This window comes from Megalops cyprinoides, chromosome 6, assembly GCF_013368585.1.
Source record: "Megalops cyprinoides isolate fMegCyp1 chromosome 6, fMegCyp1.pri, whole genome shotgun sequence".
Taxonomy (NCBI): Eukaryota; Metazoa; Chordata; class Actinopteri; order Elopiformes; family Megalopidae; genus Megalops; species Megalops cyprinoides.
The window spans coordinates 37,293,650-37,365,738 of record NC_050588.1 but is presented as its reverse complement, the minus strand read 5'-3'; the positions used below and the strand labels follow the sequence as shown (position 1 = coordinate 37,365,738).

The 72,089-nt window shown below is 43.3% G+C and overlaps 4 protein-coding genes across 4 annotated transcripts in view; 2 read left to right on the top strand and 2 right to left on the bottom strand.

Annotated features, from left to right (window-relative positions):
* LOC118779632 (CCN family member 2-like) overlaps positions 1–3,886 on the top strand; it is a 7,318-nt gene extending 3,432 nt beyond the window's left edge. The window contains exons 3-5 of the mRNA XM_036531808.1: positions 1–74; positions 2,197–2,402; positions 3,641–3,886. The exon at positions 1–74 is cut by the window's left edge and continues 175 nt beyond it. Of these exons, the coding sequence (XP_036387701.1) occupies positions 1–74; positions 2,197–2,402; positions 3,641–3,886 (526 nt within the window). The remainder of the gene's footprint in view (positions 75–2,196; positions 2,403–3,640) is intronic.
* A 7,791-nt stretch (positions 3,887–11,677) lies between these two features.
* LOC118779658 (P2Y purinoceptor 1-like) lies at positions 11,678–12,824 on the top strand. The gene has a single exon (XM_036531836.1). It carries the CDS (start codon positions 11,751–11,753, stop codon positions 12,822–12,824), a length of 1,074 nt encoding a protein of 357 aa, XP_036387729.1. The 5' UTR covers positions 11,678–11,750.
* Positions 12,825–17,453: 4,629 nt separating this feature from the next.
* On the bottom strand, positions 17,454–18,494 carry LOC118779631 (fibronectin type III domain-containing protein 11-like). Its single transcript, XM_036531806.1, has one exon. It carries the CDS (start codon positions 18,492–18,494, stop codon positions 17,454–17,456), a length of 1,041 nt encoding a protein of 346 aa, XP_036387699.1.
* A 32,916-nt stretch (positions 18,495–51,410) lies between these two features.
* On the bottom strand, positions 51,411–65,930 carry LOC118779350 (serine/threonine-protein kinase 35-like). The gene is made up of 3 exons (XM_036531412.1): positions 65,247–65,930; positions 60,766–61,520; positions 51,411–51,637 (listed from the first exon to the last, which is right to left on the bottom strand). Exons 1-2 carry the CDS (start codon positions 65,842–65,844, stop codon positions 60,808–60,810), a joined length of 1,311 nt encoding a protein of 436 aa, XP_036387305.1. The 5' UTR covers positions 65,845–65,930; the 3' UTR covers positions 51,411–51,637; positions 60,766–60,807.
* Between the last annotated feature and the right edge of the window lie 6,159 nt (positions 65,931–72,089).

Here is a 72,089-nt window from a genome sequence, read left to right as displayed (position 1 = left end):
GCTCCCGGGGAAGTGCTGCAAAGAGTGGGTGTGTGAGAGCATGGAGAACGCTGTCCTCCAGGACGCCCTGACAGGTACCGCCTCTCGCCTGGCAGGCTGCTGACAATCACAGCTTCAGATTCCTGTAATGGCAGCGAGGCATAGTGGTTAGGGGGCGGGGCTCGTAAACGAAAGGCTGCTGGATCGATTCCCCGCTGCTGCCGTTGCCTCATTAAATAGTTGTTGTTGGTTCGATTTTCCCCACTGGGGCACCGCTGCTGTACCCTTGGGTAAGGTGCTTAACAATTTCCTCAGCAAATATCCAATGTATAAATGGATAAAATGTAAAAACTGTAACCTATGTAAGTCGCTCTGGATGAGAGTGCCTGCTGGATGACAAAAATGTAATGTGATTGCACGATTTCAGCAAACCCTATGTGCGTGTTAGGCCAGTAGACGCAGGCTATGCTGTTACTTCTAGAATGAAGGTCATTCTTATAAATATCACAGCCATCACCAGTACTCTATATTGTGACCTAAAAACTGAAAGTTCATGTCACAAACACTTAATACAGAATGTTCTGAGAAAAAAAACTTCCATTTAGTTCGCAGGTCATGGCCACACATTGAATTATGCGATGCTAGATTATGAAAATATATTGCCTCCTGTAGTTTTTACCTTGCTTTCAATGGAAGGTCTTCTGAATATACAATGCAAAAGCCCATATCTCTTAGATTAAGAGAAACCTTTGATAAAGAAGGTTCTGTTGGTATTTATTTGTTTCTGCTATTGTTGAACAGTGTTCTTGTAAATGTCAATGACAGATAAAATATGTCAGTGTCAGAAAAATGCAATGCTTACAAAATGCATGACTGACAGTTAAGAACAAAGCACAATAGTGGTAAGATTGAATGTCCCACCAAGCTTCCATTATTTATCAGAATACACTTGTACTTGCCAAACAACGATTAGCTACGAATAAAACCCAGAATGGGAGGTCTTAACAGCAAGAAAGCTGTGGTATTTTCATTAATGTGATGCAGTAAGTTATGTCAATACTGACAGAATATTTTGTTCAGAAATGTTCCTGCATTCAAAGCAAAGATGTTTATTCAGCTGCTGAGAGTTGTAGTTATGCCAAAGAATGTGAGAGTGTTATGATATACCGTTTAGGGGATATTAGCGTTTTAAGAAGAAATATGCTAATCAGACAGATTAATCCTGTTTCAAGTATTTGTTGGATATTATCACTGTTCCAAAGTTTAACCAGCTTATCCACGGCAACTGTGTGGTGAAGGAAATATATATTAGAATCGTACTTTTAAGTATTCCGTCCTTTAAAACTATTAGAAACTTAACCTAAACCCCCAGCCCGTCAACGAGAGAGAATATCACGGCTGGAGTTTTTGTCAATGTCATCATGTTAAAGTTTGTTGCAATGCACACGTGAACAAAGCGTGGCTTCAGAGCTGGTCTTGGCGTGGGATCTTTCTCACCTGAAGCTACGTTACGGCAGTTTCAGAAGCGTTGTTTCCGCTGTTTACGTGCGTATGTGCGGCGCTGCGGTCACAGGCGCTCCGCGCTGATAAGCGCTGCAGCCAGACCCGTCTCAACACCACCCGCACAGGCATTGAAAAATTCCCCATAACAAAGAGCTGACGCATTCAGGATGAGCCGCATAAATAACGCAAGTGCTGCACAGACACGATGCTGGGGGTGCCGTCCCGTTAGTCGTGCTCTTAATTAATGTGTTCGCTGCTCAGCTTGGATCCATCGCTGTGCCGTTTCACGTTGGAATAGAAAATCCATTGAGAGGTTGCATTGACTCGTAAACGTCCAAGTAACACAACAGCAATGGTAACGCAGAAAACTAAGATGTTACTTTGCGCAATTTCCCCCTATTTCATAGGACAGGTGACATTTCGCCTGTTATTTACACTGTTTTAACTAAATGCACATTTTGGAGGGAACTGAATCTGGAACTGGAACTGAATCAGCATTCTTTCCCATGAGTCCTCCTCGCTATGTCACTCCCACAGAAGGTGAACGTGAGGCTCCAATAGAAAACTCAGGCTTTCTCTTTAGCAGGCAAACTCAAGTTTTATAAATTTTTGGTGTTGTAAATATCTGCTTGCTGGTGTGTGTGTGTGTGTGTGTGTGTGTGTGTGTGTGTGTGTGTGTGTGTGTGTGTGTGTGTGTGTGTGTGTGTTTCTCAGTCCGCAGGCCTGACCTGGCAGGCCACAGCCAGAACCCGGGTTCTAACTGTATGGAGCAGAGCACCGAGTGGAGTGCCTGTTCCCGCACCTGTGGCCCTGGGGTGTCCAGCCGCGTGTCAAACAGGAACCGGGGCTGTCGCCTGGAAACGCAGACCCGCCTGTGCCAGGTTCGCCCGTGCCACGCCCGTCCCCACAGCGCCCCCCTGGTGAGTGGCCACCGCCTGTCTGTCTGTCTGTGCGTGTAAACAATGCCTGGGCAAGTTTCAGTACATCAGTCATTCAGCAGATGCTCTTAGCCAGAGTGACTGACATAGGTCACAGTTTTACCCATTTATACAGCTGGATATTTACTGAGGCAACTGTGGGTTGAGTACCTTGCTAAAGAGTACAGCAGCAGTGCCCCAGTGGGAAATCGAACCGACAACCTTTTGGTTACAATCTCCTCACCACTGTGCTACACTGTCACCTCATTTCAGCAAAGGGTGGTGAATAAGATGATTGATACAGCATTTCCATATGTAGTGAGGCTCGCAGTTTCAGTGAAGTTTGGTGCTTTGGGTGGGACGTAAATGATAATGGGCTCTTGGGGGTAAAATTTAGGTGTTTATGAACATCATTCAGGCAAACAAAAGTGCTACTATTATGTCAGAGCTGCATCTTCCTTTGAATGTGCCGTTTTGTGCTTTGCTTTGTATGTATGTGGCTAAGGCTTAGCGTGTGGTCACAGTGGCAAAAAGATGCCCTCATGTGGTGGTTTGCAGATGTGACATTCACAGTTCTGTCATTTTTCACAGCCCTTTCCTTGCCGCTAAAGGACTGCAACCACATTCTAAAATTTTTATTCCGTTTCTCAGTCTTGGCAGCTCCAGCTGAAAGTATAATCCATCTGAAGAAGAGCTTCCTTCGTTGTGTACTTCAAGGGATGCTCCCAAGGGGTTTGCTCCTCTCAGGGTACTTTCTGTACACTAATGGTGGAACGGGGGGTCAGGGCAGCAGAATCACTGGCCATCTTCCAAAGCAGACTGAAGACCCACATCTTCAGACTGCATCTCTGTTCCACCTCAGTCCCCACTTCCGAACACCTCCTACTTGTATTACTTGCCGCTTATTTACTTGTATCACGGCATGTTATGACTACTGTGATCTAGTAACTGAGAGATGTACGGTAGTGCATGTTCTTGACTAGTTTCAGGTTAGTACCTGAAGGTTAGTTAACTGTGGGTTAGTTAACTTGTGGTAGAGCTTGAATGGTGGTGTGCTCACACTCGCTGGTCTGGGAGTCTTATTGTCCTGGTCTGACATTGTTGCTCATTCGACGTGAATGGATACAGTTCTGTTCTCTTGTGCTTGAAATCACTCTGGGTAAGAGCATCTGCTAAACGCATGTGATGTAACGTAACGTAACGCAGGGAGCTGATCTGAGATCTGCTGCCGTGTGTTCCAGGGAGCGGGCCGGTGCGAGCCGAGCTTCAGGGCGGCCGCGCCGGTGAGGATGGAGCACCAAGGCTGTCGCAGCGTACGCGCCTACAGGCCCCGGTACTGCGGCTTCTGCTCTGACGGCCACTGCTGCAGCCCCCACCGCACCCGCACCGTCAGGGTGGCCTTCCGCTGCCCGCGGGGCCGCCTCCTGCACCACCCGGTCATGGCCATCGAGTCCTGCGTCTGCCACCGCAACTGTCCCCGCTCCTAACCGCCGCTGCCCTCCAGGGGGCTGCCCCGAGCGTCTCTCTTCGGGTGCCCGGCCCCTCCCGAAACGGGCCACTTCCTCGCACAGGACCGGCCAGATCAAGCCTCGCTCTGAAAATCGGTGCATAGATTTCTCAGAAAAGCAGATGGCCTTTTTCAACTCATGGCTCCTGGGTAAGAATTTCAGCGGGGCAGGGCTGTGGTCGGTTCAGGCAGGATCTAGATCAGGCTAGATCAAGCAGGTTCAAAGCCTGGGTAGGAAAGTGCAGTTTTACACCTCAGACAGGTACCTGAGTTCCTGAATTCCAGAGTAAATATTCAGTGATACAAAGGTATACTCTGCAGACTTCTCAAGAGATTTCCACTAAGAAAATAAAATAACGTCGTACAGCACTGGGCTGAGGAGGACAAACCAACCTGCTACAGCCCTTCATGACTTGCCATCCACCAGTTACTGTTAGTCACCAGGTTTGTGTCTATTTTGAATGATGGTGTGCTAGATCACAGCTGAAGAGGAAGCCTGAAGAGGAACTGACTGCATTCGGAAATGGTGCTTTCAGGTTATAGAAGCGTCACGCCACATATGGGAACTTTGTATCAATCATCTTATTCACTACCAAAGTAAAACAGTGTATGTAGGTCCAGTCGGGCTATTTAGCCCAAGCGGAGCTTGTGTATCTCAGGTAATGGGAAGCTCAACTAGTAACTTCGCTAGTCAATATAATGCCTTTCATGGGATGGGGTAATCAGCCAGTCTGTAATAACTGTATGTAAAGACATTCATTGTGTCACATGCCAATGTCCTTCTCTTTTGCACGGCACGCTGTTTGAAGCAGTTCTCACTTCAGTGATGCTGTTGGGATGACAGCAATGCCATCTGTCATGTGTACTGCGCACTTATACAGCAGCAGTAGTTGGCCCCTTTTTTGAGGTTTCCTTACAGGGGAAAAAAAAAAACCCTAAGGTCTGACTCAAACACTCATATCTGTTCTATCTAGCCTCATTTCAATGTACAGATTTTGAAACCGGTCTCACACAACCACAACACGTATGCCTAGACTACAACCTTTCTCACACCCTCATCTTATTTCATCTTTTTCCAACTGTAACCAGCGTAGCTGATGCCTTCGCCTCATGTAATGTGTTGTTATACAGATACCCATGGCATTAGCTAGCTCCGTTCATTCCGTGGTTTTTTTCAATCAAAAATAATCCGATGCATCCAGCAAGCCAAGATGAACTTCAGAAGCCTGCTAAACTAGCTACCCAGTCACCTCAAAGCATGGTAGATTCAACACAATAATTTGTAAGCATGAGCAATTCAAGCTGGTGCAGCTGGGAAGACTGATGTTTACATAATTTACATAACTGTTAATAGCAATAACTGATGAGCTCCAGTGACACCGTGGTGAAAAGGAGAGGCAGTAAATAAGTGGCTTGAGGAGGACAGGGTGTGACTGAAACTGACATATTTATTTTGTAGATGGTATAATGGCCATTAAGCTGTAGCTCTAGCCATCAATGTGTATCACACATGTAACAGCTGATCTCTGTGTATATATAATGTAGGCCTATACATGATCAAGGCCATGATAGTCCAAGATCAAAGCATGCAAGTGGTTATGATAAGCAACAATACAGGTTTTTTTTTGGTATAATATGATTCATCCAGTGGTTGCATTTCGCCAAACTTGGCAGTGGTAAAACTTGACCACTCACATGCCCAAAGGTTCATCATAGAAATACAGAAACAGCCACTCTGTCAGCTGTTCAGCTCCTGATGTCAGTAATATATATGCAATTGGTATACAGAAACCCGGTATCAGTATACAGAAACCTGCCGTCAACTGTAAACCATCAATTACATTCCTTGAGTGGTGAGATTTTTTTCGACAAGTCATGTCAGGATTCTTATACATTGAAGTTTTGTATTAAATTAAAATTAGAATTTGGAGTTAACCTACTACAGATAAAACAGGAAAAAAACACTGAATCCTTAGTTTATCCTATTTTAGACACTAACCAACCTCAGCCTATCAGTTGATAGATGTTTTGACCTATAAATATGATATACAAAAAAATCAGTTATATTATTTTGAAAGATGCTTCAGACACATGATAAAATGTAAATATTGAAATATTAAATGTTTTGAAGTTCTGAAATTCTGGTTTTCACTTGTTTTATTCAATGTTGTCTAGATAATGAGGCTTCTGCCAGCGCAGAAGTTTCTGCTCGAGGGTATGGTAAGATTATGTTCAATCCTTCCGCTTTGGTTTAGATGTTGTCTCCAGTTTTGATCAAAACAGGTTGTATAAGGTTATTTTTAGCACCAAATGTGGTGAAAAAAACCATATCTGATACAACTCTCAAAACATGAAAGATGTCTCAAAACATGAGGTGAGAAATGCCCTCTTTACTCAGTTTATGAAAACCTGCTCACCTTCCCTGTTAGTATATTTTGGACAACATATCTAGTGTCATCCTTTCTGTCTGCTTGTGCTTTGAGATACATTTGTATTATTTTTTTTTGACTTGGCCTGACTTTTTGACTGCCCTTCTTTGGTTGTTATTGGCCTGTTCTATCACACTATTGTCTATAGCAACGTCCATCGGTTAAAATTTTATCCATTTATACAGCTGGATATTTACTGAGGCAGTTGTGAGTTAAGTACCTTGCCAAAGGGTTGGGTAGCTAATCCCCAGCGGGGAATCGAACCGCCTCTCACTCCGACACACAGCGCGCGCTGTTCGCTGCTAAATCTGCTTCCAGCGTCAGGCAGCGGAACCAGTGGCCCTCCAGGTGGTGTTTCCATCCTGAGCTTGACCACGGAGCGTTCATGGGCCTGAGCGTCACGTCATGTTCCGTCTGTAGCTCCCCTCACCTCTGTTCCACCTGGCCTGACACGCCTCACGTCACCTGCTCACCCCCAAACCGTCTGGTTGGTTCTTCAGCAGCGACGCTATCAGAGGTTACGGAACCGTTAGCTGGTGGAATGGAGTGCCTCCCTATCAGAACAGCCAGGCACTTATTAGGGCGGCCATACTGACAGTGCACACCTCGTGGTCCCTCCTTTCCTCAAATGGCCCAGCCAGTATTTCCTGCGTAAAATAATTCTGCTGTGTGGAACGTGAAGTGTTTGTAACATTTCATTTATCATGTATCTGGAACATTTTATTGACATTTTACTTTTGGAACCAACTGAGCTCTACTGGTAGGGATCAGAGGGGCCCAACAATCAGTTAATACCATGTGAGAGTAACTGAAGTTCCAAACAAAGATTTGAGAGGAGGATTTTCAGATAATCCCTAAGCAATTTAGTAAACCTAGCTAAACCGGTCCTGTCCACAACTATAAAAATCACACTTGCTACTTCCTTTCTGCATCAACTATTCACAGCATCTCTCCTCTACCACATCTCCACCCTTTCTTTACTGTAGTTATGTCAGCATGGGGGGCAACAACCTGAGCCCACAGCCAGGTGCGATCCCTATGTCAGACTCCAAGACGAAAAAAAAGTACCAGTACCACTATAACCACATCACACAGAACCCTCACGCTTTGATTGTATAGAAATTCATATAGACTGACGCAATAATAATAATGATGATGGTGACAATTTTAACAATAAATAATAATGATAATATTGTTGTTGTTATTGTTGTTATTAATACAAAACAAGGTGCCGAGAGGACCTGCATCTGTAAACCTGGTCAGAAAGTTGATTGTATAACAATGCACACATACAGGTTTCATTGGTGTCATGCCTCCTTAAGACCTAACACTAAGCACCTTCTTTTTGCCTCACATCTTTTGTTTAATTATCACATTCATCAAAACGTTGAAGTAATACAGCCTAATCTTTGTGTCTGTTTTTTTTAGGCATTGCTATGGCAAACATCTTTTGTGGTAGACTGAATCACCCTCGCATATACACACACATCGCTTTCTGATCATTTTTCTTGTTCGACATGTTTTACTTTGCCACAACCATGTGTGTTCTCTGATGGATTACTCAGGGTTTCAGCCAGTAAATTGTAAACACTGTATGACATTGGCTCAAGGCAGTTTTCCAGATGGCTGGAGGGAGAATGTTTGCAATCTGATCAAAGAATTAAAAACACTTTAAAAATGAAATAAAGCACATACTTCACATTTATAATCTCTTCACATTATTAATCTATTAATAGCATTACAAAAATGGCAAACTGGCAAGTTACTCATGTATATAAAGTGTTTTTTTTCTTCAGTATAAATATTTTATTTAATGGTAAACACATTTTCTAATCAAAATTAAGCCAAGTAACACTCAACAATTCGAGGCATATTACTATAATGGTCTGTACTTTTCACCCTTATGTAGGAAACACTTTTTATATTCTATTAAAAAGTAGAGTAATTGTCTTTACAACATATTAACTAGCTAGCTGGCTGAAATTTAAACGAGCGTGTAAGCTACCTCAGTCCACTTTCAATATTGCCAGCAAAAGGGGTGTTAATGCCTATATTTTCATTCTGCTAGCTGGCTTCAGTTGGGGCACAATTCAATGCTATTTTACATTCATAAACTACAGAGATTGCATCAGTGTATGTATAGTACACAGCTAATAGAATGCACTATTAATGTATGTTGTTAGCGATTTTTATATTGCTACAATAGCAATATGTGTAGTCTTGTTATTCCCTTACTTAAACAGCTAGCTAACTTCCATGCACAACACCGCTGGTGACCAGAACAAAAGGAAATTTTGTTGAGCCACACTATTTCACTTCTGCCCTTTGAAAGAAGAGATCAGCATGATGACTCAGTCCACCATGTGATGCCAACATTCCCTAGATTTGAACGGTTGACTAGCTACCTCTGTGCCAGGTCTTTGACAGCACTGTGCCCTGCTCAGACACCCCATAACAGTTGGAAAGTGTCTGGGACCACTTTGCTCACTGGAGGTGTGGGCTGATTTGGTGGACTGATTTTGACTGGATTTGATTTGATTTGACTGCAATATTTCAACCTCATCCGGGAAGCAAAGGGAGGGGACAGGGGAGAGAAGACCCAGCTTGCTGTATCAATCGTGATTATTCCGACAATAACCTGTGCGCTCTCATTCTTGCCCACATGGTCACTTCAGCTAGCGTCAGTATGCATTGTTAGCATCTCACAGCCAAAACTCCCGATCCCCAAAAGCGGTGGTAATACACTGTGGCCCATTAGCTTGCTAGTAGTAAATGTCCTGTGGTTTGGCAACTTTCCAGCTGATGTGTTGGTTCTCTTGCTGTGGTTTATGCTATGCCATGTCCTGAAAGTATTTTAACATTTTTTTTTGTTTAATTTTCACAATGTGATGTGGCATAGGAAGGGAGGGAATCTGTGACAAGTCAGCTAATTTAATGTCAAAATGCAATAACCAATAACCATCTAGCATCTGCAAAAGGTATTCATTTTATTGCAATACCTTATGTTTTCATGCCATTGTGTTTTAAAGTGGTGAATAACGTGTCATTTCACTTGATCGTTTTCCATAATGGAAATGGGAACTAGTTGTCAAGCCAGCTAGTGAGTCTTCATTGAATATTTCTTATAGACCGATGTGCACTAAGGATCAGCACAGAACCACTGTATAAATTACCGAGAGAGCAGGGAGAAAGATGTCACATGGCTGCAATGACAGCAAACCTACTGGCTGCCAAAATCCAGGAAGGGAGCTGCGGTGCTCCAGGGTGAGATTAATTTAATCAGCGTATGCAACTTTGCACCACCGATTTTAAGAGATACTGGTTCATATTTTAAATCTACCCCCTGAAAAACACAAATGCACAAAAAGGGCTTCTGAATCATTCTCGTCCATGTTGTACCTCCATTTGAAGTTGTGTCTGAATTCTGCTTGCTCAAAAGAGGCCAGAGAAGTGAATATTATCAAAGACTGTGGTCATTGTGGTTACTTCTGTAGGAACCTTGAAAAGATATGAACCATCATTGCCATATGGCTGTGGGCTGTGTCCCAGTGCACTTCCAGTACCCCATAAGAATTAAGTAATGCCCCTTATTTACTTCCATCTACTTTGGTATCACCCACTCATCAAACACAACCTCATGCATAACAAAATGCAAGCGGACAGTCAGTGTGTTTTGCACCGATGAATAAAATTATGTAAAAATATAACGCTAGTTAATAGAAGCCAGTTCTAAGTGCAGTTCAGAAGTTCATAGAGGCTCTATCTGTGATGCCGTCAGGTATAAAATGAGGTTACACGCAGGGGTAAGCAATCCATTAGTAGCATTTACTGCAGTGGTTAAAGACAGACAGCTGTCAAAACAGGTGACGGCTATAAAAAGAATATTTAAAAATTACAAAGAGTTGAATTTTCCACTTTCCACGGAAGCATCTGTTCCCAAGATGTTTAAAGTTCCTGGAATTGCCTAAAAGAGGATGCAGGAAAGTTTGACCACAACGTGGTGAGAGAAGAATGCAGAAGTCGAACTCAAAATCGCGTGTAACAATCAGCGATCTTCACGAGGGTCGGATGCTCAGGATCACTGGCATACAACGTATCACCAACCCTTGTCAGCTACAGTTAAAAAATGGATGTTCGAGTAATGGTTTCATTGATGAATTCTCTCCTAAAACCAAAACACTAAAATAAATGGTATGGTTTTGTTAAACCACATCTTAATGACTCTTGGGTGCATGTCTGCGGGCTGAAAAAAAACACAATACGACAGGAAGCGTCATATCAGTTTCATCAAAGTCAAGCAGGTTACACACGGCGGTGTAAGCAAATGTGATCATGTGATCAATTTCTTGAAAAGCGTGTGATTCGTAGTAAAACACATGCCTGTATACAGTGTTGATAATACTCGTCCTTATGTCTTCCATATTAGGACTTCCATTTGGTAAAACGTCGGCGCATCAGTCCAGGAAACGTTCGTGATTTATTCCAGATACAAAAGTAAAAATTGCTACACGGATCTACCACGTCCTACTTCTTAGTTTTCCTCTTCTCGGAAGGTTAATTCATCTGCACCCTTTAATGATCTGCTGATAAAACTGACGGCAAAAAATGTTGAATCGATATCCAAATCTGTTTGCTGTTTCTAAACACATAAACGCATAAACAGTGCGACGCAGGTCTTTGATGTTCTGTATATGGCATCTGCCTTTGGACATCGTCATTATTTTTAGAACAGCTGTAAAGCATCTGGCTTTTCAATTATGTATGTCGCTTGTGTTGTGTTGTACCTCACTTGTACGTCGCTTTGGATAAAAGCGTCTGCCAAATGAACACATGTAAATGTATGTGTGTGTTAATTAACGACGTCATTACATCCATAAACTGAAATTACCATCTGTAAATAAATAAGTAAATAAATAAAAACTTAGTAGGCTACGTTAGGGCGCCATTGACTTCAAAGGTGATCATGTGTAATGAATTTGTTGTAACACATGCAGATTGGATTTATTTATATCAGTTAACAGTCGGTTGCGGGGGTAGGTGTAAAGTCAAAAGGAGTTGCTGCAGCTTGTTGCTGGAATCAAATGCTTAGCCTTTCGATTTCGATGTAAGAATGCTAGTGATTAATACTGTGTCCTTATTACATATTTTGCATTTTAATAAAAAATGAATGGGGCTTACGAGGTGTTTGTACATATGTATCGCACTGGACAAAAAAAAAAAAACTTAGTTGCGGATGTGGGCGTAGCACGGCTGCTTTCAGTATTATTTGCAGTCATAATCGTGCATAAAACGCGTTCCGCGGGACCTCGGTGTACGAGTCTAAGCTTGTAACATCACGAATACCTGCAAACTGGGCTTTTTATTGTTCGGTGTAAATATTTCGTGCTCTCAGCTTCACTTCGATGACGCTTTAAAATGCAAAAACAAAACTTCTCAGAAGCTTTTCTGCGGAGTGGCGCAAAGACCAACATCACCTGTGCGAAGATTGACTTGGATTTCACCCATACATTTTTGCCAACGGTGTACGTTCTCGTCTTTGTCATCGGTCTGCTCGCCAATTGTTGTGGTTTAAAGTCTGTGCTGACGAGCTGGAAAAAACTGGGAAATATAAACATTTTTATATTGAACCTGGGAGTTGCAGACCTGCTGTACGTATTTACCTTGCCCTTTCTCGTCGTTTACTACGCGGCGAACAGTAGGTGGATTTTTGGACGTACGTTTTGCAAGGTCACCAGATTTTGCTTCAATTTGAATTTATACTGCAGCATCGGTTTTCTCACCTGCATTAGCATCTACAGATACCTCGGCATCGTTCACCCCATGAAAGTGATGGGGAGAATTACGAGACGCCATTCGGTGGCTATAAGTATTCTTGTCTGGCTCTTGGTTATTATTCAGATCCTTCCAGACATGTTCTTTGACAAGACTCCACGGAATTCGTCCGACGCGTGTTTCGACACCACCGCCAACGACCTAATCGACCTGTACCTCCCGTACAGCATTGGCTGGACATTCACGGGGTTCGGCGTTCCTCTGATAATCATCGTCGGGTGCTATGGACACGTGGCCGTGGTTCTGGCTTCTAAAGCGAACGTCAATGCGTTGCTGAAGCAGCGATGCCTAAAACTGGTCGTGATGCTGATCGTTTTATTTTCGGTGTGCTTTATTCCTTACCATGTTCTGAGGAATTTAAATCTAAAGACCAGAATTTTGAAACGCGATGGCACGTGCCACGCATCGTTCGATGACATCTACCTTGCCTACCAAGTGAGCCGCGGTCTGGCTTGCATGAACAGTGCCATCAACCCGCTCATTTACTTAGTGGGCAACGACGACTTTCTCGTCCGTTTCCATGAGATATCCAAACGCGCAAGGATGTCTGTCGCACAAGTGACGGGCGTACGAAAATACCGCAAACCTCCAGATACGGACTCCTCAGGTATGAATTCGAGAGCAGGTGATCTGAATGAAGAGGGGTTTATGTTTTGAGCTTAGTGTTCAAATACAGCTTGCTACTCAGAGGAATGAAACCTATCAGTATTGTGAATATATTATGGGCAGCTGCTCGTTTCAAAATCTGTTTATAGCTATGTCCATATATCTCTGTGTTATGTATTTTTGTTATATTTTTTCTCAAGCACTTAAATGAGAAATGCTAACTTAACATTTGCTGCAGCCTGTTTAAATCGGTGGCAGTATGCAGTGATTTACAAACAAATTAACGCATGACGGTTCTGAATAACACAGTACAAAATACACAGATAGGACACCCTTTTGTCCTGCATTCAACTCCTGTATATTAAGTGCCTGCATTTTTGGGAGCTCTGTCTGGTATTTGTTAACAGTACGTTTATTTTTGAGCTGATTCCAAAGCTTCTACTGGCTTTAGGGCTTTAAGCTTTGCTAATGTTTAACCCTCTATTGCCCAGTGTTGCCTAAAGGTGATGTACCCAGTTTTGGCCTACCACACACATGCAAAATATATTTACGATAATGTCTTATAAAGAGGAGGAGATTCTAAACAAACCGATAAGAAATGTTTGGTCATCATACAGTGTGTACATGGGGACCATTTCAGCTTTTTAGGAAATCTTAAAAAGCACCTCTGTCATATTCCATCCAGTACAAAGTTGGATTCACAATTGAAAGTGACTAAAAACACATTTTTTATCATTTTATTTAAATGTGTATATATATAATGGGAAATTGGGGGGAGGGGGCACAAAGAGGAAGGAGCCGATGCAGGTGGCATGCCCCAGCATTGCCATAACCTAAAACAGAAGTGTGGGAGGTGTGTGTGTTTTTTTTTTTTTTTTTCTGGATTCACCCATTGCTCTCTACAGAACAAAGCTTATAGGTCCAAGGAGCAGAACAGAGTCGTGTTCCGTATGATGGATTTTACAGTTTCAGAGGCACGGATTATGTCCTGCGAGAAGGAACTGTGCCGCCCACTGAAGTGCAAAACTGAGACTGCAAGCTGTCTGCATGTGGAGCAAGGCTGCCCTTTGAAGAAGATGGGAGAACCGTCCCAAAGTACTGAGGCAAACTTGGCCAGAGCATGTGTTGGGCCAGTCGCCTGTCTGTACCTGAATGCCACAACATGGACAGCTGGCCTGAGTGGGTAGGACGGAGACTGGTGAGAAAGCACCCTGCATGCGAGAGCGTACTGACAGTGTAGTGCAGAGGGCTTACCTGCTTCATGAATCTCCACAAGCTGTGAGTTAGATAAAGTCGAAGATGAACACAATGGTGAGACTTCCATTCGGTCCTTCACTGTACAATGTTGCCTCAAGGTGACACGCTTACTGAAAAAGGCCAGAAAAATGAAAATGCTTATTTTCTGGCTTTTCAGTATGTATAAATTTGGATGTGATGCAAGTCTTCAACAGTATGCTGTGTAATTCTATAAAAAAACTACTCAGTTTCACTTTCTTCCACTGTGGTGTACGGTTGCCCCAAAATAATTTATATTCAAAAAATTGTTGTCATTAAGATAATTTGGTTCATTTTATGCCAAAAAAAAGATCTTTTTTTTTCAGCAGTGTTATCATAATCCATGCGGTAGAGGGTCAATGTCTGACTGAGTGTTGTGTTATCTTTCCGTTGTTGCTATGTAACAGTCATAACGTTGTCAGGAGGAATAAACCGAGGCCTGTAAAAGAAGCCATGGACTCTGTAGTTCATTTATATGTTCGGCATTGCAGACAGCAAAGAAAATGTGAAAGTGAGTACTTACTCATTTGTAGGTAAGAAACCACGCAGCCAAGTATCATTTTTGATGTGCATCAATGATGCACAAACTGGTCTCTTTGGAGCTTTGAAATGCATTTTATTTAAAGGTACTTCCTTTATTACATGTTTTTTTGGACTTGACCTGAGTGCAACCTTTCCAGGGCTAAGCTTAATAGCTGAATCCAAGGAACTTATAAACAGTTAGATGGTCATTAATAACTGGAACCGCCAATGGAAGAGAACAATTTCCTGAAAAATTGTGACTACACATGTTTGTGAAAAAAAAATAACTTTCAAAGGAAATGAGGGGACTGTTTAACTAGCCAGCAAACACAGCAGATACATTTTGTGCAAGTGAGCCAAAACTCTATCCAGGTGGTCTTCGAACAGTGCCAAACAGGATTCGTAGAGGGTCTGCCACTGATCTGTTTAAAAGCTGGACCCAGTGCTGGCATTGCTCACCATTTTTGAGACACGAAAGCACTGCTAACTCTTTAGGCTATGCGTCTCGATTGACTATGCTCACAGTACCGAATTACTTCTAAGGATTGTTTATTATTATTATCATTTTTATAATACATCAAATATGGAAGAACAAATAAATTAATCCTGAAATTGGGCATTTCAAATTACTTAAGTAATTGTTATGAAGTGTATTCCATATTTTCGCTGCATCTTCACTAAGTATAACAAATGTGCATATTTTAAGTGGACACCGAAAGCACACAATGACCAAGCGACCAACTCTGTCTCTGATCCCAAAAGCTCACGGGACTGTGTCACCGCCTGATAGTGCATACAGTACTTCTCCCCTAACTGTGAACTTCACTGCATACTGAGGAAATTCCTGAACACATTTCATCTGGTCCAGCCCTCCCCTCTGACTCACTGTGGCCTAAGTGTGTGCGTGAGCGGAAGAGTCACAGACGGTCATCGCTTCTGCCTGAAGGAGTAAATCTGTGTGGTTCAGATGGTGCTCGGATTACAGATGATGAATAGCTTTCAAAATGGAAATGATTATTTTTTTACAGTAAAGTTAACAAAACAGAGTAATGCTCCTGTACCTAATTCATAGATCCAGCCTACTAATTCCCTCTGTGTGCATTCTTTTTTCAGTGCATGGAGCTTAGGTGTAAGTGGTGCTGTGTGTGTGATGCCTTTACTGTGCGTTGTTGGCTAGCACATGTGTGTGTGCGCATATCTATGAGCATTTCTATTTCCCCAGACTCTGGGGATAAAACCCTCACCCAACTCTCAAATATTTTTAGTAAGCTGATTTTTATTGTTAATTAACAATAAATAAGCAGCAAGTGATCAAAGTTTTGATTCGTGTATGTACTGTAATTTACAACCTAAGCCTTTTAAGCAATTTTGTAGTTTACTTTTCACAGGAAGTGGCAGAACCTTCTGAATTTCCTCAGATTGAATCGTGTGACTAATCCTATGAGAAGTTAACAATACCACCTATATCTGCTGTCAGATCATAAAGCCCCGTTTCCACCGCAGGTTTTTATGGTGAGGTAGTGTAAATGTCAGAGGAAACGATAACGAACTGTTGTTTGGCCCTTTCCAAACTAACACGCCCGTCTGAAAGCCTACTCTCGAAGCTGGAGTTCACTGACTTAAGTAGGTTATGAAACATCGGACACACTTATGAAATGTGTTTTCATCAATCCTATCCATTCAAATTAATATTAAATATACCTGTCTTTTCATTCAACTTGAGCACATCGCAAATGACATTGACGTGTAGGTTTAGATTGCATGTATCCTAACTGCGTCTTTATTGAATTTTCAAATCAGTGTTGCTAGCAGGAATGAAGGTGGAAAGTGAGATGTGGATTGGATGGCAAGAACAAAATGGAAGTCAGAAGATCACCACTGAAAATGGGGATTGGCTCAGAATGTTTAAGGTGGCTTGTACTATTTGAGAAATATGAAGCAATAACAATGATGCCTCATGTAATACGATGTTTTTGTATTACACTGCTACATGAGGCTTGACAACTTGCTACAACATGTCTGTAGAGTTTTTATCTCCAAAATAAACTTCAGCAAGCTACCAGCCACCACTTCAAAGTCTTTTTTGCTACTCATCTTCAATGCATAGCAAGTGTATGCATGAGGTACAGTGCTTTCCTGCCAGGTTCCCAGGGTGAGTACTGCCATTACACCACTGAGAAGGTACCTGAACATGTGCATAAATGCCCATGCATTAAGCTCTCTCCTACGCACACATGCAATGTTAATGCGTGTGCTGGAAGACCACTATAAACATTCTGACCAATGTTTCCATGGATATTTATGAATTCCAAGCCTGATATTTACTAAGGCTTTGTGCAGGACAACAACAGCATGAAATCATGTATTCTCGTGTTAGAAGTTGTGAACAGTTAAACAGCACAGTTGTCTGAGTATTATTAGACAATAAGGAGGTCTTTCTGTTAAAGGACACCTGGGGTTCACCTAACAGCTGTCATTTAACATGGATATATAACCAATAGATAAAATCTGCCTGTAGCTTTCCTTACTAGCATGATTTATAAGTGCATCAAGCAAAAATGCACTTGCACAATCTTTTTGTTTTTATTTTGAGAAACAGTCTCATGGCCTTTGGTATGGTACTGTAGGTATTTATGAAATCAACTGTTTTCTTTGCTGTGGACTAAAAGTAATGGCTTTTCTTTAGGAAACATCTGACACATATCCAAATGGAAAAAAAAGGTTAAAAAATTAAAATGGAACATGTTATTACGATCACCTTCTTCTTTTCCTTCATGTAATTGGATTCGCCTCCCCAAACTATAAGGTAATTTACAGTCCTTTTTGCAGGGTTGAAAGGTGAAACAGAGATGCAATTCATTGCTATTTTTATTGACCCCCACACTAGAAGTAGTAAACCCACCTCTTCTTCTTATGGTTTGTGGACCCTGCGGGTCGAGCGAGGGTTTTTAGGACGATGGTATCGTTCCAGGCCCCGTAAACCAAGCAGTAGGAGTCGGCCCGTTTGATGGTGAACTCGTAGCTCTTTTCGGGGAGCAGGTTGCCAATCTTGGTGCTGTTGGAGCCGGAGGTAATGATGCTCAGGTGCGCCTTGTCCTCTCCACTGGCGGGCCCTCCGGTGGCTCCTTCAGCAGGGGTGGCGGGGTCCTCGGCCGGCTGCTGCTGGTCCTCGCAGGCTGGGGCGTCCGCCGTTTGCTCCGGCGCCGGGTGGAACCTGTAGCGGATCTCGTACTTCACCCCGGGCTCGCTCCTCTCCTGCCCCGCCACGTGCCAGTACAGCCGCACGGACTTGGCCAGCGCCACCGAGGCGTTCTTGTCGAACAGGACGGGCGGCTTGGCGGCGAGCGCCAGCTGGATCTGCAGCTCGGTTGTGACGGCCGGCTCCGTGATCAGCCGGTGCTTGAAGCGGAAGCGTCCAAGGGTCTGAGCGTCGTTGAAGTCCCGGAGGGCGCTGGCCACCTGGTCCAGGTTCCCCCGGACGACGCCGGACACCTTCTCCTCGGTAAATGTATCCGGACTGCATGTCTCCAGCGTGGACACCAGCTCCTCCTTCCCTCTCCTTATCTGCTCATAGAGCTCTTCCAGCAGGCATAGCTGGATCTTCACCTGGCTGCTGCCGAAATTCTTCAGTTGCTGGAACTTTCCGTGGTCGATCAGGTGCTGGATGGTGGAGCTGGAGCTGTGCTCGCTGTGCGGCAGGTCGGGGCAGGTGACCTCGACGTAGAAGGCGCACTTTTTCAGCGTCTCCAGCTTCGCACGGTACATACTCAGAGAGTCGTCGCTCAGCTTTGAGGAAATGAAATTCTGTACGTAGGACCGCAGTCCATCGCAACTCTCCAAAGGGCCTCTGTCCTGCCAATCCGTGTGTTCTTCATTTGGCTCCTTCACCTCTGAAATTGACTCAGTCGAATGCAGTCTATCCATATCTGTCAAAAAGAAATGTCAGGAAAGTCTCTTCTTCACATGTTTTAGCGCATATGTTTCATGGCAGAGAGGGGCGCTGTGAATTGCACTGTGCAATGTTTGTTTTTCAACACACACAATTCATTACGTCATCTTATCACCAAATGCCATCTTAGTAACAGATTAGTTATCCTCTTTACAAAAAAAAGGTGGACAATGAAATAATCGACAGCGTGGCATAGCGGTAATGAGTTGGGCATGTAATCAAAAGGTTGCTGGTTTGATTCCCTGCTGGGGCACTGCTGTTATACCCTTGGGCAAGGTACCTAACCCACAGTTACCTCTGTAAATATCCAGTTGAATAACTGGATAACATGTAAAAAAAAAAATGTATCCTACATACGTCACTCTCAATAACAGTGCCTGCTAAATGACACTAATGTAATGTTTAAGAGTGTTTTTTGTAGCAAGGTACACTTATTGATTTAAAATAACCAGTAAATTTTCAGGAGAAATAACTGCTATAATATCACAGACAGAATTATGACTAATCAACTCTCCATGTGTGTGTCCTTGCAAGGTCCAAGAGCAGGTTTATGGGAAATGGCCTTTTGATAATAGCAGAGAGCACCTGGCACACGGCCAAACGTGCGCAACATTCTGGAATGTGTCTGACCCGGTTGCCCCACTAGCTAATGAGGTGCACCCTAAAAGCATCCACTTTGCCAAAAATGGCAAAGCCCTTTCGGCGGCACAGTGCGAATCTATGAGAGTCTACGTGTGCTAACAAGACGCCGACTGACTTACAGCGAGCCAAGAACGTTCCCATACCAGACCGATCGGCTGGCGAGTGGAAGCCAAATGCAGACATATCAAAACATATTTTTTCTTCTTCCCCGTGATTAATGGTTAAGGCTTAAATGTTAAGAGATTTAATACAACTAACACTGTGTTAAGGCTGCCTGTAGTTATGATCCTGGGATGGGAGTGGAATGCAGAACGAATCAAAGGTTACCAGGTCACATGTTACACAAGTGATATGCCGTGCCGATAAACGCTTTAGGACATACAGTAAATACTCTCCCCACCCACATAACCAATTCGGACATGCACGTAATGAGTAACTAATGTATTATATAAACGCTAGAAAAAAAACGCTGGCAGTACAGTGAATAATTACCTTGTCCGTGAGGGATGTAGCTCAACAGGTTCTACTAATGAGCACAAATGTTTGTGTTGCAGTAATTTCGATATCCTGAAAAAGTGTATTACATCAAAGACATTACTACCAATTGGTTTGAAGTTAGAAATAATTAAGGACATACACTAAACGAATGAGCATTATTTGAACCATCAAAAATTTAATTTGTAAATGAAAAAATGGAAGAGGGTTTTTGCCTTAATTACTTTCTGCTGTGCCAAAGGAAACACATTCAAACTGCACTGCGTTTTTTTTTTTTTTTTTGTCCTGGAAGGATTATCGGATTGAATTGCCAGTTTTCACTAAGTCTATGTAACATGCAAAAGGCCTATTCCCATTAACACACATTCGGATGGCACGAAATAAATACACTCATTTCTGCTAATATTGAACTAATATTTAATTTCTCAAACATAAGATGCTTTCAGCGGCTAATGCCTTTGTTTACTCGTGCCTGCAGGCCTTTATGAGCGTACAGTTCAGATGTTCATGATTACATCCTTTTCCAGGCTAACGTTGTTTTCAGGTCCGAAGAGGAGGAGCTATAATCCTCCTTATCACATTTTCCTCGATATCTGTCTCCGGGAGGAGTGTAAGGGAACATACTGATTAGTTTTGGAAAACTGGTGAAGCTATTTACCTCAGAACTTGCAGATTCACGATGTCTGAAACCTTATACAACTGGAAAATAACAATTATAAACTCTGAAATATAAGTAAATTCCCAATATCATATGTAATAAAACAGTATTCTACCAAGAATCCTAGTCTAGATTTACAAAGATACGATTAACGATATGTGAAGGCCTCGTGTCTATGCCAGCCGTGATCTGAATTGACAGCATACCAAAATCATAAAAAAAACCCTCTATACACTAGGCGTATGAGTTTAGCGTGCTGACCTCGTACCTTGCTAATTATTATTTTTCTCCCAAAGTCAGCGGAAAACCAAACTTTAAGTGTATTATCTAACCAGCTATAAAACAACTTTTTGGTAACAGCGGAAGGTACAGTAGCACTAAAATAGCCTTGAGTAATATTAGGCTACCTCTAGTTTATTAGCTATACTTTCAGCAGTTATACCATCGCTCTCACCTGCAACGGACTGTCAACTGGTTTCCTACTAAGTTTGTTTTTAAAATGCAACGTTACCTTGACGTTCCACATCCTCCTTTTTCTGGAACACAGTGTTCGTGTCAGTTCACAGGCGCAAGGACAGCAGTAACAATGGGGTGGAACGGTGACTTTTTTGTTTTGTTTTGTTTCGTTTTATATTGTTTTTTCCAATTTTGGAATACAACTAGCCAAATCTCATACAGCAATTTCTCGATCTGAGATCACCACTGATGAGGAGCAAATGTTGGTATAGCTATGAGGCTGACATGATCGTATTATATAAAAGTGCACATTAAGCTATAATAAGAAAAGCAGCATTAGTAGTAGAAATACTAGGCCTCCTCCTCCTCCTACTACTACTACTACTACTACTACTACTACTACTACTACTACTACTAATAATAATAATAATAATAATAATAATAATAATAATAAAAATCTACATAGTATGAAAGGCAAGTGGACAGAAAGGAAAAAAGGAGACGACGAAGAAAAGTCAAAGATTAAAAAAGGTGAGTCGTAAATTTAGATTTAAATATAGCCGTGGTTTCTGCGCTCCTCATGTCGGCTGGGAGACTGTTCACAGTGTTGGAGTACATCTTGCGGAGGCCCTACACACCACTGAACAGAAGGAGAGAGCGGAACGGACAAGATGAATTCGGAGGACCGTGGGGAGCGGCAAATGGGGTAACGGTTAATCACAGGTGTAGGAGATGAGCTAAATTGTGAAAGCCTTTAAACGTCAAAAAGTAGTATTATAAGTCTGTGGTTTTATGGGGTGTCAGTAGAGTGGTTTGCGTAGTCACTGTTTTGTTTTTGTGTCATTATTCTCAGTACTGAACATTCTGAAGTTTTTTTTCCCCAAACAACTGAATGGGACTTTACAATAATCGATACATGATGAAACGTGGGTAAGAATACAAACAAACAAACATAAGTAAATAAATAGTTTTCATCATAGAAGAAGACGTTGTGACTTTAGTAAAGTCCGGAAATAACTGTGCAGGTAGTAACCGACAGTACTGTCGGACAGTACCAATGATACCAACCTCATTTTTGGGGTGAACAAGAATGTGGTTCACTGTGTCAAATGCAATAGGTCCAACAGGACGGAGCTGGTAAAGGGCATCTTTACCCGATTCTGTTGTAATTTTTTGAGCAAGATGGAAACTCTGTCGTGCTTGTGGGGTCCGGTAATTTGAGATTGCATATCAACCTGTAGATGCGGGAGGCTTTCAGACATTTGGTTGACTGCAGTGGTGTAAATTTCAAAGTCTGAGTGGCCAACCAGGACTTCAGGATGGGTGTATTCTTTGGAGAACGCGTGCTGACATGGTGTGGAAGAGGAGCAGGAACGAAGATGCTGCTTCCAGGCCAAGATGATTCAGTCCAGAACTTCCCCGCGCCCACTTAGCCTAACGGTAACCAGCCTTCTTACTGCGCAAATGGTTTGTGTACCACGGAGCTCTGTGTTTATACGAGACAAGACATGTTTTCCACAGAGGCCATTCTGTTCGGTTAAAGTGAAACGTTATAATTCCGCACCAAATCCTCTAATGTCTAGGGTGTTAACAGGGTCTCCTCAGAGGCTATGAGCGGGACACTGTGGAGGCCCGTAGTTATTGCATTGTTTAGAAGTCAGATTTTATCAACAGATGTCAGGTTTTGGCATGGAATATTTTGGTTAAAAATCAGGGGCATGTTGCAGTCAGACATGCTGTGAGTTGATATGACTCCTGAACTGACTCAGACTTGTAGAATTTTTTGGGGAGGGACAGAAGAAAGGTCAGAAAATTTAGAGGGAGGACTTACTGTATTGCTTTGCAGGATGTGGGAACTACTGCTGTATCTGTAGGTAGCGGTAGCGACATCACTGACAGTAAATGACTCAGATGACCGGTAGGTGTGGGAAAGAAGCACAGACATGCTTATAATACATTAAAAGTGATTACCAAACCACCACCATACTAGGAAAGACTGGATTTGTCAATGCAGGTCAAACCCAGGAGAGTAATTTTACTTTCATTTTTAATTATAGTTTAGCCTAGAATGGTGGAATGAGCTCCTCATCTTAGTCAGGACAGCTGAGTCACTGTCCGTCTTCTGTTGCAGACTGAAAACTCATCTGTTTTTGTTAAACAAGCCCTGTGCTCTGACCATTTTATACTTTATCCCCGGATATATTTGATAACTAAAAGCACTGTATCCTCAGGCTCCCCCTTGATTCTTACTATAGTGCTTAACAGAACGCTATATGTTATTACATAACTCCTACTGTCTGCTGCAACACCAGTGATTTGGTATCGTTTTGACTGATAGCCTAAACTATTTGTGTACACTTCTGTTAGTCACTGGACTACTGAGTACATCTAGACCTAATGGCTGATTGCAGATTAACACATAACCAGACACCCGTGAAATAAAACTATGCCTAAAAGGCAAGATGATGAAGAACAGTATACTACTTTACACAGATTTTTTTTTTTTTTTCTACCTGTGTGGAAGCTGTTTTGGCTGCTCCTCAAATGACCTGCTGGTAAGTTTGAGGTTTCTGCTGGGGTGGGCAGATACATATTTTCTTGCATGTTTGAAGCCCGGGTTCTGGAAGCACTGCTTTAACTCCAGCTGGAAAAAAAGTGCAACTACACATTGCTCAGTTGCGTCCAAGTGAGCCTGTTGTGTGTAAAGTGTAATAAATCACCTGGCAGCATTTGAAACATCTTTTCAAGTGCCCTCATTCATCCTCTCCAAAATCAGGAATTTTTTTAAACATGGTCCTGTTATTACTCCTGAATCAGGGAGAGGGAGTCTTAAATACATTTTTATGGATTTTTTAGAGGGTTTAGAAGTTTGTGTACGTGTTGGTTTTTTTTTTTTTTTTAAGGTAACTCATGAGAAATTTGTGTTGTCATTACATCGTTGTCATTTAGCTGACCGCTCTTATCCAGAGTGACGTATCAGTTACAATTTTTGTTGTGACTATTTATACCGCTGCATGCTTACTGAGGCAATTGTGGATGAAGTACCTTGCCCAAGGGTACAGCAGCAGTGCCCCAGCAAGGAATCCAACCAGCAACCCCTTTGCTTTTTGCCTTTTTGCTTTGTCAGCGCACCATATGTTATGTATTGATTTTTTGTTCGCAGGTTTTCATCAGAAGGTCATACCTCACCTCAGACTTCAGTAACTAAGGGTGTTTATTCTTCTTAACAACACAGAGGCAGACGATTGGTCTTCTCTTTCATTTCTTGTGTTGTGAAAAGTAAATGTTGGCTCAGTTTGACAACAGTATAAGAAAAACAAATGTTTATTGAGATTCAGACTGGACCAGTGTAGCCCAACAGAGCAGATGTTTTGTCTCTGATTCTTGTGTTGAATGCAGTCGTGCTGCCCTTGACTCCATTTCAGAAGTGATGTGTAAATTTAACACATGAATGAAGAACTGAGTATATGATTTTACATTTTTACAAAACTTTTGATCCCCACCCCAAAACATGTAATATATATATATATATATATACTTACCATCAGCAGCCTGACATTGTGTCATCCAAAATCAGAAGAATGAAACAAAGCTAGGCTCGATCTTATCTCTGGCTGTACTGGGAAGAGACAGGCGATCGATGTGAAAAGAAACGCAAATGCTTCTTTACACAGGCACTTTCTGACAAATCCCAGTGAGGTGCACTTAAACTCTGCAGGCTTCCCTTGTCAGCCAGCAGAGATCTGTAGGCCCAGCTACCTAATCCAGTAATTCTGCAATCAATAAGTTAGCCAGTGAAATACTCAAACTGTAAAATTAATCTGTGTTTTACAAAAAAAAATAGCATTGACTGTGTCCCCATGTTAAGACCGCAAAAGCCAGTAATGATATAGTGCGGTTATAAAAAATACACCCGGAAATGTTTTCAGTGTCCTTGAGCTCCTCTGTTGATCCAGGGTCCTCTCTTCATTTTGCAGTGAAGTCCTGCGGCAGGAATGTTGTTGCGGAAAGAACAGAATAAAAGTGTGAAGTGTTGAATTCTTGTGAGAATGTAATCAGTGAATTGCCTTGGTTTTACCTGCATTTGCTCACTGTGCAGTACCTGCGGAAAGTTCAGCATTAACCCATGTTGTCCCTGTGAAGACACCCTTGCCTGACTTGCAGACACAGATTATCCAGTATTGATTTAGGTGCAAAAGTGCAACTGCAAGTCAACAACAAGCCACCGTGCCATGGGAGGAATCTAATGACATTAAAGATGGCGGAGATGGAGTCTTTGCTCCGGCTCTGTGTATCTAACCCAATGCAATTTCGGGTCTAAGTGTGTGGGCAGTATGGTCATTGAGGACGCAGAGGCTGGGCGTCTGCCTGCTGCCTCTGCTGCTGGCTTCCTGGAGAAAATCAGATCTGTGGAGGATGCAGGTCAGTAAAATGAAGGGAATGGCAAGAAATTAACACAATTGTTCAGTCTCAGAGGGCGCTGCCGTGCTAATGTAAGTTGGCTAACTCTCAAGAGAGCAAGTACTCGTATCTAACAATCTGCCTGCAACAGCAGAAACCAATATGCGTGGGTGAATTACACTGTAGTGTGCAGGCATTACCTTAATTTAGTCTTATATTTAAGGTCTAGCTCTAGGCAGCTAATGTCTTTTAGCTACGTTATATCTCATCTGATACCTTATGTAATACGCAGCCTGCCTGTCAGTGCTCCCGCCCCCTAGCTATTGTGTTTTGTTTTTCCCTGTCCATGTGCTTTTGTTTTCCTTGTGTTCTAGCCCTGCCCCACTCTCCGCCCTGTCTCCGCCCACCCGATCATCCCCTCCTGCCTGCTTACACACCTGCTTCCCATCTCCTCATCAGCCCAGCCCTATATCTACCCTGCTTGTCTCTGTCTTGTTGCCAGTTCGTTGCAGTGTGCCTTTACCTGTCTCGTTCCCGCTGTGTTTTCTGCCTGATCGCTATTCCCCGAATCGACCCTGCCTGCTCTTCGACCTTGCTCCTGCCTGCTGTCCTGCCTTGTTCACCTGATCTTCCTGACTACCTGGTTTGACCCTGCCTGTCCCCGGCTTTGAGTCCTGTCTGTGTTTGGACTGCCTTCCTGGTATTTTGACCCTGCCTGTTTTGGACTGCCTGCGTGTTCTGCGATTTTGTTAATAAACGCCTGGACTCTGGAGTTCTTGTGGTCCGCGCCTGAGTCCTTGCCTGTGCCCTGTCACTGCCCCCCTGCAGCTGCCGATGTCATTGGAGCGAAGGCGGCTCTGAGTTGCAGCTACAAGTCAATGGGAGGAAGAGATAAGCTTCACAGCCTCGAGAGGGCAAACATCATAGAACAATGAAATATCCATCATCCTTCGGTTGTGGTGAGATCGGACACTTGAGCGAGGAGAAAACGTCCTCTCTCGTTTCCTCTCTCGCAACTTACGCCTTGGCCTTGGATGACCCGTTGATACACACGGTGTGATACATTTGTTTCTTTGGGACATTATGTCATGACAAAAAGGAGTATCCCTGTCTGGCAGGACTTAAGTCATTGTACCTGGGTTCGAGCTGGCCTTCCCAACCACTTGTCCTGCAGCATGCTGTCAGAAAATTTTGGCTGGTGTAGCGATCATCCCAGTAGCTTTAAACATCTTGAGGCAAATGAAACTTTATGCAGGATTGCAATGAAAGTATTTTATTTTTTGATAACTACAAGGTGTGAACAAGTCTGATCACCACTTTAATGGAAAACAGGCGGTAATTTCCAAACCTGTTTTAACAGTTGAACAGTTGTTTAATAAAATGTAATAAAAATATCAGATACCAGTACCTCATGAGTTTTACTGTGCTGAATCTGTTTAATAAACGTATTAGTCTCCTTTTTATATCATTTTAAAATAGTAAAAATACTTTCTGATCCAGATTCAGTGATGGCTATCATATGGTATCACAGGGTAGTAGTGCCACCTTGTGGCAGCACTGCGGACTACCATGCATTTTTTATAAACATTAGAGACTCCTGCCTCCTTGCTGTTAGGAGCTACAGTACATATAGTGCTCCACATTAATTTAAAAAAAGTACTAAGTACTGCACTGTGACCTAGGGAGATAATGGACTGAATCTGGCCATTAGTGCAGTTAGTATTAGTCATACCGGGATACCGGCATGTCTCAAAGCAATTTAGCAGCTTGCACGATGAAAAGAAAAATACAGTTTGGTTTGTCTAATATATATTTATATTACACATTATACAGTTGATGAATTCAATAAAACATTCAGCAGAATGACAGGTTACAAATCAGCCTGTGGACAGTGGAGAGGAACAAGCGCTGTTCACGGGTTGTGATTACTTTGGTGCATTGCCTTACTTTGTGCATGCCTGCTTGCCATCTAGTGGTAAAGGAAGGAACTGTTGTTACTGTGGGGATATGCTGGCAGTCAGTGAGGGAGAGCAAGGACACAGTCATTAGAGCTACTTAATCACAGTCAAAAATACAGTGTGTGGTGAAGCTGTAGGCAATGATTATACACAATTTCCCCCTGTGGCGCTGACAGTAAATAATAAATAAACAATAAGCATCCGCGAGGCTATTTAAAAATAACTCTGAAGTGGAATGATGAAGCTTTCATGATTGCTTTCATCTGCCGAGTAAACTAATCTTAAAGGTGAATACAGTGACATTTAGGAAACGGGGGGAGAAAATGCGAAAGGAATTTATGAGTGAGAGCCTCTTCCATCAGGGTTGCATGTGGCTGTGGGCTGAATGCCTTCACACTGGCACATCTGGCAGGCAGAGAACAAGGTAGAGGCCGGCTTTCTTACCACCTACCGCTTCAGATTGCATCGTGACACTTCACTCATCTGTAATAAGTGTCACACCTTCCAGCTGGGCCCCCTTCTGTTGCTCCCTGCTCCCTTGTACCTCTCTATTTCCATCTCAAACTCAGACAGTCTCTCAAAAATCCCTCAGACCTCACACAGATCAACCACTGTGGCATTCCCATATCCTCAGAATTAAATGCGATTCATTGTATGGCAGGGTCTCGTCAGAAGTCGTGAGAGGGACACTCTTCCTCCTGTTTTGCTCCACGTTCTTTATGCACTGTAGTGCTACACTCTGAGCATGCAGCTGTCTCCATCACGGCAAACCCAGGAAGAAGCGCAGATCCGCACACACCTCCATTTTACACTGAAGGTGGCAGTAGATCGAGGCGCAGTATGTAAAAACGTGTTCGCTGTCTGTGTCCACAAATGATGTGGTGATACTCTGAAAGTTGGGAAAGTTGATGATACGATTCAGTGCGATTCATTCAGAAGCAGAAGAAGTGAAACGAGAAGAAAGAGTCGTCAGGATGGTCTTTTCTCGGAAAGCATTTGTAATGCCCTCTTTTTCGATCTACCACACCATTTACATCTGCTCTGGTTTAATTTCCTTGTTGACTGCCTGCCTTTGCTTTTGCTTTTGATTCCTCTTAGCTTGGTAGCCAGCTGGTGGTGTTAATAGCTAGCAGCTGCATTTTCTTTTTAATTCTAAAGTCCATCCACCGGCTCTAACCCTTTGTGAATTCTTCAGAGATCTGTGGGGTAATGTTGTGTATCTCTGGGGGTGGGTATGACCAATGGAGTGAGGAATACGCCTCCCAAGGAGACCCCCACACGTGGACTCGTCCTTTCATAAGCAGAGGAGAAAGTTTACTTAGCCTCACAGTAGGGTGCCAATGGTTAATGTAAATGTGAAAATAACATTAAAACCCAGACACGCAGAGCTATCTTGAAAACTAATTATAGACTCAGATGCATCATCTTTTCAGGCCCCAAAAAGTAGAATTCCAGTTATCAGTTTTCTATTAATTCCAAATTGCAGCCGTGGCTTTGGCATGTTCTGATTCAGAATCAAGGTTAATTGGATTTAAACCAAAAATGAATTATGTCCTTCATCCAGGCAGCTTCAATTTCCAGACTTTGTTTGATCACCTTAATTGCATTGCACTAAACGCCTATCAACTCAGAAATACAAACAATATGATGACGATAATTTAACATTCATTTTACACGACCAGTTTTTTTTTTTTTTTTTTTGTAAGGGAAAATATTAATCTAAATGTCAAGGCTGCAGACGCGACAACTTGAGAAATCAAATTTGCTTTCAACAGAATTTATTATTTAATCAAGTGTATTCATCCAACCGTCTTCGCACTACTTCTTGGGAGAGATGTCCACAGTTAACAATTTTATGTATTTTAGTATTTGCACTTTTAGTATTAACATTCCATTATGCAGTTAGTTTAATGTATTTGACAAAACTCTGAAATGCTGAGGAATGTTCAGTCATCATCCTAGGGAGATTTATGCTCGTGCTCTTCCCGTATTTTTCTAACAGTACATTTCAGTGCAGAAGAAAACTAGCTGGTTAGTAAGTAGGACCCTTAATCCTACAATAAATTAGCTATAAGCAGATGGTTTTGAAAAGGTGAAAACATTTTAATTCATTGATTAGTGTCTGTGCGGTTACTTCATGCATCACTTTTGAATACAATAAAAAATACAGCCAACATCTGCCCTCTGTACAACAAACCATGTATTCTTTGCTGTAGGTATTTTGTGCCGTAAGGATCATGATGTATGGGTGTGCCTGCTGTTTACTGCTGAAAATGATGTGCAGTTGTCATGGATTCTCCCATTGTCTCACTTCACTGCCTCCTTCTATTGCCTGGACAGCCAAAACATCCGTCACCCTATGTATCGCTGCTTCGGCGTCTGGTCTAATGAAAAGTGCACCGCATAGACTTATTTTGCTTCCTCACCAGACAACATGGTGTAATATCACTCAGTGGATATGCACTGATAACCTGAATTTACTTGAGGCTTCTATCAGTGTTTTTGCACTTTTAAAATAACGAGTTGTCGTCCGAACATTTTTGTGTTGTTTTGTAAGTCACTTTTGCAAGTCACTCTGACAAATGTGTACGTGATCGATGTGATTTTTTCCCTAAATGAGTGAATGTAAAATAATCATTACTACCGATGTTGCAATTATCTATGAAAGCAACACTAAAACCAATCGATTACACGCCTAAGAGCTGTACAATGGGAGAAACAATGTTGGGTGACATTGGTTGTTTGCCTCATTCCTGATTATTTTAGCGCCAAATTGAAATCCACTAATAGAATTTTCTTTTGTTTGGCAAGGAGGAGGAGATGTATGTCAAGCGCTGTTAATGGATCTTGTCCTCCTCCCCCTCTCAGATTATTGATTGGAGAGGCAATCAGGGCTGTACTTGCTGACCTGTGATGACTCAGCATTTTTATATGGTGCCATTATAATGCATGAAAGGAGTTAGAGATTATATTTATAACGGAAATTCTGCAGCGCAGAACTGTCATTGAAGTCAGATGATTCAGCTCCCAGTGTGTTCTGAGGCTAAACATGATCGTATTTTTGTTGTTATTTGTTGTAAATTTTACAAAAAGAAAATGACTCTATGCTTTTGTCATGGTGAGCAAAGCTTCTTCAGTGATTGGCTGAAGTGTCCTTTTTTTACTTCCAAACCAAATATTTCCACCTAGTGACCTTTAGGTAACCACCCACAATATAAAATGCAATCTTTAAAAAGCGTCTGCGTATACCTGAAAATTTGGTAAATAAGTAAACTTTATATACAAGGTAGAAAAGCTGGTGCTTCCGCTGTGAACAGTTGTTTGTTTAAAACCACACTATGCTTAAGAAGGTACAGTTTTCCCTGTTCTTGAACCACATAATAGTCAAAATAACTTTCCAAAATGTAGGAGTGTAATTCTAATTGTATCTAGTTTGTTGACAGTGTATTAATTAGTTATTGCTATTAGAAGGGAAAAAACATCCTTAAAAGGGGAGAGAAATGTACCATACTATATTCCTTATTTTAGTTTATATTTTCCTTTCAGCATATTCCAAAATACCTGCTGAATAACTGGCCGGATGACCGACAGCATATGATAAATAATAGTAGTCAGTAATAATTGGTGGAACGAACTCCCGGTCTCGCTACGGACAGCTTCTTCACCCCAGTCCTTCAGACGGGGCCTGAAGACGCACCTCTTCAGACTCTACCTGGACTGACCCAGCACACAATTGCTGCCCCCCCCCCCCCCCCCCCCCCCCCCCCCCCCCCCCCCGCCCATCAGTGCTGTCGTAAATTGCTGTGCTTTTTAAATTGTGCTTATAAATTTTGTCTCTTGTGCCGCCTTTACCCTGACGCTCATTGTGCCGTTTGAAGTTGTTGAAGTTTGCCGTTCGAAAGTATATCGTACTAGTTGCCCTTTAGGCTGTAATTGTAAAAATCTGATAGTACTGCGTCCTCAAACAGACCTTGCTCTCAGCTGAGAACTGCCTCATTGTGGAACTGTACACATCCTGTCCCCGTACTGTCGCTGTACCTACTGTATGCACTTTTTGTAAGTCGCTTTGGATAAAAGCGTCTGCTAAATAAATAAATGTAAATGTAAATGTAATAAATGAATCTTCCTCTCATATGTCAGCTGATATATTTCTTTGATTAGCATGGCTGTCATGAAAGGGTGTCCTGTAGAGTTCAAGAAACTGTCCTTGTCTGTGAGTTAGCTGTTGCCTGTTGGCAGAGCTAACTGTGCATGCCACTTCATTGATGCTGCTGTGTCGGTGTTGTTTTCAGTAATGTGACAAGAGCTTGTTGTTATGAAAGAGCGAATCGCCTCAAGAATCAATTAAAAATGTCTGTTTTCATAAATCCATTTTGACTGAAGGGACAAAATAACGAGGTACCGGCGAAGGCTAGAATTGCATCATTATGAAAGCCCTCAGTAAATATCTGGGCTTCCGTATTACTTCCAGAATTTAATTAATAATTGAATTAATACTTTGTGGTTGTGCTCAGAAACCAAAAATTTACCAATTTTGTAAACGAACAAAAGAGGAAACTTAACAGACTTGATAATGTTAATCAGACCAGGCAAGTCTTGTGACATTTTCCAAAGCAGTCTGAGAGAAGGTCAAAATACGAAGGTTGCATCAGCCTAATTCACAAGTACCTCTCTCAGATCTGCTCTCAAGGGGCACGTATATGTGTGCGCATGTTAATAACAACAGGTACTCTTTGGGTCTCATGCTAATTACCCACAGTTCTGCTCAGCAGCGCTGCTGTTGATTGACGATATTATTTTTAAAGAGAGATGTGTCACAACTCTCTGAAGCATCCGTAAAGGAGCAAACGGGAGATGCACAGGAAGGGGTGAGGTGATAAACTTCAGCGCGCCCTTCTTTCCTTTTGTCTCCTTCTGATAATCTCTATCATTGTGGAATAAATTGACATTCAACTGGAAAGGCCAGTTTTCCTCAGTGAATACATGATATCTTGCCCAGCTGTTTTCTCTCAGCGGACAGAAGGACTAAGACAAACATGTCCTGTATTTAAATATTGATTTATTGAATAGTTAAATGTTTTCCACTTTGTGTCTAATCTGAGCAAGACTTCTGCGGTTTTCAATTAATGCAGGCATGTATTTGAGAACAGCTGGATAATCCCTAACACACACACACACACACACACACACACACACTAAAAAGGTAGTTGTTGATATGTCTTTTTATGATATTGCTGTTTACTGGTGTCTATATGCCCGATGCTTTTTAACCACAAGTAAACAAGGGTGAAGATACCATTATTAAACAAATGAAGAAATTTCAAAAAAAAAAAAACAGCAGGGCTTTGTCCTGCAGGTGCACAGTAAGGCGTACTGTACATCGTTGCCCTTGTAAACCTCAAGGCCTTGCTATAATTGCGTTGGGCTTTTGGTAATGCTAAACGGACACTGGGATTAGCTGATATATAGGGTGAGGAAATGATTGTGGAAAAGCTCTACTGTATTTTGCCTTTTTCAGAGACCCACCGAGGGCCCTCTGTCTCTCTCTCTCCTGTCACTCTGGCAGCCAGCGGGGCCCCTGGCTCCGTCCAGATCGATCCAGAAGCGCTTTATCACCACTTCCACCTCTCCACTGCTCATTTATGCCCCCACCATAAATACGCACCACTCTGCCACACATCATGATGTTTTACACGACAGGTTTAATAGGATTACAAAGACAGGAGGCCTCTTCCAGGAACCGAGATAAATCCTCGCCCCGTATTTCGCCACCCTCAGCACTGTCACGGAATCATCTCACTGTTACTGCAGACTTTGCAGGTGAAATACGGCGTTTTACATAACCCGACACCTGTAGAGTTAATCTGACCAAACTGAACTGCAGCGTGGTGTGGTCTGAATCAGGCCCGGCTCTATGGGGGCGCTTAGGGGTGCATAGCACCCCCAAACGGACTCCCAGTTGTCTCCTTATATCCCCTCGTCTGCATAGTATTTATGGCTTTTTGTGCACCCGCTGTATTTTCTCCTGGCGCTGAGCCTGGTCTGAAGAAGGGAAAAGTGTGGCTTGCTGGTGCTTAAAGTGGCCGTATCTGTGCATGTCCCATTCACATAGACAAATACTGCTGGTGGTCTGTAAGGGAAAAATGAGGCAGTCATTTTATTGTCTACTCCAGGGAAATTTCAGGTCTGTTTAGAAAAAGGGCCTTAAGAATAATTCCCTTAGGAATTTTTCAGAACGGCTAGAAGTGTCTCCTGAATACGAGTGTGAACCAAAAAATAAAACAGAAAAAATAAAACCGACTCCTGACTGCTCAGATGCATTTACCTCTGCCGGCGCGGCCATACACCTGTTCTAAAGGATGCTGATTATAGCAGGTGTGGCTTATTGACCTGTGATCACAGGCCTCACCCACTCTCACACAGTTACAGACAGTGACCGTTACAGTTAACCAGTCTGGAGATGAAGCTGGTCCATTGAGCTGTTGAGTTATTGATAAAACTGCAAATGGAACGAAGACAGTTATCAGCACTACAAAGACATTCATTCACACATGAACACAGACCATTTTCAATGTCAGAACAGGTTTTTATGGAGTATATAGTTCAGTTTTACGAGCAACCAGTCGTGTTCCTTAAATCTGTATGGTAGAAAACACCATCTCATATAGAAACACTGTTAGGGCCAGGAATACAGTTTAAAAGCTGATCCTTGAATATTTTATGAGAACAGTATTTACAACAGACTTAAGTCCATTCAAGTTAATTGAGTTAATTAAGTTCATTCAATGCCTTGTTGCTCCGTATCTCACAAGAAAGCTTTCCACTTGCTGTTCTTTCAAAAGGCATAACTGTGGGAAATCCGGAGGACTGAAAATAATTTCATTTCAATAACAATTTCCAATTCCATTGTTTACCACTGGAGGGCACTGCTGGAAATCTTTTGTCTACTACCCAGTAGTAGTGGATAGCCTGAAGCATGAAGTTAAAGCTGCCATGAACTTTATGATGGCTTTTTCTTTATTTGCTGCTGCACCTTGACTCATTCAATTGACTTGACTTTAACCTGATTGATGACTTATTACATAAACAATGTTATAGTCCTGAAAGCAATACAACACAATGGAGCATATCCTGTGGCCCATCCAGGTTTCACAGTTAAGACGCACGGATTATAAAATGAAAATAAAATACTATTCAGTCTGTCTTCGTGACTAACTGCTTCATTATTTCAGCAGGGGGAAAAGCCTCACATTGATACGCCCTCTCTCAACAGAGCTGAAATCTTGTGAGATAAAGAGTGAACCCAGAACAGTGACACATCGCCCAGCTAACAGTCAGAGTTCAGCCACTCAGCTCACAGGTAGGAGGAACACACCGCTTCCGTGACTAGAAGCCATCGGCATGGCAACCCAGCCTCCCCTGGGGATGCAGGACACAGACACCGACACCCACCGCCTCTCCTGATTGGCTTACAGAATGCCTAATTAGCACGCAGGACCTCTGAGCCATCTGATGCAGTGAGAATGTGCCTCAATATCTCAGTCAATCACTGTGACTGTTTGCTATTTTGAAGGCTTACGATGAGAATGCAATTAATTTCTCCTGCCAACAAAACAATTGCGATGAGCAGCTTTGGTAAGCATTTAACAGCACTCTACATAACACAACAGAGGTTTTTTTATTTTTTTATTTTCCAAAAACTGGTTTTGAATGTCTGGTCACAGCAAAGTGTCTCATAATGTACCAGATTTCTCTCAATATCTCAGAATTTCAGTTTAGGTAATCAGTTTCAATTCACTGAAACCTTGACATGCAGATTGAAGATGATCATTGATCATTGAATACCATTCTTTTTAGTATTTTATATGTGCATGTTAAACATGCATAAGTAAATGTAAAGAGAACCTTCGAAGAATGTTCATGAAAAATATATGTATGTTGTTTTTTTTTTAATCCTAAAAAATGTAATACACCAGCTGTCAATCAGGCTAATGTTACTTGAGGGTTACTTGACGGGGATATAAATGAACATATTTTTCTCATTATGTTCGTCAAACTGAATGTATCGTCTGACATGGTTCTGAATCTCAGATTAGTGTTTAACCATGACGGAAGAGGAAGCGGTCAAATGATCCTGGTCTAACAAGCAAGAGGACTTAAAAGAGGAGACAGTAGAGCTTATGAGGTGTCATCTCCCGGTCGGTGTTCAAAACAGCAAGTTATTTCAATCCCTCAAATCCAACCGTAGTAAAGGCCTGCTTTTTGACTGGAGATCTCATCTCCTCTGAAGCACACTCCATCACTTAGTGTGGGCCTGATTGGGTGTTGCTTTAAGGAACCATGGCCAACAGAGCACCCTTGTAAAGCTGTAGGTGCACTGCACCTGGGTGCGTATGGATCACTGTTTCCTTGAAGGCATTAGTACTAAACCAAGACGCAAAGCACCAGGGTGGAAGTCTGAAATGCTCCTACGTCAATCCTGAAAACGTAAGGCAAGTGTAGGTTTCCGCTCTTTTCTTTCCTCCCTGTAATTAATACATCTGACCTGGTTCACCAGTGAGGCAGCTAGTCAAACCCATGTCATGCCTACACTGGAGATTACTTTCGCTGATCATGGGAAAATGAACTATTGTGTGCGCTACATTTAAGGCATGCAGTCTGTCAGGTCACTTGACATCACATGACATCTGATATTCTATCTCTGCCAGTTTCCTGTGTACTGAAATACATATAATGGCCCCCCGCTGTTTTCGCAATGCATGTCTGGCCGTTTTTAGTAACGTGTTAAAAACAAGGACGTGCGGCGGCGGTGTGCTTTCCTCAGTGTAACAGAAAAACACGGGGTTCTGTCTATGTGCACAGCACACGTTAGGTGGCTTTTGTGGCTCAGCTTGTGTGCGATTACTTCTGTAACTATCTCACAGCCTGTAGCGCAAAGCTTCCCTTTCTGTGTGCCGTGCGTCTGAACACTCAGTACCCTGAGACCGGCACAGCTGTGTGCTGGGGGCCCTTTTCGATCAAGATCCTATCTTACCAAGCTTCGTCTGCTGGGCTAGGTGTTAGCTCCAAAGCCAGACTGTGAAGTTGAGCCTTCACCACACAATAAGTGTTAATTGTGTTCTCCTGTTTTAATTAGCCTGGAACCTGGCTAACAAGCCACACCTGATTAATTGAAGGCAGATTAAATACAGGTGTGGTTAGCGAGCAGGAGGAAGGCTCATTTTGCCCCCTGCTGTTGGTTGGCATAGGCTGAGGTCTTTGTCTTTGTTCATTGGTTTTTAAAATAAATTGTTTTTTTTTACCTTTGTTCTTTGCTGTCAGTTTATGGGAGAAGCGTCAGCCAGCTTCTCTACACAGACCCAGTATCAAACACAACTTTTCATGAACTTTTACAGCTCCACTTTATGCCCGCCCTCCATGTATTTTAAACTGAATGAACCACCTAACTCTGAGTGAGTGAAGGAGAGCCTTCACCTCATTATATTACATTATTGGCATTTAGCAGACACTCTTATCCAGAGTGACTTACCTTGGCCAAGTGTACAACAACAGTGCCCCAGCGGGGAATTGAACCGGCAACCTTACATTTACAAGCCCTGCTCCTTAACCACCATGGTGCACTCACAACAATGTTAATTGCTAGTTTGTTTCAGTTGTATAAAATGTTAAATGTTTAAGGGCACTTTGTCATCTGTACAATTTAAACCTACCAGTAGGAGATCATCTCATCAGTTGCATTGAAACCAGCCCATTGGGTAATGAGCCACACCTGCCTAATTAAAGGCCTATTAAATACAGGTGTGTGGCTGAGTGGTGTGGTGAGAGCAAAGAGGGCTCATTTGGTTGTGGGTGGTTCGGTTGTGCAGGCTAGACTCTTTCTTTGTTTTTGAAATGATTTACTGGGTTTTTTGTTGAATGGTTGCTCTTTTCTGCTCATTTTTTGTGAGAAGTGTTGGCCTGACTTGGCCGGCTTCTTCAAAGACTGGTCCCGTTTGCTGGGAGCTGAGGTGCAGTTTAGATCAGCAGGAACACCGTGGCTGTGGTTGAACAAATTTCACAACCCTCACTGCTTGGGAGGGGGGAGGGAGTAGTAATCCCAAAAGGACTGTGGAAAGTGTGCAAAAGGGGAAATGGCTGAGAAGGAAGCAAGAACTGAGGGGGGAGGGGTGCCGTGTGAGGGGGGGGGTCACTTTCCGACAACATGTAACATGCAGGGGGAAGAAAACAACATCAAAAGGGGAGGGAGGAGAAACCAAAAAATGAATTCCGGTCTCGCATACAACAAATAATGCAATAACCCTGCAAATGCAAAATAATGTGGTGAAACTGTGCAAAGATTCCTGGAAGTCCATAGATTTGGTTTCTTTTATGCTATGTTCAGACGCTATAACGCAAAATTCAGAATTTGTTGTTCAGATCTGATTTTTGACTTTTTTTTTTTTTTCGACTATTTTTAGAAGTGGCCTCACACAGGTTGCCTGCATGGCTATATATCCGATTTATTTCCACATATTCATTTGGGACTGAAAAGATGAGACTTGATATGTGTAATTTTTTTTTTTTTTTTTTTTTTTTTGTGGTGTTCACATGAAAAATGGAATGTAGCTTTGGGGGGGGGGGGGGGGATTGTAAATATTTAGTGTCATTCACACCATGCAGTGCAGTTCTCAAAAGAATAGTCTACCCTGATTGTTTCTGAGCTGCTGCAAAGCTTATAGTGTCTGTTATTATTCCCTTCCAGGCTAATCATAAATCATTTTTCAGAATTATTTACATTTCAGAGTCTGTCTTGTTTCTTTTAAGTTGTATTTCTGGTTTGATTTTTAACACTTAGACCCACCAGCAGCAGAGTGCTGGTAATGAATAATTCACTGTCATTTTGGATGCATCTAAATTTGCAAGCTTGCAAAACTGATGCTGAAATATTTTTAATTATTATTGATATCATTTAATCATTAGCTGATGAATAAGCACCATAATGGAATGCAAGTGTCATCTACTTCTCAAAGAGAGCAGAATGAATTGATTGAGTTGAAAACACCAGCTACCATCCAGTGAATAGAGACAAAGGTGGTCAAACTGCTTAAGAAGGGTGACTTGGTAAAATACCAGGCAGATGGAAAGCTTAAATTTGAGTTCCTTTACATTATAGTATTTTGCCAATTAGCAAGCACTCTTACCCAGAGGGACTTCCAGTGTGCAAATACAGATATCATTTAACAAAACAACATGAAATGTACAAAAACAAGGAAATGTAGATGATTTTGACATGTCAAGAGAAACCCAATTTGTCCTTTCCTACAAGAATGGAAAAACTATAAAACCACAAAAATCTACAAACAACAAAGCTACATTATATTAAAAAAAATTAGACAAAAGGACAGCATTACATACGATTATGACCTCCACCACACTGGCAGAAGGGATATTTACCATAACATTGAGAGCAGAATCCACAATACAACCTCACTGTCAGCTTTCAGAGAGAGAGAGAGAGAGAGCAAAGTCATATTTTTGCTTCACCCACAGAAGTGAGAGGGCAGGAGTGGGGCAGAGGGTCAGCCACAGTGCAGCACCCCTGGAGCAAGTTTTTGGGTAAAGGGTGGCAGTGTAGCATAGTGGTTAAGGAGCAGGACTTGTAACCGAAAGGTTACTGGTTCGATTCCCTGCTGGGGCACTGCTGCTGTACCCTTGGGCAAGGTGTTTAACCCACAATTGCCTCAGTAAATATCCAGCTGTATTAACAGATAATTTTATCTAATGTAGGTCACCCTGGATAACAGTGTCTACTAAATGACCATGATGTAATGTTAAGTGCCTTTCTCAGAGGCATACTGGGTGTCACGGTACGGATGCAAACCAACCACCCTCCGGTTGCTAGGCGAGTGCCCTGACCACTGGAGCATCGCCATCTTCCAGAGTGTTTCTCCTGTTGTCAAACTTGCATCACTGCAGCCGTATTGGGGCGGCTTGCGACTCTCTCTGCGTACGTCATAATCAGCATATTAGCGGCCACTCTGTCACCCACATGGAGAACACGGCAACATCAGGAAACTGCCCCCCTCCACACCCATCCTCTCCTTCACCCCTCCTTAATTAGACTGAGAAGGAGATTAGGATTAACCTGCTTTGAGCTGCAAGCAAATCCACAGGGCAGCGTTGGTCTGCTTCACTGCTTGCTCCTCATGAGAGACTGGGTGGCCGCGTACCAGGCAACAGAGGCAGGAACCGGGTCGCGTCTCCTGGTATTGCCACACAAGCCACATGGCAAAGTTGAGCGAGGAGCCACTGTCCTACGGTGCAGTCCTGCAGAATTGCCTCAGAAAAGAATGTTGGTGGATTTAGGCCTGGCTATGCTTGTGCTGCTAACGATGGTGTGTTATGGGGTCTTTTTTGGCTGTCGATGGAGCGGAATGCCTGTGCCTGATGTGTTTTCACCAGGTCCAGCATTGACACAGAGTGACCATGGTATCAGGCCTTTCCTGAGCCAGTTTCACTTACCCGTGTTTGTCGGGTCCTCATCATTCTGCGTCACGGGAAATCTGTAAAACTGCGGAAACCTCTGCATCTTTTTTTGGAAGTTCAGGGGGTTCCTCTGGTCAAACAGGAATGCCTGAAAGACACAGAGACTACACTGGCTAAGCCAGACAGACCAACACACTAGACAGGCAGAAGGACACAGGCAGACTACGCTGTCTGAAGGACGCAGACAGATAGACTAGACTGGCTGTAGGGCACAGACAGACAGACTAGACTGGTTAAAGGACATAGGCCGACAGACTGCACCGGCTGTAGGACACAGACAGGCTACACTGGCTAAAGATGACTCATTGATTGTTACAAATTCATTTATTCTTAGTTCCTCCCTTCTTTAAGCGGGGAGGGGGGGCAGCATAGATAAATATGTATAGATAATTATGTATTATACATTTTAATAAAATAATATTTTCAATTTTTTGAATTTTTGAATCCTTGCTAAGTATGATGTAGTCAATGTTCTCAACCTTTGAACTTAAAAAAGCTTACAAACAATGTTATCACCTACATCCAATTTAAATGAATCAGTTTTCTGTGGGGTCAAGTCAGTCAAGAGGTAACTAAAGCAAACCTTTTGGTTTCAGGGTTTGAAAAAACCCTCAAGCAAGAGTATTTTTAACATTTAAAACAATTATTCCATAAAAAAAGTCCAGGTGCTGCCAACTGGCTGCACTGATAAAACTAATTTTGATTCTCTCTGTGGACAAAATAAAGTTAATAACCAGAAAGGGTACAATATGTTCACCACAAAAACAAAAATATCCCCTGACGTCAGCGTATCATGGCCTCCTTTCGGTCTGACCCAGGAGGTGAACCTGCTCAGGGTGGAGAGATGTTAGACTGTCACGGCAACACGATTACAAATCGCATTCTGACAGCCCACACCTATCAGTCTGGCCGCGGACAAACCTGATCTGTAAATTGGTGAAATATCATTTGAAGGAAACTGCGGGGAAGCACCGCCCTTCAGTCCGAATCATTCTCAGAGCGTCGGCTCTCTCCGACAGCCAGAACAAGAGCTCTCAGCTGCACACTCAGCGCCGTTACGCGTGACTTGCCCCTCTTTTCTGGGACACTCTGTACTCTGATGTCTAGCCTAAAATCGTGTGATGCATAAATCCCCCTCCAAAATGGTTTTTTTTTTTTTTTTTTTTTTTTGGAACCGGCTGGGAATGTTTTTGAGGTCGGGTCAGTCCAGGACTCCAGCTCCGCTGTGTATCTCACAGCGTGCCTCAGCTGCCTTTTTACTTTTTTTTTAATCTCAGATTATATTGTCTGTTTTTATTTGTGTATTTGTGAAATTTTGCATGAGGTCAGATTTGTGGATTACAGATGTGATAAAACAGAACTAAAGTAATGTAAACATCATAAGAGTGACCCGTCATTTTCATTTTTTAAATTATAGTCATTTAGCAGACACTCTTAACTATAGTGACTTTCCTACAGGGTACAGCTTTTAACATGTGATCCATTTATACAGCTGGATTTTTACTGAGGGGATAAGTACCTTGCTCAAGGGTACAACAGCAGTGCCCAAGCAGGGAATTGAACCAGCAACCTTTTGGTTTCATGCCCTGCTCCTACCTGCAGGTCTCTGTCTAAGGCTGTAGCTGTAGTGCTTCTGCCTGGCCTTGCTGACCTCTCACCCCCGAGTCGTCCTGGGCTCCACCGTCCCTGCCCTACAGGGAGAGCTGTCTGTTTCAGCTCCAGAGGTTCCTCCAAGGCTTCTCTCTGCAGTATCCTGCAGCCATCCAGTAGGTGACCCGTTTCCGTGACGATTCTGGGCAAACAGCATTGCCAAGGATCCGAGCTGACCTGCATCCTCTACATTTCCTCTAGACAATCCTCTACATTTCTACGAATACTCTTCAGAAAACGTATTTCTGTTGCTCGGGAATTGCTTTGCTTGAGTGTATATAGTGTTGTATGGAGTAGACTAATATATTTAAATATAATAAAGATCCAGTCTTCCTATATCTAATAATAACTTTGTGTGAGGTTAAAAAAAAAAAACAGGCTTCATTGTTCAAAGAGTAAATCTGAAATCAGTATTTCCATCTGCCATTTCTTCTCATAACAATAAATGTGTTTATTCCTTTTAAAAACATCATAAAATGGTTCTGTACAACTTTGTGACTCATCATGGTTGCATTAATTCTCTGAAATCAAAGTAACATCTGTGCAGGAAGGAAATGGCCATGAATAAGGTTATTCCTACCGATTTCCCAGTAGCTCAGCATTGATGTATTAACACTGTGCTGAATGTCATTTACTCACAAAGGGATGATTAAAACTTCAAGAGGCACACTTTGTGTCAAAACAAATGTAGTCTTGTCTAATGTTATCATTTTAGTGCAGCAGTAAGTCTGTTTGTTTGTGCTATAGTAGGCCTAATATAGCATGGTATTTAAGGAATGAGAAATGTGAATTTCTATTGTTAATCATGTTTTTACTTGAATCACTCATTTTAGTTATGGTGCCAGTTATTGTAGCCTACTCCTTTTATCTCAATTTGTGAGTATGAGGTTTTCTGAACACAATGTAATGTTGGCTGTATTATATGTACTTTTGTTTTGTAAGTAATTGTGGATGAGAGCATCTGCCAAGTGAATAAATGTAAAAGCATGACGTGTTTCTGTTTCACTTCAGTTTCTCAATGGCTGCATTTTATGTAAGGGAAAGGTTAGCGCTAGGTAACTTGCAAATGTGGAAACGAGCCACGGCAACGCTGTCGAAGTTCATGCCGCACAAATGAGACAGTGGTTGGCACTCTCCAAAGGAGAAGCCGTTTCTGATTGTTTCCTGTCGGATGCTTTGTTTGCACCCCTTGGTATGCCACACCGACCATAGCCCCCCCCCCCCCCCCCCCCCCGCTCCCCTGACCCACACAAAGTGCCGGCAAGCTCGGTTTCCTCCGAGCGCAGCGGCCTCACAGCTCAGAAAGTAGAGCTGCCGCTGAGAGCCGCACGGCGACCTCCATCTCTGAGCGAACGCTTCGCTACAGACATCGATACCCCCGCGCCGGCCGCCGGCCTGATTAACCGGCTGGCACAGAGTCTGGCATCTGGCTGTTCCGACATGTGACACAAGCTCCCGTGGGGCTCCCAAATGCTTTCCCCGGCTGCTGGGATCACGTGGATTTGCAGAATGACGCAGATGCTGTGTTTCCTTCGACTACCCCTCCTTATAATGTGAACTAATATCACACACACTGTGAGACTGACCCATAAAATGCCCTTCTTTCCTCTCCCCCCTGAATGCACAACAGCAACTCTGCACGCCAGGGCAAATTCATCACATTTGGGAATGCGGTCAGTTGTCTCAGCAGTGTTTGCCAGACTCTTGTTTTTACAGGCAGAGGTCAGTTCAGTCAGAGCCGCGTTCAATGAGTGTCGCATCAAATTAGCCAAACTTTACAGGCTAAAGACGTCTGACGTGCCTAATCTTCGTTGACGCAACGCCCTGTAATTGTGCGGGTTGATAATGCAATTGTCTTTGTCTTTTAACAGGCCTGATATGAATGCAAGCAGTGGAACCCCCCGCATCCGCACGGGACGGTCCCACAGTGAGGGAGCTTTGTGATGAGCTCAGATACGTCATCGATGACTCTGGAACAGTGTTGCTACGACTTGCTCCAGGCAATAGACCACTAGAGTCGCCCCGTCACAACCACCTCTGCAAAAAGTTAACACTTCGAGTCCTCAGTTTGAGTCACTGGTTTTTAGAAAGGTGGATTTTTATTTTTAATGACCCATAGGGGAAATGGTTGAGTTTCCTTACCTCAGGCATCATGGTCATTGATTTCATTCATCTCTTTCTCTTTCTTTGTGTTTTAAAAACACAGATACATGAGTATCAAAAACGTAGTATTACTCATTAGGACTAATATCCATGACTGTAGTCATTTGTGCATAATAATTCTTGTAGATATTTCAAAGTATTAAGTGAATAATCCAGTGTTTTTTTTTTTTGTTGTTGTTTGGTGTTCTGGATTACGATATTGTTAATTAACCAGCACTTAAACATTTTGGAGCAGTACAACAAAGAGCGCTCAGCTGGTGTAGGAAATGGTCAGAAATCAACACACATTGGCTTGCCACAGGCATTATACAGGCCTGCAGCGGTGTACATCGCTATGTAATTCATACAGGAGCCCCGCTTCCCCACACACACCCAAGAAAATAAGTTTTAAACCAGAAAAGGCAACAGGAGAATATGAATGAATGTATGTGCGTGTTTTTTCTGTGGGGCCTCTCAGTCTCTTGCACATGACTCTCGAGCAGAAACAGTCGCGCAGAGCAGCTGGTTTTGATTTGCTAGCGAACGACAGAGACTGCTGTTCGCTCTCGTGCTGCGAAAGAAGGAGGCCCTCAGATCGGACTCCTCAGCTAAACACTGCTAAAGGCTGGCACTTTAAACCATAGCCCTGTCACCACAAGCAAGACGGAAAACAGACAGTCACTGCAGCTGATTTAAACCCTTGCTGCTAATTTTACGTGTAATGTTACAATGTCTTTTTGGATTCCGTGATCCTAGTGACTGTGATTGTATAAAAGTGTTTGTACTTGGCTTCCTTTAGTTTCTGGGCTGTCTAGACAGGCTGTGCAAGTTAACTTGTGGTAGGGATTGAGTAGTGTTATGCTCACACTCAAGGGCCCTGGGAGTGCTATTAGCCTGATCTTACACTGGTGCTCATTCAGCTTGAACGGATGCACTTCTGTTCTTTTGTGCTGGAAGTCGCTCTGGAGAAGAATGGCTGCTAAATGAGTGTAACGTAACGTAAACCCATCATAAAGGAGTGATATTCATATCCATCTTCTCTGCTGCCTGATCACATCACGAGACAATAGAACATTGTCACTGCGAATATATGTCAGAGCTCACTGTTACCAGTGGGAGTGATGTTACTGCACTGTTATGCAAAACGGGGTTAATGAACCACAGTTGTTTGTGTGGAAACATACTTGCCTTTGCATTGGGCATCTAACAAACCATACCCACGCAGGCAGTTATGACTGACTGGAGGGCAAAGGGCTTTGCTGTAATTGAATGTTTGATCCCAGGGTTTGTTAACAAGCAGCACCACTGCTTAGGGAAAAGTGCGTAGTAAAGGCCCTTCCGATTTAATGAGTGTGTGTTGTGTTGCGCTCCGGGGTGTCTCCCTTCCCTCGGGGGGGGGCAGAAGCACGATCGCACCCTGGCTGCTAACAGTAACACACAGAAAACCTTTTGAGGCACCTCCTTTCTTCCTCACTCTCGCAAATAACACAATTAACTCAGTGCTGTTTACTGGAAGCACGGTATTGAGTGTTCCTCCATGTCAATAGTAACAGTGCCTGTACACTGGCCTGGTGCTATTGGGGTGCTTAGGGGGTGCATTGCACCCCTAGACGGACCTCAGTTGCAGATATGACATTCTGTGCCCCCCCCCCTGTGGATTGCAAGTGTGCCCCTCTGTATTTTCTCCAGGTGCCAAGCCTGCCTGTACATGGGGTGTTGGGCGTTACTCATGGCTGCTGTGAAACTGATGAGGAGGAAAGGCTGGCGAGACCCAATGTTGAGCTCTCAGAGGAAATCCCCAAGTGGAAATACTGGTGCTATATACAGAGGACCCAAAGGGGTTTGACAGGCAGGGATGAAGGGGAAAAAAAATCTGTCATAGTCTCTGCACCAATGGAAGTTGTTTTTGAAAATGGGGAAAAAAGGATGCAAGAGCTCATATTATCTTGGAGCAGGTCCATTTTGAATCACTTTGCAAAGCAGTACTTAAACTGAGTTGCATGTATATCCGAGAGCCCTGCCTGTATCTGTGATGTGTTCCTTTTAAAATTGTCATGCTATGAAAGCCAGTTTGGGTGCAATCTACATAGGGAGTATAATTTAAAATGGCTTCAGTCAACTAATTTGCTAGTTCAATCTTTTGTACATCAATCTACATTGTACGCACTCTATTAAACCAATTAAACGAAATTTATTTTGCCTGTTGCTCTATTGGGGGTTCCTTTTCTCTAACAGTGTGTGGCTTTAAGGTTTTTGTTGCATGGTACACTGTTTTGGTTTGTATTTAGGCAAAAATAACCCTGTAAAACTATTTATAGTTTACCATACTGCGAGCTAAACAGAGTGTAAAAGTTATTTTAAAAAAATTCCAGACATTTATGCGTTAATTCGCAATAAAAACATGCACTGGATTATCTGATTTGGGGGTTTTGGGTTTTTCAGTCAAGTTGAGAGACATGGCTGACGACAAGAGAAGATGTGAACCATCTTTTGGCTAAAAATGCAGAATAATTGCAGCCCTTTCCCTTCACTCTGTGTTTTCAGTGCCTGGGGGAAGAGGAAAACTGCCACACCACACCTCAAAAGGAATATTTAGTGTCTCAGAGTAACTGACGTGAAGGCTGCCTGAGAATCTTCCGGGCAATTCCTTCATGCAAAGGGAAAAAAAAGTTCCCTTCTCACCTAATACCCATGATGCACCAGTGCCCAGGAGACACTTGAGTGCAATTAAGCAAGCGCAGCCGGCATCCACCGGCCAAATGAGTCCGATAAGCTGATGAGGCAGCGTTTAGTCGACTGTACCCTCTCCCTCGTGTGTTCCATTTTATGTGGATCAAAACAAAAAAATTCATTCAGTACAATTCAAAATGGGTTTGACCATTCCACCTACTACTCGGAATAAGTGCTCACGCCATCTATTATTTGGATGCTATTTGGTTGTTGTTATTATGCACTTGTGTTGAACTGCAGTGCTACATGTTGTTATGTTCCTGGACATACCAAGTCCCAAGAATTCAGTAACAACAATCGCTTCAGTGTTACATTTCCTCCAGCGAAAATTTAGCAAGTTAGCAGTTTGTGCGTGCAACGCATGACATTACATCAATGGAATATTGTGCCTTTATTGAGTTGCTAAGCTGCTCATGAACGAAGCCTCGGAGACGTCTATATTCTGAGCAAAATCACTTGGACTTCAAAAAGACAGTAGTGAAATAAAACAATTGTAAATGAGAGTGCCGTTTTGCGAATCAACAGACGCTACGAATGGGGACACACTGGAGTGATCCGGAGCTGCGGGGCTGTGTGGAGTGGCGCGCCCACGCCAGCTGACCAGATTAGGAGGGATGACTTGCACTGCAATGACAGCGTCTGCTTGCCTTCACCTTGATCTGACCTGCTGCGGGCTCCTCCAGACTGGCACTAGCCCCGCCCCCCCTCCTCCTCACCAACGTCTCGTCTGTGCAGGACAGCCAGATAAAACCGCACTACGTCAGCACACTGATCCAATCAACCAGGCACTGCTCCTTCTGTCCAGTAATTAATAAGACAACAGAACGATGTAATGATTATGCATACATGTTGTCATATACATAAGTCTTTTTTTTTTTTTTTTTTTGCTGCATGGAGGTACAGTCAACTCAATGCAGTTTAAATTTAAGAGTCAGATTACTTAATAGATCAGTTGTATTGACATTAGGAAAAACTGAAAATGGCAATAATGAGTGTTTTTGTTCCCCCCAGTGCATCCTAATGACCCATGTATATCCGCTTCAATTATCATGAAATTAACTTTGAATGTATGTTACTGGAATTAAAACTGACAACTCAACTCAAAGAGAATTTTTTTTTTTTTAAATATCACAACACAAATTGTTCATTTTTTGATAATTTATTTTGAGAGAAACATAAGTCATCCAAGTTTATTTACAACAAAAAAAAGCAAATACATCACTCACTAACATCTAATGGCTCGTTAGATCTACAGCCAAAGACTGTATGTTACATTAGATTAAAAAAAATGGAAAGACATCAACATTACATTGTAATATACTGTTTCCTCCACTCCAAGTGAGACAGATAAGAAGCGTACAAGATAAGCTTGAGTATAAAAAAAAAAAAGCTAAACTACCTGCTTCTTTGCACAGTGTTTTCAGTGAGAGAAGGTTGCATAGGAGAGAGAGTCAAGTGAACTGCCAAGTGGAACTGAGGAGAAAGCACAGCGCTGTGTCCGAGGTAACTGGAGCGCCCTACAGGATAAGCGAGAGGACCGGAGAGCACTGTGCGAATCTACACGTCTACACATTACCGTCGGTCACTGAAACCCTCTAAGTGACAGCACGCCCAGCAGCAGCAGAGGACCGCAGACGTGGACAAACGCTTAGAAGCAAACATTTTCGAAGCACTTCTCACACACATGCTATGAAAGTCCCTGACTACCCCAAGGAAGGAACTAGTGGTTCTGGGACAGTCCACACAAGGCTTGGAAAATCACACCACTGCTGGGAAGGGTTTGAAGACTGGAGAGCTTGGAAAAAAATAGTCCATCTCAAGCAAAACAAACAAACAAGGAAAATCCCGAGGTCCCACTTGAATGACATCCACACAAGTTAAAACGAGAACTTGGTCCCACAGGAACAAAACATGGAACTGCTCTCCAACGACACCACATCTGAACCCCAACTCACTTTAACAGGACAAAGACTGATCATGACAGTCGATCACTGAAGCCAGGCTAAATTCCCAGTGCTAAGTACTGGTCCCTCCTTGAGACCACACGCAGGAAGGAATGAGATATCACGCTCGCTGACATTGGAAATGTAACAACGAAATTTGCAGAAAACGGCTGTGAAATGTGCGAGGTATTTTTCTTGGACCAGCCGGTGAACAAACAGGATGAAATAGGTACGAGGAAGGAGTGACCCTTAGAACTACTGTATCCCGTCTTCAAAAGCCTTAAACTATTACCTGTTACTTATAGTAAAAGTAACGTACATTACATTTGGACGCATTAGAACAGCCAGTGAACAAACCAGTTCATAGTCCAGTTCAATTACACTGTTTCTGGTTCTCCGAACCTAAATTCAGGCTCTTTTTAAATACAAGGGATCTTTCTTTTAATGTAACCGTCACAGTAGGAAAACCCATTTTATTCACAATCAGCAGGCCAAACTGGCGCAATTCAAACTATCGAACAGAACTCAAACAGGTGCATCTGTGCTTGTAATAAAGTGAGAACTTAATTCCATGTACAGTCAAGAAAATATGGAAAAACTATGCCCATTATTTGGGTGCATTTGAAAGAACAGCTACTTTCACTGAGACTGCACCTTGACAACAAGGCTGAAGAGTTACCGCCGACCGTTTATCTAATCCATGGATATGATTTACAATACCTTTTGTGTACAGTGAGAGTGTGTTTAAATTTACAACTGAGTTTGACCTATCCGAAACCTGTCGTCGTCTTATTAATATCAGGACCTCTCTCTTATATAGATTACAGCACAACTGATATGAAACCCTGGGGATGTCTACCCACCACCAACACAGAAAACCTGAAATATACTTGACGGCTTCGTCAGGAGAGGTCTCGCAAAGAGTACTGTCAATACGAGGTAGCACCAGATAACGAAGAATCTGAGTGAAGCTTTAGACGCCGTTTTTTTTTCTGTAAACCAAAACACACACGCACAAGGATAAAAGCACAAAACTGAAGTGGACTGTAATACTCCAAAGGTTTAGCTTCCCTCAAGTAGTACTACTACCCACTCTTTGCACAGAGGAAATATTGAAATCCGTCTAAAAAAATCCAATAAATAAGCAAATTTAGTACTACTTTCATTTACTCAGAACGTGGGAGAAGGACTGTTAGCTATTAGGTTAAGCAATTTGTCCAGAGCTTTTTTTTCCCCATTAAAAAGCATCAAACAGGAGAGAAAGAAGAGCTTCTTGCCTGTTCCTACCTGAGGTATCAACACGTAAGACGGACTGACACTGTAGTTTCTAAGTTATTAGTGTAATATGGAGATACAATACCCGCGCCTGTTATAAAACCAGGAGTGTCACTTGCCTACAGTCGTCTTCTTTTCCTAAAGGTCTTGTCGTTCAAACCGTAAGCAGACCGCGTTTAAGCGTGCGATGCTGGAACAAACGCATTTTAGCCCCGTGCTGTTAATGGCATGTGTGCAAGTTTGAAAGGAGTGCACCGAGGGACACAGCTGACTGCTGATAACCAATCAGACACCCAGAGGCTTCTTAAAGCATCTAAAGAATTTTTAAACTGAATGTTTGACGCAAACCGTTTCCTTAAGCAACGGCTTGCCTGTCACCAGCAGGCAAAATCGAACGGGTTTATTTCACCAGCACAGTTCACGGCAATGTGCCAAAGTCTACAGGCTGTTAAAATGGAAAACAAAAGCCAATACCAAAAAACCATCAACTACTCCAAATCTGTAGTGTTTATTTTCTTAAACGCTATCCCTCTGTACAATGCAATCAAATGAGTTTGTGCGTTTATGATACTGCTGTAGTTGGACAGAAATTAATGTGGAACACTACATTAAGGGTTCTGTTTGTAGTCTTTTTTTCCTTTTGTCACAGCATGCAAACTGATATTAGCTTGCTTCAATAAGCTTACTGTCACCAGTCAAGATACTATACAAAGTACAATTCAATTTTAGGCAGAAGGTCTGGCTTAGCACTCAGACTCCTTGAACTAACGACACGGCCTCACAGTTACCTACACGTTACTTGCGTTACATTCCGTTAAACATAAATATGTTTCTTTAATACATACACAAACATACTTGTAAACAGGACACTTCAGTTTTTCGGAGTATTTCAAATGTACATTAAATTGAATCCCATACCCCGTAATGTCTTCTGTACTGTGGGTGGAAGTGCGAGCCAAAGAAACGAGAAATAATTAGAAAATAAGTAAGTGTGCGGAACAAGCGCCATTTCTGCACTGCATCCCAAAAACGCCACCGTTAATCTCTCTCGTTTAAAAACATGGCACCTGTCGGCTAAAAAATGCACACCTTCTAAACAAATATACATGAGTGAAAGGGGGCAAACGTACTGCACGCAAATTTAATCTCAATCTCACCTTCAACCGGTAAAATAATTAAGGCACCACGGCAGGGGATAAACCGCTGAAATGTTTCGGCTGCTTGCACCATGTTGGATCATGCCCCACCCCCCACCATCCCCCCCGCGCAAGGGCAATGACGCACTGTGTACGCAACAAGTTCACATTCAAATCTCCAATCTGCTACAGTCAGAATGAAAACATTCGCCATCGTTTTCACTGCCTTCCGTCTCGGCTGGGCTCGTACGCTGCAGATGGCATTAGCATCTACTAAGCATTAGCATCTATGAGCTCCAGCCAGGCCCCGCGCTATGGGGGTGCTAAGGGGTGCATTCCACCCACTTGTTTCCCTATATCCCAATGCCTATACAGTATTTATGGCTTTTTGTGCACCCCTGTGGATTGCAATTGCACCCCTCTGTATTTTCTCCTGGCGCCAAGCCTGGCTCCAGCACTTATCCAGGTAGTCACTAACTAACCAGTAGGTTTTCTTACTCCAGGTTGAGAAATGCACAACTTTGATGGTGCATGGGAAAACGTGAAACGTTTGTCCACTTTAAATGACATCATGGGACAATGACAGAGACAGAGCAGGGGTGTGTTCTGTCTGCTTCAGATTGCAGAAGTGAGGGAAATATCTTGAAAATAACAGTCACAGAGACCCACCTGAGAGCAGAAGATGTTGCTTTGAAGAATATTAAAGCAACATTTTCCATGCCCACTGCAGAAGGTTGAATTGAAAACACACACAGATTTTTTTTTTCCCCAGAGATTTGCATGTGATCTTTTATGATGATCCCTAGGTAACCCAAGTCATTTCCAGTTTAAGCATGTAAAAACTGGTTACATTGTTTAAAAAAAAAAAAGGTAGGTAGGCTTCAAAAACAAAAAGGAAAAAAAAGACAAAACCCTGACTGTCTGTGCAAATGTACTGCATAGTATTCCCATTTTTTTGTGTCCTAAATACATGATGAATGGCTCAATTTTGTTCCTTATTCTTCACATTAAAATCAACCACGATGGGAACTTCACAGTTCAAAGATCACAGTCCCTTTGTCCACCTCTGCAAACACACTGGATCTCTGGCATCTGAGGTGAGCAGACCTGGGAAGAGAGAGAGAGAGAGAGAGAAGAGGATTGGCTGAATGGAGTGCATACCCACAATGCAATGCGAGCACAAACAGGACAGGAAGCGCTAAGGGAATATAAACTGTTCTGATCACAGAAAGTCTGACAGAATAGAGGAGCAATGAGTCACCACTCCTTGCTGTGTTGGCATCTCACACACAGTTACTGCCCCCAGCCATTGGGGACTGATTTTTAAATTACATTATTGTCATTTAACAGACGCTCTTATCCAGAGTGACTTACATACAGGTTACAACTTTATCCATTTATACAGCTGGATATTTACTGAGGCAATTCTGGGTAAAGTACTTTACCCAAGGGTGCAACAGCAGTGCCCCAGTGAGGCACTGAACCAGGAAATTTTCTGTTATGAGCCCCGCTCCTTACCACTATGCCACACCGCTTCCTGCTTTACAGACTACAGCACTCAAAAAGGGGTGGAGGGTGGGAGTGGGGGACAGAAAGGCAGGCTTACAGATCCGACATAACCGTGACCCCCTGGCCGTGCTCCCCCCCACCATCACACGCTGCTCTCAATCCTTGGCGTTTCACTTTTTTTCTGAATGGCGTGCGCGCGCGCCGTAAACGGCACACGCCGTAAATAGATGCCGCTTTTAAACGGCTTGGGGAGGGTTAAGCCCAGCATGGGGTCATTTTCCCCGCATTACATAACCCGAGCATATTGGCTTAAGCATGAACGGGATCGGCTGGAGATGGCAAAGCGGAGAGATCTGCCACGCTTCTGCCTGCGAGGGGCTGACGTGAACACAACCGCAGCCCACTAAGCTTGCAAACGCACCAGCGCACCACGGGGCCAGCAAAACTGGCCTGACCACACTGGCTCCCAAGGGTGGTTTAAGTTTCCAAACAGCCAGGTCTTTGTTTCTCGTAAAAAAATATTTTTCTCCCCTGTTGGTCCTCAGACGTGAAGCCACACTCTTTCAGGCACTAATGTTGAGAGGTACAAACATGGTACCGTACACAGCAGAAGCCGAACTTTCTCCAAATGTCAAAGCTTGAACTCAGTCGACCAATGGAAACAACACAGCTTTTTGAATTTATAAATATTGTTTTATTAAAGTCCTCTAGAGCAGAGACAAAGCAAAAAAAAAAACAGGACTACAAATGCCTGGAACACTATCACTGTATGTCTAGCTAGCGAATTGAAGGAATAATCTACCAAAGAATAATTTCATTTTGGTGCATATCTTCTGTGCTATGAGCTCCTCCTTACTTTTGTCCTTCACGTTTATGTGTTTGTGACCAGCATGCCTACCTACGTCTCCTTATTTTCCAATAAGCCCTGATAATTGTATACAGTTCATTTAACTTTATATTTTCTGGTGATTTAAAAAATGTTTTACAAATGTGGAAGCTGATTGTTTTAGCTGTTACCACAAGTAAAGGATTGCCCCATCTTTGGCTGCGGTTACCTCCCTGCCCATGTTTGTGTCAGAAACGTTGCTTTTGCTGCAGGTAGGGGTTTTTCCAAATATCCAGAGTTTAGCTAGTGTACCCTGTAATTCATTACAGACTACTGTTTGTTCCATTAGAAGTTACACATGCTGTGTGCCTCACCCACTTCCATCTCTCAGTAAACAAAGAGAACAGGAGACTTCAGGTGGAAAAGTATTTCACTCACGGCAGAACTATCCTGACTGCAGGTGAGAGATTACCTGGTGAGGCAGATGTTTTCATTTTAAACCACTCATTTACCCTCACCTGCCGCCGTTTGTTTTGCTTGATTAACAAAGAAACAATTAACCACCCGATTAATCTGTACCAGGTTGGTGCTAGCTCCCTTTCTTTCAGTTGTATCACATGTCATTTTGCTGCCTTTACATCACATCGCAGGATTAGTGCATCTTTTGCTGGTAAGATGAGTGCTCTCTCTAATGATTACACTGATCTTTACTGAACCAAACATGCCTCTGCTTTATATGAAACTAAGACATTCAAAATGCAAAAGAGAAAACGAGACAAGTGTTCATTCAAAATGAATACATTTGAAGTGTTGTTGCTTGTCAAAGTTGTTTGTAAAAAAAAAAAAACATGTAAGAAAATGTGTTCTGCACAAGCTACAAGGAACAAGGTGTGCAAACTGCCACAGCGCTAATAACCCAGTTTCTGCAGACGTCACACAGAGAAGGGAAGCCATTGATTATTTCCAGCTCGGTGATCTAATGGGGGCAGACTGAGGCCTTCAATCCAATCAGGCCGCGCGCTGGAAAGAGCTCAATGATTCAGCAGAAGCCTGACAGGGGGGTGGTCTAAGGGGCAGAGAAAATCCCAGCTCAGCACAAAACCCATTTTAGAACAGCACAGCCCTGACCGTCATCTTAAAATGGCCACCCTGCCCAGCTAAGCGCATACCTCTCAGCACGGAGCCTGACCCCTGGGGCTCCTTCTACACACCATTCACAGTGCCACAGCGAAAAAACCGCACACACGCTAGCCTGCTACATTTAAAAACACTGGAAATGCTACAGATGAAGTTTAGCTTTCTGGAACAGTGTCAAATTGTCCACTGTCTTTGTTAAATGGATAAATAAATAAATGACTTAATAAACTAGTCATGAAACTAAGTTGACGGAGGAAGGCAATCGCAGAAATGGTTAAACAGAGCCTTGGGGTGTCTTTAATGACCTTTAGATGGGCAACCCTCTCCTTTACAGGAAGGGCACCTTCTGTTAAAAAAATAATCATCTAAATAAAAATAACAGTACAGCCAGTCAGTGTTTAGGAAGCAGAAAAGTTTAAGGCTGTAATGCTGAACTTTTGCTGGTGCAATATTTAATTTAAGAAAGTACACTGCATTTCACAGGGAGTCATTATGTGGGTGTAACAGCATTTATTCATTTTTATTTATTTATTCAGCCGAGCTAGTCCTCACACTGTATAACTGCTTTCCAGGGAGTCCTTGGATTCCATGCACACCCTTTGGCTAAATTACTTTTCCATTTCATATACTGAAATGTTCATAATTACCACAGTGACACTCTGCCTTCTTACACAACAGAAGGTGTATTATTACCATGCCATTGTTAGACCAGATGAGACCAGCTCAAGGTTCAAACCTCACATTTAAAACTTCCGTGTGATCTGACGAAATGCAAAACAAAGTCCGTCAACGTAGTTAAATGACCTAAATCCATACTGAGGACACAAAGGCTTGTGCTCTGTGTGCGAGACTACAAGGAAAACCGGCGGTGACTGCTATTGTTTTGCCTCATTCTCGTTCAACCATGAAAACTACTAGCCTGCAGACATCTCTCTTGTTTTTGTTTTGTAACTCCTGGAAATGTTAAACATGTTTTCTATCGAGGCACGACGGTAGAAGCAGGCTAAATGGAAGACCGAACTTCTAGAAACGGCCATCAGTGGAAGTCTGGGCCGTGCCGGCTCTCCCTTCACCCAGGCATGAATCCTGCCCTGTGACCAAGCTGCCCATCACGACACATCATCGCAATAAGCACACCTGTTATCCCCTTAGGCAGATTACCATCATAACACATCCGGTTCTCACCTGCTCTGTCTGGCAGGCTCGCATTAGCGCTCAGGTGAGAACACGAGAGCTCAGCCTGGTGAGAAGGTCGGCCGTGTTTGGCTAAGTATAGTTCTGGGCTGGCGACCAGGAAGCGTGCTCACAGGATAGATGTGCGTAAGAGCTGGGCAGGGAGATTACCGGCACACGGCCGTGCCGCGCCGCACTCCGATCAACTTTCAAAGCCTCCTCTCGAACCGTCGCCAACCCAAACAATCAGCTGAGCTAGCATTACATTACCAGAAGCAGACACTCTTACCCAGAGTGACTTACATACAGTTACAATTTTCACTTGCTATCCATTTATAAAGCTGGGTTTTTGACAGAGGCAAGTACCCCAGCAGGTAATCAAGCCAGTAACCTTTCGGTTACGAGCCCTGCTCCTTACTCCTGCTCCTCCGCCACACTGTCACATTAACACCACCAGCTCTGCTACATCATAGAAAGACTTCCTCGTGAGGGTGTTTTGTATACAATAAAATCCATTTTCCATTGACTTCTCTATAACCTGCATTCTTTCTAAGTGGTCTGAGGGTACCATCAGCTTGCTTGGGAGTCCGTTAACACTCTCTCAGTTTAAGACTCTCCAGGCTGGCCTCCATAATGTTGCCTGGTAGGCTTCTGTAACTTTTCACTGCTACGGAGAATTTATTACATAAACATCTTGTGCACTCCCAGGCCAAAACAATTTAAATGTGGAGAGAAATGCTGTCTCCCCTTAGAGCCAAACTTGCTGTGCGACCAAACACTAAGAGGGGCTAATGCTAAGTAGTCATCCACCTAACTCACTTAAGGAAAACAAGTTACCTAAGTGGCTTCATATTTTTGAATTACTGATTTCTGAGGAATTGTGTGGTCTCCACCCTCCCCACTTTGGAGGACTCTAGGCTATTCAAATGTTTACATTCATTTCATGATGGGATCGGTCCGGCTATAGTGTTTGGAGTCATAGGGAACACCAATCCAGTGTGGGCAATAACTTTACTGACCTCATGCTAAAAACACTGTCACAGGGTTACCATGCTAACCAGCAACATTGCCTCCACACAACCCCTCTGCTTCTGGAACATGCCTTTTGCCCTACTATATGACCATCATGTTTGGCTTAATTCCTGTCACATTCCTATTGCCATTTTTACCAACTTAGGGTTCAATTCCATCAGTACTATTGGACCAAAGCACCCTGAAATCACCTCTTGCATGATTCTGGCTTGGGCGTAGTGGTAAGCAGCAGGCCTTGTAATGGAATAAATGTGTAAAACTATAACCTATGTAAGTCGCTTCTCACAACAGTAGTCGAGAAATCTACTGCAGGGACTAAATCTGAGAGGTGACTTCAGTGAACATACACCTCACACTGGACCTTCAAACTGCATTCTGATGGTCAGCTGCATGCTATCAGAACAAAATACATCAAGTGTAGCCTATAACATTTTCTACAGGTAAACTCACCTTTCGAATAGTGAATAAATCGTTTTGAACACAACCGAGAAACCTCTCTCATCGTGTTAATTACAAAATGGAACATGAGGCAACCAACGCTGAACAGCCCTGCATTTATACTCTGTACCCACAGAACACACACAATTGGCTGGAACCAATGTTCTGTTCAAAAAGAACACATGTAATTGGCTGGACTCCACATGGTTCTTCTGTAAGGAGGGCAGCTTTGTTGAATCCCACACCACCAGCCAAGCTGAGCCTATGGTCTGCACATCTGAAACACTGGCTTGGTACAGAAAGACTCACTCAGCATGTGGGATCTCATCAGACAGTACAATCTACAGGAGAAGCCAATACCCGCTATTTCCCAAGATTTCAGTTCTACAGGGAGCAGAGTACTGCATCCACACCTTCGCATGAGAAACAAGCCCCCACCCAGCACAACCCCCATCACGAGGCCATCACGACAGCAGAGATCACGATACCCGTCGACAAAACCCGGCCTAATCCGTTTCCCAAGATGTTCATTCCGGGAATAGCGCAAACAGAAGTGCTCTATTTTTACCCCTCCAGAGTCGAAAGTACTTACTCAACAGAATTCGTTTCTGGAAACAGACTTCACAAAACACCAGCGTCAGAGGGAACGCCATATCACTCCTCAGCACGCACCACAGACAGGCCCGTTGCGTAACAACCCTTAATGCGCTTGGCGTCAGACCTTGTAACATCCCTATCGAGCAATTTCTGAGGACACTCAGCACTGCAGATCTAATGGCACACAATGCTTGGCTTGTTTTTAGGGGCCTCTGATCGGGTACCCCCTACTGCCGCAGCTGCTCCTCCACATCCTCAGATAACATGCCTGTTGTCTTCATAACACAGACACACCCACAGTTTGCGCAAGGAACACACTGTACTCGACCGCCGTGCTAAGTTGGCTCGTGTCAGAGGCCACTGCGATAGGCCTGCCTTTCGCATGTTTTCCTGCGACCTGCTTCCCTGGCTCTGCCTTCACCTGCACGGGTGCTGTCGTTTTCTACATGGAGCGCCCGTACCACAAGCGTGTGCTGATATCCACCCTCCCCCTTCCCAAAAACAAACCCCATGAGATCAATACATGCCACTGGTCAGGATGGTGGAAACCACCATTCCAGTTAGAGTAACCTAGGGCGGCAGCATAGTGAAGTGGTAAGGACCAGGGCTCATAACCGAAAGGTTGCTGGTTCGATTCCCCGCTGCTTCACTGCTTCTGTACCCTTGGGCAAGGTACTTAACCCAAACTGGCCTCAGTAAATATCCAGCTATATAAATGGATAACATGTAAACAGTATAACCTACGTAAGTCACTCTGGATAGGGGCGTCTGCTAAATGCCAACAGCGTAATGTGACTGCACGATTCCACCAGATCCTATCACAAGACAAACGCACCAAGCAAGAGACACACTAACTGGTGGCAGTCGTTTGTAACGCAGGCTATACGTGGGCAGTTTCTTGGAAAAGGACACCTTGTTCTGAACGAGCATCCCGCTAGGAGAGCTTACCGGGCTCCTGTGTACCAGCCACGCAGCAAAGCATGCTGGGTACGGCCGACGCGCATGCTGCCGGGGACGAGCTGATCCACTGTCTGACACCACCCTCATGCAACACACGCAATTCACAGGACCCCCCCTCCCCATGCCCTTTTGTGAAAAGATCAGGCCCATTACATGTGCATTAGAAGTGCTCACACCCCTACATTCTAGGCGGGCACAGAGAAGAAACAAAACAATACAACAGCCAGTTGTTTCACACGGTCTCTTCCCACCCATTTCACTTATTTTAATCCCTGCTCTCAGATGATTGATTTTTTTTCCCCCTTGAGCCAGTGGCGGGTTGCATAACGCCAATCCCAGCATCCTCCTGGAGAGACAGTCGACCTGCAGCAGAACAAAGCGTGGCGGCAGCAGCTGTAACAGGAGGACCCAGCTGAGCCATTATCCAAGACACCAGCCATGTTAGCGATTCAAGTAACATAGCCTCAACTAAATTACCTCAATTGAGTATCGGACTATTATTCGCTTTCAGCATTTCAGGTAAAAAAAAAAAAAAATAAATAATAGTTTATGGAACTGCAGGTTACAAAAAATAACTCATCTGAAAAAGGCCATTTCAAGCTCAAGCATGATTTATAGTTTTGAATGCCAACATTTTGAACGCCAGAATGACTGGCAACAGCCAAACAATAGATGTTACAGAACTATCCCAAGAGAAATGAATGAGTCAAAGTTTAGATTTCTCTAGATGCCAATTTCTGGTCATTTCACTTCTGTAACATCACTAGTCTTAGGGATCCTTATCTTAGTAACTGGTATCACACTGCCACTAAAAAAATGCATAGCAAGGCCACTCGCAACACAACGGCTGGGTGTTACAGCAGTGTCAGCAGCAGTTACAGCAGATTTTTACATATCCTCAGTGTGAACCATCTACCTCCACAATGTTTTTTTACTGGTATTCACAACAACTGAAAATGTCAAACCCCCTCGACTGCTGGGGGGTGGGGGGGTTGCAACTTCACTTGATTTGACTGGTTTGACTGAACATATGTTTAGTTCTTATCAAGTCAAACTTTTCCAATCATTGTCTCTACTGGAAAGACAAACCTGCATTACCTTCCTGTATGAATATTACCCTGTGTTCACTCATCTGTAATAAATGTGTTTATTTTGCCGTCTCAGCAGGCCCCATGAGAGGGGGAATGATAAAGGTATCGTGCCTTTATTTGTATGGCGACACACTGTCTCACTGGGCAGAGTGCTCAACTCCCATAAAAACGACCCCCTCCAGGAACATGATCCACAGTACATTACATTACACTGTCGGAGAGACTGTTATTCACATCGACTTAGGTACATAGGTTACAATGTTATCCATTTATGAAGATGGATATTTACTAAGGCAACTGTGGGTCAACTACCTTGCCCAAGGATACAACAGCAGTGCCCTAAGCAGGGAATTGAGCCTTTCTGTTACGAGCCCTGCTCCTTACCACTACACCACACTGCTGCCCTACGGTATACAACTGGGCTCCGAAGAAATGACTTAAAATCATTACGGCAGAACTGATACGTTTTGGATGCTTATTGCTTGCTTGAATTGTTCTTAAACCTTCACTGACACCGCGGCGGACAGCCAACAGCCAGAGACGTTCTTGTTAGTTTTGAAGTCGGAAGCCAACTGTCTGGTGCGGCTGCAATTAAACCATCTGGACAACCGAGGCCGTGGCACGGTCTGCCAGGTGCTTGCCTAAGCAGCCAAAAATCCCCTTCTGGGTATGCGTCCAACTGCCCGCTAAGTAGCTGGAGCTCACGCCTTCAGCTGGATGGCACAGAGCACAGCCTGAGATCAGATTAGCGCCGCTGCCCAGGGAGGGGTGGTTGTTACAGGTGACGAGGGTAGGGTGGGGCAGGCGGGGTGAGAGATAAGGAGAAGAGCGTCTGATAACAGTCGAACGCAGCTGATGAAGCCATCTGTGTGGGCTGCGTGCCCTGAGGGAGGGAAACGCTGGCACCGTGTAAGGGAACACAGCAATGTAGGGTAAGGGGGCGGGGCCTGGGCTGGCAAGGGGAACGGAGCCACGCTGCCGGGACCTTGCTCTTCATAAGAGGGAAAACAACACACAAAAGAGAACGTGGCAGACGGTCAGGCCTAACCTCTGTGAGCTCAGAACATCTCGTCTCCACCGGGCGACCGCACCCGCGTTACTGGCTTTGCGCCGCCCCACGGCCTCTCTCTGCCCTTACACATCCGCGCAACCAGGTCAGTTTCAAATCCCCCTCCCTGACAGGCGTGGGGTGCCGCGGATTTAAGTCAATCCAGCAAAAATAACTTCCCCATTTTAAACGGGTATCAGATGATCGGCTTTCTAATCGCTTAAGAGAACCTGACCCCGACCGCCACCCCCTCACCGCCCAGGGAACAAAATTCTCACAAGCTGAGCAAATACGGAGCAAACCATTTAATAACAGGTTAACTTAAAGAAGAAATTAAAACAATTTTAAAACAAGTACACTGAAATAAACCAAAGCACGGGATTAAAATGAAGGAGGAATAAACATGAATCAATTATACTGGTACCTGAAAAACAACAGAGTATCCTTGTCATTCAGCTTCTGAGTGTCAAGCAGCACACGTGACCTGGTCCATCCTGGTCTCCAGCTCAAAGGCGTCGGGCCGGTCCTGGGGGTTGACCGCCAGCATGTCCTGCAAGAGCTTTACTATCCCGTCCGACATGGAAGTCCTCCGCTTTTGCGGGATGTGGAGCACCATCTTTGGGTTTTCCAGGAGCGCCTCTCCGACGGGCACGATCTCAGTCCCCTGCCGCACGTAGGTGCCCAGGAGCTCCCTCTTGGACTCGGCGTCGATGAAGGTGATCCTCTCGATCATGGCCCATATGATGATGCCCAAGGCGAAGATGTCCGCTTTCGCCGTGTAGTGGCCCTCCCACACCTCGGGGGCCATGTAGAAGTCGGAGCCGCAGGCGGACGACAGCCAGAACTTGTTGACGTTGACACCCCCCTTGCCCCCCTCCTCCCCCCTGTCCCTGCCCCCCAGGCCGGCGCACACCTTGCTCAGGCCGAAGTCGGCCACCTTGAGCACGGGCGCGCCCGACTTCTCAGAGATCAGGATGTTGTCCGGCTTCAGGTCGCGGTGCACAATGTTGTTCTTGTGCAGGAAGGCCACGGCGCTGGTCAGCTGCAGCATAAAGCTCCTGTTGGTGCACGGGTCGGGCCGCCGCGAGAGGATGAACTGGTTGAGGTCCCCGCCCTCGCAGAACTCCATCACGAACCACAGGTAGCAGGGCTCCTCGGGACAGCCTAGCACTCTCTCGCCTGCAACGGGAAAGGACAGGAGGCTGTCAATGAAACCCACACGATTCCATGGGATTCCACGATTCCACCCACCCGGTTCCACGTATATCCCCACCCCCTAACACCTGCTACACCTACCATTTGATGTTAATTTTGTGTGTAGTGTTATGAATTTGTGTTCTAGGGACTGTTGTATCCTAATGTACTTGGCTTTTGTCAGAGTGCACAAGTTAACCTGTGGTGGGTCCTGAGTAGTGTTATGCTCACACTCACTGGTCTGGGAGCGATATGAGCCTGGTCTGACACTGTTGCTTGTTTAAATTGAATGGATACACTTATGTTCCATTGTGATGGAAGTTGCTCTGGATAAGAGCGTCTGCTAAACGCATGTAATGTAATGTAATGTAATGTAACACGACCGCGGCTGTGCAAGTCCCTGCAGACAGTGCTGGTGAACAGCCGGAGAGATGTCAAGTGAGCTAGCTAGTGAGTAGCACGTATGGCACAATAAGCAAGCAAGCAAGTACATTACATTACATTAATTTAGCAGATGCTCTTATCCAAGGCGACTTCCAGCACAAGATAACTGCAGTGTACCCATTCAAATTAAATGGGTAAACCAAGTAAAATGAGCACACCTAATGCTGTCCAGTTAGCTAGCAACCACTTTTCTAATGGAACACCAGCAGCCAGTCATTTTGAGTTAAATTCCGCGATGTTAAGTTACATAGGGGGCAGCAGTGTAGCAAAGTGGTTAGGAGCAGGGCTCATAATTGAAAGTTTACTGCTTAAATTCAGTGCTGGGGTGTTGTTGCTGTACCCATGGGCAAAGTCTTTAAGCCAGAACTGCCTCAGTAAATATCCAGCTTTATAAGTGGATAACATGTAAAAACTGTACCCTATGTTAGTTGCTCTGGGTAGGAACATCTGCTAAATGACAATAATGTAATGTAAAAGGCTGTTCTCTCGCACGCTTACTCCACGTCAAGGCTTCCAACTCTGCTGCTACCAGAAAGTCACCTGACAACAGGTCTTAGTGCAAGAATGACGTCCAACACCTGGCATTTTGGAGGAGGAGAAAACTAAAAAGTGTTTCAACAGAAAATCAACCTGGAACACATTCTGAGAAACAAACTGCCAATGGGTTAACATTTCAGTCCTTTTTAAACCCATGTACAAATACAAATCGCCCTGAATATTAACGTATGCAGCCTACTTATTAGGTTTTTCCTTGTTATGCAGCTCAATTAAGTTGGTTCTATGCATGACTGTGAAACTCCTAGCAGCTGGTCTATCTATAATCAGTCTCTCCCTGAAAAAAAAAAAAACTGCCCCTTAAAAATGACCTTTAATGCTGTCAGCATGTGACCAATCCATGGAAGCTTGAATTTTTGTCAACTGCAACGTGAGGGCTGGCCCACTGCAAGCAGTACACTGGTCCCTGAGGGGAAGAATACTCTGGCAGAGTGCAGCTCATTCCGAGAGCCGCTTGTGGGCTTGGCTGTGGAGGAACCAGTTTCTGGCAGGCCTGAATATGCTTTGCTTGCAAAACCTCCACTCCCGACAAAGGAGTGTCATAAATCACAATAGCTCCGAACAGAGCAGGCGCAGATCACCGATCCACGCTCACACCCTAAACAGCAGCTGCCTCTTTAACTAATCAAGGCCTCTGTTTACACCAAGTTTACAAAAAAAAAACAACTCAAACCGGCCTCTGACAAAATAAGAATAATACTCTGTAGTGCTTGGGCTGAAAGCCCATACGGCACATGCATACATTATATTAGGCCAGTCTTTACTTTATGTTCTACTCTGAGTAGTCTGTAGCTGAATGTCATTAACATGGTTTAAAATAATGTTTACAGCTATTCCAGAAATGATCAGGATTTCACTATGTGGTCCATTTAAAAGTGTGTCAAAGTGCAGCATACTGAGGCCTGGCAGCACAGCAATGCATGAAAAATTGTTTCAAAAGCCTGCTGTGTTGAGTTATCAAAACATAGATGTGGATCAACAGTGCTGGGCCACTAGATCATACACTGCTCTTGGCAGCCCAGTTTGTCTGGGATAAATTTAATCTTGATTACAGATATGAGTAATCTGTCTGCACCTCCACCACAGGCAGGAACTCAGGAACTCTGGCTTACCTTGACTCGTGAGGGAGAGGTCAACCAGAAAAAGAGGGATAATGCTTGTTTAATGAGACAGAATCCATCCTGTCCCTCTCATTGACAGTGTAAAGAGCCAGACGGTATTCCACAGAAATGTGCGTGTGTTCACTTCTTTTAAACGCGTTCGGTCCTATTCGGACAACATTACAGGGACAGTTACAAAGAACAATACAAACCTCTGGACCCAATCCAGGTTTACTCTTCGTCGTAAGGAAACACAGAATTAGATAGCACAATCACAACAATGGACAAACTCCAAGGATCTGGAATTCCTCTGCCATTTGTGGGCCAGGGGGAAAGAAGCACAGCTTGCAACACTGAGGTCAAACTCGCTCTTTCACGTTGTCCAGCTATCACCAATAAACAATGAACAAACAAACTTGCAGGTTGCCCAGAGACTGTGCAAATGTAGGTCACTCTCGAACTATCGTAACTTAATTCAAAAGGGATTCACAGGAGATGTGCCCACTTAAATGGAAATAAAGCTTCTTTAAGTTCAACTTTTTAATGTTTTTAGTAACCAGTTAGCAACCCGCTCAATTATAATGTCCCAACAAAAAGGGCATTGACTATAACTGTACTAAGAGCCACCAAAAGGAAATTTGCCTCAACCAAACACACGCTCGCAGCAGCAATGCCTGGACACCGAAACGGATAAAAGAGGCATAAAATGAATGCGTCTTGTTTCAGGACAACGCCTCTGTGCGCATCAACATGAATATTTAATCCTCTAACAAGTGTAGTGGCCGGAACAGCAACACTTATATAACAAACTAAAGAGAAGGCCTGCGAACGAACGAGAGGGCAACAGTCGCCATTAGAAGCATTTCCATTCAGTGTCAACTTCTGCAAGACCCTCACAAAGCCCCCATCCCCCTCCCCCAAAATTACATAATTCGAGAGGTATCCTAGCGCCCCTTTTAATGAATAATTTGCAGATAATGTATTTTTTTTTAAAACAATCGCTGCATCTTTAAGCTTTATCAACTGTAATGTTAGTATAGTAATTTAACCAATGCACTCTTTGTGCCGGCATTTCGCGCATTTTAAACGGATAAAAGGAGACTTCGACGGAACAATGGAGGGTACAAAGTGGCAAAGCGCGTTTACAGCTGCGGCGCGCTGCTTTCCTCCCCCTGACGCGGTTCCGTCTGCCTTTCAATTTACCCCTCTTTTTTAATGTACCCCAAAACCCCAAAACGGTTGCACTATGATCTGTGAATGTTTAACTCGTACCTTTCGCACATGTTTCTAGTTTGCATCGTATTGCAACTCAACATTTCGTGATCGCTCATAGCCAAGACAGTGATCACTGCTACAAGCTGCTACTCCAAATCCAGGCAGCTACATGGAAGTTTTCACGGAACAGGTTTTGGCGTACGTGTACACTGCCGACTTCAACACAATGCCGCCAATTCAATTTTAAAATGAGGTTGAAGTATCTCAATATCTATTGCTTGTCGCAACACAATAAGACATAAGAAGACATCAGGTAGGGGGATAAGGGAATGAGTCCTTCACTTGACTGAACAAGTAAAGATTTAGTCACGTAGGCCATTAGTTTGGGGAGACTAACCTTTCAGAGAAGTCTCCACCAGCCGCAAGTACTGCTTGGATCGTTTGTTCCCGTGGCTCATTTTCTGTGCCATGCCGTTCCTTTGCAAAACGCATTCTTCCAGCTGCACCACATTCTCATGGCGCTTCTCCAGGCTCGTCAGGGCCCAGAACTCCGCAAGCGCAAGCTCGACGTTCTCGGGAGCGTCGCATCGAAGTTTCTTCACGGCCACCCTGGCGCCAGATCTGCGCGCAATGGCCTCGTACACCACGCCATAGCTGCCCCTTCCGACCTCTCGCAGCAAGCTGTATCTGGGTGCCATGACCTTCCGCTCCGATTTCCCGCTCTTGAAGTCCCCGCCGGGGAAACAGTCGACCTCCATCAGGACCTCATTGGCCTCCGTGTTCCCGACTGTTAGCGATCTCAAAACGTGCGCCTCTTCCCTTTTGATTTTCGCATCCTTTACCCCGACTCCCAAGCCACTGGCTCGCACACCTTTCGTCCGTCTCCTCCCCGTGTCACCCGTATCCATGGGTTTCTTCACGTTAAAATCAAACCTTTGCGGGAAAAGCGTTTTTTCCCTTTCATTACGTATTTTACACAACGGTGGCGATTTCATATGTTGAAGGTGCGTTTTAGAAAAATAAGCGACACTTCTACTTCCCTTACTTCTGAGGAAAGTTTACTCATCGCCCGCTGTCATTCTCGGACGCGCAAGCTGTTTGAACTGAATAAACATGACCATCCAGCCCATTCAATGAGGCGAAGGACAGGCGACGACTATACCATTCTTACAGCGGGGGAGGAATCAATGGACAAAAACGTCAAAAAACTACAATACAAAAATATAGATAACAAGCACGCACATTTTACAGTTCATACTACATTAAAACTTATAATATAATAAAGCACAGATAAGGTTTTCCTGGAATGAAAGAGTAACACAAAACGAACGTCGTGATCTGCTCCACTGTAGGTGTTGCGTCTCCCCCGGATTAGGTTCAAAATAGGGAACGCCAACAAAATGAATGGGTAGAGGGGTGTTTATCTTGGTGAAATTTACACCAAATCTCTCTTTTGATCTAGACAGAAACATCCAATGGCTGCTTCGTGTTGTTATTCATTTGACAGATATGTTTCATGAACGTAGTGGGGAAATATCCTACAGACAAACATTCCAAACGCAGACGTTCCGCGTGCCCCTTTGTTCCTTTCGCTTTCTGTAAGAGCATTTCGACTGCTTTGCATTTCCCCTTTACGCGTGACACATCGTTCTCTGACGGCGAACCCCTGTCCGTTTCACATACTGTTTATTTTAAATAAGCAGATGAGGCAAATGTGTATATATATTTTTTTACTCGACGAGACGCTGCTGTGCATTTTGTTAATGTTTCGTTTCCCCGGCATCCCCGTGCCTCCTCGGCTTGGTTTCGCCTGTCCATTCCTGCATGGAGTCTCACGTGCATGCCATGTTCTCCCAGCGTCACGTGTGGGAGCGCATGAAATGGCAGCTGGGAAGAAGGGAACACATCGACCATGAATGAATGAATGAATGTTTTTCTTCTTTCTTTCTTTCTTTCTTTCTAATTTATAATAAGATATCAGAAGTACTAAATTACAACTACCTTTGAAACCAGGTAAAAATAAAGTTGACCCTCTCATCACTGACGTGAGACATATTCCCAAATACTTAAGTCTCCTGCAGGAGAAAAAAAAGAAGAAAAGGCAGTCTGGAAAAACAACAATGACAACAGAAACAGTGTTTTCAGCCAACAATTGTCTATTATTTAGGCATCAGATGCTGTCTGTGCCCCAGACATTAGTCATCTCAGATTGTGAATAGACGGCTTTGCTGTTTTCACATATTGGGTGAAAACTGACAAAATAAGCCGCTTACAGAGCATGTTGTTGGGCAGGTGGCGCACGGGCACTCTGGCAAAGCCGCTGCCATTTCAGTGAGGCTCCGAATATGTGGGCCCAACGGACTGGGACATATCAGTGGAGTTTTCAGTGTCCAACGCAGTTATGTAAAGTGGATGGGATACTTACTGCAAGGTTTAATGGGGAAAAAAAGTAATCACGCCTATCCGTTTGTTATCTTGTTTATTTTAAAAGCTGAGATCCTGGCTGTGATAAACTGATAATCTGTGACTGACTTTCAGTTATCTCCTCATACTGTCAAAGTTACTTTGAACAGACCTCACTTTAACAGAGATTATATCAAACCAAATACACATGTGTATTGTGTGACCGAATAAATCTTTGTTATCCTGAACCTGTTTTTGATTGTCCTGTATGCTTAAGAAGTTACCAAAGTTATTGCTACTGCGTTGCATATGATGAATTATAAAGATATCAGCTGCCAATCGTTTGTTTCTGTGACAACCAGGAAATAGCTTATTCGCAGAGAGAGAAATTGTAATTTCCAATCTGTCCAAATAAACTATCTGAATGGAAATGATTCAGACACAAACACACACATCAGTCCTGTCCCCACAGATGAAGCTGACCCAGTGTTCACAGCCACTCATGTTGGCCGATGTTGAAGCGATCCGTGTCGGTGACAGACAGCCTATCCAAGCCCTGTGTACGTCCTTAGCAGGAGGGTATTGATGGGTGGGGTTTGGGGGAGCAGACACTCAGGTAACTCCGCCTTCGCTCCTGTCAGTCTGTCACCCTCCTCCACCTCTGCGCCACCCCATGAAGGTTAAGTGTGCCATTCCTTAAACCACATAACGGCCATTGTCTAGGGAGAGAGAGCACTTTACAGCTTGTGTGGGTGTATTTGCCTGCTACCACGGCAACGATTCACAGAACGATGGTAAAGAACACGGAAAGCTGTGCTGGAGTCTGGTCTTGCTAAGTGTAGGCCGTCTGTGGTGGTTCAAAGAGCCGGGTGACTCATTAATTATTTATAAATATAGGAGTGTTAATGAGGCACAAGTAGTAGGGCAGAAGATGAGGGAGTCTTTTCTGACCTATTTTTTATGCGGCTGTAAGTAGGCTGTAGTGCTAATGAATGGGATTTTTTTAAAATGCATTTAGCTATCTATGACGTTGTGTAGCATGATTCAGTACAGTGGTTTATTGGGTGCAAGCTCTCACCTCACATAGCCACTGTAAAGAAGCTGCTGGAAGTGTGGTGTTAACAGGGTAGTGCTTATTTTAACTCTGTTATTCAGCCAGACAAACTCAGTGATTAAATCTAGCTTTTTCCAACGGAGGCTCTTATCTAAGGTCAAGCCCTTTTTATCATTTAATGATTTCGAAAGGGTGATACATGCTTTTATCTCGTCCCGGCTAGACTACTGTAATGCTTTGTATGTTGGTGATAGCCAGGCTTCCCTCTCGCGCTTACAGTTGGTCCAAAATGCTGCAGCTCGTCTTCTAGCAGGAACACGCAAGTGAGAGCCCATCACCCCTGTACTCGCCTCCCTTCGTTGGCTCCCTGTACGTTTTAGGATTAATTTTAAGATTTTATTGTTTGTCTGTAAATCGTTAAATGGGCTTGCTCCAACCTATCTTTCTGACCTATTACAACCACATGTCCCATCAAGGTCACTCAGGTCCACTGACCAGTTCCTTTTAGTTGTCCCAAAATCAAGATTGAAGCATCGTGCTTTTGCAGTTATAGCCCCTAAACCCTGGAATGAGTTGCCTCTGCATGTAAGGCTGGCCCCTACACTGCCTGTTTTTAAATCCAGTCTTCAAACACATTTTTGTTCCTTGGTTGCTGGTATGAGAGTTGCTTTTGCTTTCTTTTTATTGCTATGGTCTCATTGCTTTTTTTAATAGCCTTTTTTGACTTTTTACTGGTGTCTCTGTTTTAATGCGTTGTCTTATGACTTTTGCTATTCCAACTGTGCAGCACTTTGGTCAACTGCTGTTGTTTTTAAATGTGCTCCATAAATAAACTTGACTTATTCTGTTATTTGTGTTGATCTGTATTATTTATCTACACAGCGCGTTACATCCTTTTGGTTCATTTCTTCACAATCTTTCATGGTATATCCATGCACCAGATTGTGTCACAAGTGTCATCAGCCTGTTGAATGTCTGGTCATTTTCCCCATGGTTTCTTATGACCCTCTCACTGACACAAGCAGCAAACAGACATCATCCCTTATACATTTACATTTATTCATTTAGCAGACACTTTTATCCAAAGCGACTTACATAGGTTACAGTTCTTTACAATGTTATCCATTTATACAGCTGGATATTTACTGAGGCAATTGTGGGTTAAGTATCTTTCCCAAGGGTACAGCAGCAGTGTCCCAGCGGGGATCAAACCGACAACCTTTCGGTTACGAGTCCTGCTCCTTAACCACTATGCTACACTGCCGCCTTATAAAAAAAATACAAGGTCAATATAGAGCTGACCTCACCTCCCACTTCTGCTCTCATGAAGTCATTATTATATTTAAGAATGCCTGCTTATGACTGGCGTGCTGCTAATCCAAGATGGTCCACAAGCTCCACAAGTTCATCATATTTGTTTTAATTGTGTTTCCAGTTTGGTTGCTACTCCCATTTATTTCAATCTGCTGTGCCTTTCAGCCCAATAATTAATTCTCTCAGATGCACTTTGTGTTCATACTTTGTAAGTTGCTCTGGACAAGAGTGCATGATAAATGATCAATTTCAACTGCAATTAGGCAGCTGCACTTCAATAATTCAATTAAAATATGCTGACTTGAGTTTTTCATCAAAAACTTTGTCTGTACTTGCATGCTATGTAAATTCCTTGACTGTAGTAAAATAGGGTGAATGCCTAAGAAGCAAAGGATTTAGGCAATTTTCAACTCAACAGGTAGCAAAGCGAGGACAACCCAACAATGTGCTCCATAACAACTACTTCCACTTAAGAAGCCATGTCTGCAATGAACTTTTAAATGATTTTATTTTAAAAAATCCATTTGATTTACTCTCATTTTGTTCATGTTCACACATGTGGTGTGAGCTCAGAGTACAGGTCTGCAGAGAGAGCACATGTTATAGAACTGGTATCACAGTCACCCCGCCCCTCCCAATCTTTGTGTATCTTCACTATAAGCAGAGGTGGACACCCCGGCTTCAGAAATTAAGTCCTGCCACGTATCTGTTCCACCCATGCACTACACCAGATGAATGTAATTCGCACAACTCTTCAGCCAGGTAGAGGATCTAATTAGTGAAATCACCTTGTTTAGTGAATGGCTAGAACAAATACGTGGCAGGACTTTTACTTTCTGAAGCCAGGGTGTCCACCTCTGACTACAAGCGCCAGGTAAAATGTCTCAAGTGAAACACTGAAGTAATAGAATTAGATGTTGGATATGTGTGAACATCTTAGCTGAAATTCATCTGTATGGGGATGTGTCGGATACACAAATCTGTGCATTTACAAACTCCGTAGATTTCTATTTAAGACATCGGTAGAGGTTTATGATTGGCTCACTCCACACTGTGATTGTAATGAGTTCAGCTCAAGCCCTAGAACACGGGTTCGAAACCAGCCGTGTCATCTGATGATGATGAAGAACGGGAGCCCACAATGGAGGCACCATCGGTTTTATCCTAAATATAGAGGTTCATGTCTCCAGAACAAACTCCATTCACTCACAAATGTTCAAGAAACATTGTGAAGGGGAGCCTTCACCTCTCCCTTGAACCCGAAATGTTAATTTTTAATCATTTGTTAGTTGAGTTCGCCTGTTTTGATTTGTAAGGGAACCAGCCTAACGAGCCACACCTCACTAATTGAAGGCAGGTGCAGGAGGTAGCATGCGGTGCAAGACTGCCAGACTCAGAAATAGCTTCTTCCCACAGGCCATCAGAATACTCAACTCACATTAACAATACACAGACATGCTGGCTGTTGGACTGCCGATACATGCGCACAGACTGACTGAATCACATATGCCCTTATTCACCTATGCTGCAATGGCAATAAACTTTGACTTTGACAGATTAAATACAGGTGTGCAGATTAAATACAGGTTGCAGAGCAGGAGGAAGGCTCATTTTGTCCCTGCTGTTGGTTTGCACAGGCTGGTTTTCTTTGTTTTTTGTTTGTCAGGTTTTTGCAATTAATTATTATTTCATTTAACCTTCATAGATGGTTCCTTTCTACTCATCTATGGGAGAAGTGTCAGCCAACTTCTCTACAAACATATACAATCTATTTTCTTAAATACATTCTACTGAATTGAATCAATTAAATTATACCAAGAATATCCTAATCAATGGTCATACAGTGATACTGCTTTCTTTTTGTTATTGATAAATATTTTTTTCTGCTGGTTAACTTATGTTAACCTGAAGAGATGTCATGGTCAAATAAAGTTAAACAAATACTGCTGTAAAAGCGAGTAAACCCTGTGGGGTTTCTTATAATACCTGTGCCTTTTATTCCTTTTCCCTCAGATAGATGAATAACACAGTATTTGTTTGAAGTCACCAATGAAAGTTACAGTATATTCTGATTTTACAGCTCAGCCGCGGTTGTTGTTAAGCTATCAACAATTTGGCGCCTCCTTGTGTGCTTTTAAAGAAATGCATTCCAACAAAATCGTATAAATTTGATTGATTACAGCCGATGTGTTCCTACTGCACTCTGAAGCGGGGGATGGACTCTAACATAGCAGTGCATATTTAATATATTTTGCTGTATATGCTCACCGAGTTATGTTTCTAAAGTGTTGTGGTGGGATTTTGATTTAAAAAATTATACAATGCAGAGAATTCAGGTAATTAAATTAGTACAAAATCATTAATTTAGTCTTTTAAAATGCAATAAAAGTGAAGAGTACGTGAGGCTTTATTACAGGCTTCCAATTGCGTTTCTTTGCCGTGAAGTCTGAAGATCACATGGTTCACAGC

What these genes read in the sequence shown, in the direction of transcription:
- LOC118779658 (XM_036531836.1), top strand. Translation starts at nt 11,751, where the DNA reads ATGCAAAAACAAAACTTCTCAGAAGCTTTTCTGCGGAGTGGCGCAAAG.
- LOC118779350 (XM_036531412.1), bottom strand. Translation starts at nt 65,844, where the DNA reads ATGAAATCGCCACCGTTGTGTAAAATACGTAATGAAAGGGAAAAAACG. An exon ending in GGTGGAGACTTCTCTGAAAG is followed by an intron (nt 61,521 to 65,246) that starts GTTAGTCTCCCC and finishes TTCCCGTTGCAG; the next exon opens with GCGAGAGAGTGCTAGGCTGT.
- LOC118779631 (XM_036531806.1), bottom strand. Translation starts at nt 18,494, where the DNA reads ATGGATAGACTGCATTCGACTGAGTCAATTTCAGAGGTGAAGGAGCCA.